Genomic DNA, 71,778 nt, shown 5'->3' with positions numbered 1-71,778 from the left:
GTACAGAGACTGATGTGATGTGGGGGGAGGGGACATTAGAGTGTAAGCTCCTCTGTACAGAGACTGATGTGATGTGGGGGGGGAGGGGACATTAGAGTGTAAGCTCCTCTGTACAGAGACTGATGTGACTGTGGGGGAGGGGGGGACATTAGAGTGTAAGCTCTTCTGTACAGAGACTGATGTGATGTGGGGGAGGGGACATTCGAGTGTAAGCTCCTCTGGTACAGAGACTGATGTGACTGGCTCAGTGATCTCTGTACAGCGATGCGGTATATGTCAGCGCTATGGAATGAAACGTTGCAGTACAATGAAGTCATTTTACCTCTTTGGCGAGCTTACGCTGAAGTTTCCCTCGCTGTTCAAGCTGCAAAGAAAAAACAAAAAAACAAATGTCAATGATCGCCGCCGCACCTCCTTTTAGTTTTTTTGAAGAAAACATTTGCATGTTGATCACTCTTCAGGGTCTTTTTCTTCATCTCATGTAATACAGACACTGTACAGCAGGGGTCTCCCAACTACGGCCCTCCAGTTGTTTAGGAACCACAATTCCCATCCTGCCCAGTCATGTCTTTGATTGTCAGAGTCTTGCAATGCCTCATGGGACGTGTAGTTTCCACAACAGCTGGAGGGCCGTAGTTTGGAGATCCCCGCTCTACAGCTTAGCCGCTCTTACTGGAAATAATCCCTCCCCAATATCTTCATTTCCTCCATGATTAGACAGAACTTGTGTATCAGTTTTCACAATGACCTGGCTTACAGATTCACTACAATAAGGCAGTTAAAAGGGAATCCATCATTGTGCCCAACCAGGGAGAGGCGACGGGTTCTCCAAGTCACACCCCCCCCCCCCCCCCCCCCCAATCCTTGCTTTTGGTGTGCGCCCCCCCCCCCCCCACACACAATGTATTGGAAGTACTGGATCTCCAGAGGTTCCAGGTATTGCTGACTTTCCGCCCCCCCCCCCCATGTCAAGCCAGAGCAGCCAAAGCTGAATACAGTCATGTGGGGGAGGGGAAGCTCATTAACGCTGTGTAAGCTCAGACACATATCTATAGAGCTTACAAAAGGAATTAAGACTCCAGTTGCCACCCACAGCCCTATCAAGAGAACCTGTCACTCTGCCCTAAATTACCAAGAACAGACCACCAAATGACTCCTCCCCCCCCCCCTCCAGCGCACTCACCACATCATCCTGTAAGCGGCTGGCTACGGCGTCCAGGCCCTCGTCCTCAAGTCCCTCCTCCTCTGAAGGACAGAAAAACATTCAGATGTCATTATTCCCACTTAAGGGATCGGCCTTTTCTAGCACTTTTTGTTTACAAGTAAAAGATAAAAATACAATTTTTTTTTGCTAGAAAATTACTTAGAACCCCCAAACAATATATATTTGATCAGAGACCCTAGAGCAGGGGTCTCAAACTGGTGGCCCTCCAGCTGTTGCGAAACTACAAGTCCCATCATGCCTCTGCCTGTGGGAGTCAGCCTTGCAATGTCTCATGGGACTTGTAGTTTTGCAACAGCTGGAGGGCCGCCAGTTTGAGACCCCCTGCCCTAGAGAATAAAATGGCGATTGTTGCAATTTATGTCACGTATTTGAACAGCGTTTAAAATTAATAAATAAATGTAACTTTGGGGGGGGAAAAATTATTTTTAATGCAAAAAAAATGACCGTGCCCCCGGACTTGATGTCCACCGGTGTCCTGCGATCGTGTCACGGAACAGAACGGGGGGATGCCAGTGTAAACAAGGCATCTCCCTGTTCTGCCTAGTGACAGGACGCTGATCGTCTGTTCCCTGTCATCGGGAGCAGCGATCAGTGTCGTGTCACAGAAAGCCCACCCCCCCACAGTGTTAGAATCACTCCCTAGGGCACACTTAACCCCTTCATAGCCCCCTACTGGTTAACCCAGGCAAGGGCAAACTCGGCCCTCCAGCTGTTTTGAAACTACAAGTCCCATGAGACGTTGCAAGACCCCGACAATCACAGGCATGACTCCTACAGGCAGAGGCATGATGGGATTTGCAGTTTCACCACAGCTGGATGGCCGAGATTGCCCACCCCCTGGGTTAGCCCTTCCCTGCCAGTGTCATTTACACAGTAATCAGTGCATTTTTATAGCACCGATTGCTGATGGTCCCAAAATAGCGTCAAAAGTGTCCGACAATGTTGCAGTTACTAAAAAATTATTAAAAATCGCCGCCATTACTAGTAAAAAAAAAAAAAAAAAAAAAAAATTAAAAATGCCATAAAACTATCCCCTATTTTGTAGACACAATGGCCCAGATTCACAAAGCACTTACGCCGACGTATAACAAGTTACGCCGACGTAAGTGCAAATGTGCGCCGTCGTATGTGCGCCAGACCCACAACCAGATATGCGCCTAAAACCAGGCTACACCCCGCCGACGTAGCTTGCTTACGCCGGCGTAGGGTGGGCGCACATTTAGGCTGGACGCATGGTGGCGCTCCCATTGATTAGCCATCTAAACATGCAAATGAGGGAAATACGGCGATTCACGAACCTGCGTGCGCCCGACGCAGGCTACGCGAAGTGCATGTAAGTTGTACGTCCGGCGTAAAGTTATTCCCCATAAAGGAGGCGCAACCCGGCAACAGACATGCACAGGTCTGCACCAGGGAACCAGGCCGGCGTATTTTACGTTGGACGTGTGTCTGGCTGGGCGTAGGTTACGTTCACGCCGTACGCAGTGATCCGGCGTAGTTTAGGCAGTTGTTCAGACGTGATTGTGAGCATGCGCAGGGGGATGCGTCCACGTCACAAGCGCAGTTCGTGATACGTATCTGTCTGGCGCTCGGCCCATCATTTGCCTGGGTCACGCCCACTTCCTACGCCGGCCTACGCCTTCGAATCCTACTCCACGCTGACGCAGCGTTGGGATGCAATGCACTGCTGAATGCAATGCTTGCCTCTCTGCGCTGCGTTGGCGTAGCGTACTATATATTTATTATAGCAAAAAGTTAAAAATTATTGAATTTTCTCAAAACTGTCGCTCTATTTCTGTTTACAGCTGGAAAAAAAAAAAAAAAAAAAGAAGAAGTTTACTTCCATTCTAGACTGGAAGTGATGTCATGACGTTGCTCGGGGTCCTCCTAGATCATAGAGGTGATCAGAGATGATGTGGTCTCTGTTCATCTCTGTGACCAGCCATGCAAATAGTTTCCAGAAAAAATGGTAAGTCCAAGCGGAGAACCCCTCCCACTTTTTATAAAATCAATCCAGCAGCAAATTAGCCGCTCGAATTGCTTTCACGAGAAACAAAAAAAACAAAAAAAAAACAAAAAAAAAGGAAAATTCCCGGGGTTCTAGCCGATATCTTCATTCATAACCCCGGTAAACCACACACACACACACACACACAATTCTACATATACACGTATTGTGGTCAGGTGGTGGATAGACACACAGACAGGACAATGGCGCGGTGCGCAGCCCCCCTCCTCACCCTGCGCCTGCAGCTGTTGCAGATACTCCTTGGCCAATCGCAGCTTTTTCTCCTGCGCCGTCTCCTCCACCTCTTCTTGCTCCTCCTCCCGCTTCCTGCGGGGCGGGGCTCTGTGTGGGGGGAGGGGGGAGAACAGACAATGATCAGGATGGACAGATTTTTTTTTAGAAAATGATAAAAAAAAACAGAAACGTGATCTTACACTTCGGTGTCGGAGTCGCTCTCGATCTCCTCCCGCAGATGCACCATTTTCTTCTTCTTTTTCTTCTGCGCGTCTCCATCGTTCCCCTGAGAGGAAAAAAAATAAAAATCACCACTGGGTTATGGCGGCCATCTTTAACACTTTCACACCCGCTGACGTATACATTACACCCAGTGCAATGTCAGAATGTCAGCAGACTCCCCCTACTGGTTACACAGTAGAAGTGAGGTGTGATATGTGAATGGAGAGGCAGCCATGTGTCCCAGGCTCACCTGCCCCTCCTGGAGGCCCAGGGATCTCCATGGGGGGGGGGGGGGGGGGCAAGATGGATATGTTCTCCGATTTCTTCTATGACATATGAACTTGGAAGCGCTCAGCTCTGATCACTTCGGAGTTCAGAGCTGTCAGAATCGCCGTGAAGAAGCTGATTGATCAGCCTCCGCAGGAGGGGACATTGGGGGTCCAATAGTCCTCTGAGGTCTCCTCAAAGAGAAAGAGTAAAAAGATAAACCAACTTCAAATATCCAGCCCACCCCCGCTGTACATAGCAGCTATGCCGCCCCCTGCTGCAAGTGTAACAGACTGCGGCGCACACCGCAATACAAAGACCCAGAGCGAGAATTCATCATGAAGTATGCAACGGCAAGTGTACATTTCACCAACCCCACGCCGACCCATGGGGAACACTGACCCCCACGGGGAACACCGACCCCCACACCGACCCGCGGGGAACACCGACCCGCAGGGAACACCGACCACCACAGGGAACATCACACCGGCCCCCACGGGGGAACATCACAGGGAACACCGGCCCCCACGGGGGAACATCACAGGGAACACCGGCCCCCACGGGGGAACATCACAGGGAACACCGACCCCCCACATGTCAACCCACAGGGAACACCGACCCCCCACATGTCGACCCACAGGGAACACCGACCCCCCACATGTCGACCCACAGGGAACACCGACCCCCCACATGTCAACCCACAGGGAACACCGACCCCCCACAGGGAACACCGACCCCCCACAGGGAACACCGACCCCCCACATGTCGACCCACAGGGAACACCGACCCCCCACATGTCAACCCACAGGGAACACCGACCCCCCACAGGGAACACCGACCCCCCACATGTCGACCCACAGGGAACACCGACCAATGGGAAGAGCTCCTTTCTTCTGGAAGCAGCAGCCTCAGATGGGCTTCTCTTTTGCCAGCACGGTCATGTGTCTGTGCTGACCAATGAGTGCTTGCCATTGCAGGATAGCAATAGTTACATAGAAAAAATAATAATAAATATATCAGGCTGCAAAAAGAGGACCTGTCCTTGCTCAGCCCTCACATATACAGCTCTGACACGCTGGTACTTGTAGTTCCCCGGTGCGGGGGGGGGGGGGTCAGGCTGTGCACACTAGGATAATCACTGTCCGCTCAGGAACCAATGGGTGCCGGCAATACACAGGATGTGCAAAGGAAGGAAAATATGGACAGCCGCACTCCAAAGTCTTAAAAAGACGTGCCCTTTATTGGGTGATGGAAAAATGCACTACAGGTACCAGCATGCAGTGTGAAAAACACTGACGCGTTTCGCATTGGATATTAATGCTTAGTCATAGCTATGACTAAGCATTAATATCCAATGCGAAACGCATCAGCCGTTTTTCCCACTGCATGCTGGTACCTGTAGTGCATTTTTCCATCACCCAATAAAGGGCACGTCTTTTTAAGACTTTGGAGTGCGGCTGTCCATATTTTCCACATTCTGACATGCTGGTACTTGTAGTTCATTATATAATGTATAGGGAAGAAGGGGGATCAGGGTGACCCCATACACACACAGCACTGTATATAGTATATGGGGACACAGGGGGGAGGGGATCAGGGTGACCCCATACACACACAGCACTGTATATAGTATATGGGGACACAGGGGGGAGGGGATCAGGGTGACCCCATACACACACAGCACTGTATATAGTATATGGGGACACAGGGGGGAGGGGATCAGGGTGACCCCATACACACACAGCACTGTATATAGTATATGGGGACATGGGGGGGGGGTCAGAGTGACCCCATACACACACACAGCACTGTATATAGTATATGGGGACACAGGGGGGAGGGGATCAGGGTGACCCCATACACACACACAGCACTGTATATAGTATATGGGGACACAGGGGGGAGGGGATCAGGGTGACCCTATACACACACACAGCACTGTATATAGTATATGGGGACATGGGGGGGGGGTCAGAGTGACCCCATACACACACACAGCACTGTATATAGTATATGGGGACACAGGGGGGAGGGGATCAGGGTGACCCCATACACACACAGCACTGTATATAGTATATGGGGGACACAGGGGGGAGGGGATCAGGGTGACCCCATACACACACAGCACTGTATATAGTATATGGGGACACAGGGGGGAGGGGATCAGGGTGACCCCATACACACACAGCACTGTATATAGTATATGGGGACACAGGGGGGAGGGGATCAGGGTGACCCCATACACACACAGCACTGTATATAGTATATGGGGACACAGGGGGGAGGGGATCAGGGTGACCCCATACACACACAGCACTGTATATAGTATATGGGGACACAGGGGGAGGGGATCAGGGTGACCCTATACACACACACAGCACTGTATATAGTATATGGGGACACAGGGGGGAGGGGATCAGGGTGACCCCATACACACACAGCACTGTATATAGTATATGGGGACACAGGGGGGAGGGGATCAGGGTGACCCCATACACACACAGCACTGTATATAGTATATGGGGACACAGGGGGAGGGGGTCAGAGTGACCCCCCCCCGGACACACACCGCATGTAGAATACGCCCCGCCCTCCGGTCCCGGTACTCACCTCCCCCCGTTTCTTCTCCGCTCGCTTCTTGATGAACAGGCCGGACATGATCTGAAAAGCACCGGGACCCACGTGTGCGCTCTCCCCCGTTCTCTTCCGGTCACGCCCACCGATCTCTCATTGGAGCACCGTACCCACGTGTGAGTCCACCTTCTCTCTTCCGGTTACGTCCACCGCACTCTCATTGGCTGCAGGCAAAGAGCCGCGCTCACCGGCATTCTCTATTGGTCGCCGCGTCCATGACCCGTACGCAGGTTCCTATTGGACGGATACGACGTAGAACCGCCCAGTCATCGCCGCCCGCTGGAACGCAGCGTCTCCGGTAACCTGGCAACCGGTCAGCGCAGAGTCACGTGACAGGACGAGGGGGCGGGCCTTGTGAATGTGGGGTGTGTCCAAGGTCACTGCGGACCGCCCTCTATTCCTCATCTACACAAATCCTGAAGATCGGGGGCGCGTGGACGTTTCTTCATCGTCAGTTTTCCAGAAAAAGTTTTTATCCGCCCCCCCCCTCACCACCAGCTGAAATGTACAATCAGGCTGATAATAGGAGAGGGTGAAATATGAGGAAAGGCCAGAGGGGGCGCCACAAACCCACATGGTCTGTCTGTGGACGATTCCTGTACTGCCGGGCCGCCTCCGACATGTTTCAGGCACTGGGAGCCGTCCAGGAGGAAGTGGTGTCTGTATTTTGTCACATCCAACTTCCATCAAATCACAACAATAACACTGCAAAAATATATGAAGAGATATAATCATTACATTTCCACCCCTCTATAGGTCTCATCTTCCTCCTTCCCCCTATTTATTTCTGCCTCCCTTCCTTCTTTACTTCCTACTTCCCCTACATGCTCCTCCCTCTCCTCCTTCCTACTTCCCCTACATGCTCCTCCCTCTCTTCCTTCCTACTTCCCCTACATGCTCCTCCCTCTCCTCCTTCCTACTTCCCCTACATGCTCCTCCCTCTCCTCCTTCCTACTTCCCCTACGTGCTCCCCCCTCTATTCCTTCCTACTTCCCCTACATGCTCCTCCCTCTCTTCCTTCCTACTTCCCCTACATGCTCCTGCCTCCCTTCCTTCCTACTTCCCCTACATGCTCCTCCCTCTCTTCCTTCCTACTTCCCCTACATGCTCCTCCCTCTCTTCCTTCCTACTTCCCCTACATGCTCCTCCCTCTCTTCCTTCCTACTTCCCCTACATGCTCCTCCCTCTCTTCCTTCCTACTTCCCCTACGTGCTCCTCCCTCTCTTCCTTCCTACTTCCCCTACGTGCTCCTCCCTCTCTTCCTTCCTACTTCCCCTACATGCTCCTCCCTCTCTTCCTTCCTACTTCCCCTACATGCTCCTCCCTCTCTTCCTTCCTACTTCCCCTACGTGCTCCTCCCTCTCTTCCTTCCTACTTCCCCTATGTGCTCCTCCCTCTCTTCCTTCCTACTTCCCCTACGTGCTCCTCCCTCTCCTCCTTCCTACTTCCCCTACATGCTCCTCCCTCTCCTCCTTCCTACTTCCCCTACATGCTCCTCCCTCTCTTCCTTCCTACTTCCCCTACATGCTCCTTCCTCTCTTCCTTCCTACTTCCCCTACATGCTCCTCCCTCTCTTCCTTCCTACTTCCCCTACATGCTCCTCCCTCTCTTCCTTCCTACTTCCCCTACGTGCTCCTCCCTCTCTTCCTTCCTACTTCCCCTACATGCTCCTCCCTCTCTTCCTTCCTACTTCCCCTACATGCTCCTTCCTCTCTTCCTTCCTACTTCCCCTACGTGCTCCTCCCTCTCTTCCTTCCTACTTCCCCTACGTGCTCCTCCCTCTCTTCCTTCCTACTTCCCCTACGTGCTCCTCCCTCTCTTCCTTCCTACTTCCCCTACGTGCTCCTCCCTCTCTTCCTTCCTACTTCCCCTACGTGCTCCTCCCTCTCTTCCTTCCTACTTCCCCTACGTGCTCCTCCCTCTCTTCCTTCCTACTTCCCCTACGTGCTCCTCCCTCTCTTCCTTCCTACTTCCCCTACATGCTCCTCCCTCTCTTCCTTCCTACTTCCCCTACATGCTCCTTCCTCTCTTCCTTCCTACTTCCCCTACATGCTCCTCCCTCTCTTCCTTCCTACTTCCCCTACGTGCTCTTCCCTCTCTTCCTTCCTACTTCCCCTACATGCTCCTCCCTCTCTTCCTTCCTACTTCCCCTACATGCTCCTCCCTCTCTTCCTTCCTACTTCCCCTACATGCTCCTCCCTCTCTTCCTTCCTACTTCCCCCACGTGCTCCTTCCTCCCTTCCTTCCTCCTTTTCTTCCTACTTCCCCTACATGCTCCTCCCTCTCTTCCTTCCTACTTCCCCTACGTGCTCCTTCCTCTCTTCCTTCCTACTTCCCCTACATGCTCCTCCCTCTCTTCCTTCCTACTTCCCCTACATGCTCCTTCCTCTCTTCCTTCCTACTTCCCCTACATGCTCCTCCCTCTCTTCCTTCCTACTTCCCCCACGTGCTCCTTCCTTCCTACTTCCCCTACATGCTCCTCCCTCTCTTCCTTCCTACTTACCCTACATGCTCCTCCCTCTCTTCCTTCCTACTTACCCTACATGCTCCTCCCTCTCTTCCTTCCTACTTACCCTACATGCTCCTCCCTCTCTTCCTTCCTACTTACCCTACATGCTCCTCCCTCTCTTCCTTCCTACTTCCCCTACATGCTCCTTCCTCTCTCCCTCCCTCTTTTTTTCCTCCTCCCTTTCTTTCCTCTGTGTTTCCCTTCCTCCCTCCCATCTTCCCTTCCATATTCCCTTCCTCCCTCTCTTCCTTCCATCCTCCCTCCCTACTTCCCCCTACTAGCTCCTTCCTTCTTCCCTCCCCTCCCTCTCTTGTTTCTCCCTCCCTTTTTCTCATCCATCCCTCTTTCCTCCCTTCCATCCCTCCTTTCGTTCCTCCCTCTCTTCCTTCCATCCTCCCTCCCTTCCATTTCTGGCCTTTCCCTTTTATGCCTCCATATCCCTCGTCCTTTTCATTCCTTCCTCCCTTTCCTGCCTTCTCTATCCCTTTTTCTTCCTCCCTCCCTTTCTAACTTCCTTCCTTATCCCTCATCCTTTTTCTTTTCTTCCTCCCCTCTGTCCTTTCTTTTTTTCCTCTTTCCCTTTTTCCTGTCCTTCCCCTTTTATTCCTCCATATATCTTGTCTCTCTCCTTCCTTCCTTCCACTTCGTCTTTTCCCTTCCTCCTATATCCCTTTTCCTTCCTTCCTTATCCCTTTCCTTTTAATATTGTATCTCTATTTTTATTCTATTTTGTATTGTATCTTTTTTAATATTGTATATTTTTTTTGTATTGTATCTATTTTAGTATTGCATCTAATTTAGCATTGTATCTATTTTATTCTATTTTTAGGATTGCATCTATTTTAGCATTGTATCAATTTACACTCAAGGTAATCATAGCTGTATTATTGCACTTGAAACACACAGCACTGCTTGGATCTAGAGGCCTCGTTAACACCTGAGCAACGCTACAGCATTGCTTTTTTTTTTTTGCACGTTTTTAGAGCAGCACCATTTGTTTTGAAAGGGGCCTCCCGCCACTCTGAAAACACACCAAAGAAGCTCATGTACCAAATTTTGGCACTGAGCCCCGGCGCACAGTGGAGGTAAGTATGTTTGTTATTTGAAAAAAAAAAATATATAAAATCACGAACCTTTAGTGTCACTTGAAGCTCCTCCTTCAGTGTAATAGAATTGTATCTGTAAAATTGTATCTATTTTTTTGGTTGTATTTATTTGTAGAATTGTATTTTTATCATTGTATCTATTTTCAGATTTGCATCTATTTGTAGAATTCTGTCTTTTAAAGCCAGTTCACATGGCGGCGACTCAGCCGCCTGACAAGTTGCGTCCCGTTCAATGGAATCATTCTAATAGAAGCGACTCAAGTTGCTCCGACTTAGAAAATAAGTCATTTTGCAAGTCGCCATTTTGAAGTCGTCTTGCGATCGCCTTGTCGAGTTGCCCCAAAGTCGTGCCGCCCCGGTGTGAACCAAGTCTAATTGATCTATTTTGTAGAATTGTATCTATTTTTATTATTATATTTATAGAATTGTATATATTTTTTTCAGATTTGTAGCTCTAATAGATACAACTCTACGAGTAGATCAATTAGAGATACAATTCTACAAATAGATACAAATCTGAAAAAAAAAAAAAGGATACAGTTCTTCAAATGGATACAAATCTACAACTATCTTTTTGTAATATTGTATTTCTTTTCAAATTTCTATCTATTTATAGAATTGTATCTCTAATTGAGTTACTTGTAGATTTGTATCTATTTGTAGATTTGTATCTATTTGTAGATTTGTATCTATTTGTAAATTTGTATCTATTTGTAAATTTGTATCTATTTATAGAATTGTATCGCTGATTGATCTATTGGTAGAATTACATATTTTTTTTGTAACACTGGGCTGGATTCAGATACATAGGTGTATCTGTCCGCCCGGCGTAACGTATCTGAGATACGTTACGCTGCTCTAATTTTGGGCGCAAGTTCTTTATTCAGAAAGAACTTGCGCCCTTAGTTAGAGCGGCGTAGCGTATGTGTAGCGGCGTAAGGCCGCAAAATTCAAATGGGGATGTAGGGGGCGTGTTTTATTTAAATTTCCCTTGACCCCACGTTTTTTACGTTTTACTTGAACGGCGCATGCGCCGTCCGTAAAATCTCCCAGTGTGCATTGCTCTAAATGACATCACAAGGGCGTCATTGCTTTCGACGTGAACGTAAATTACGTCCAGCCGTATTCGCGAACGACTTACGCAAACGATGTAAAATTTCTAAACTTGGCGCGGGAACGACGGCCATACTTAACATTAGCTACCCCTCATATAGCAGGGGTAACTATACGCCGGAAAAAGCCGAACGCAAACGACGTAAAAAAAAAGCGCCGGGCGGTCGTTCGTTTCTAAATCGGCGTAACTCCTCATTTGCATATTCCTCGCGTAAACAAACGGAAGCGCCACCTAGCGGCCAGCGTGAGATTGCAGCCTAAGATCCGACGGTGTAAGTCACTTACGCCTGTCGGATCTTAGGCATATCTATGCGTAACCTGATTCTCTGAATACGACGGCCGGACTCAGAGATACGACGGCGTATCAGGAGATACGCCGTCGTATCTCTTTCTGAATCCGGCCAACTGTATCTATTTGTAGAATTGTATCGCTGATTGATCTATTGGTAGAATTACATATTTTTTTGTAACATTGTATCTATTTTCCGATTTGTATCTTATTTGTAGATCTGTATAATAATATATTGAACACTGAAATCTCTCTTCTCTCTAAATCGATCTCCGATCTTTCCGCATTGATCGATGGGCTGACACGGTACAAGACTCCACGACTCCTCTTATCACGTTCTGTGACTTTAATCCAGCATGGAGCTGACGTAGCAGTAGGGTGGTACATAGATGACAGTGCAGGGAGGAGCCGGGGGAGGGGCGAGCAGATCTCAGACTTGTACTGACTTGTTTTGCTCCATTCAGGACGGTGCCCGGGGCGGTCGGTGTGTCGCTGTCACTGCAGGGAAATCTTCGCCGCTAACCGCCCTCCACACTCCAGGGAGAGCCGGACCGGTACGTACCGTACAATGTTATACTTATACGGTCTGGGAGGGGGAGGGGGGGGTCATTGTTGTAGAACTACAAGTCTCAGCAATCCCCTCAGGACTTGTATCTGCACAGAGGGCAGGTTCTTGGTCGCAGTCATTGGGTGACACGGATGGTGAGATTTGTTCAGACACACACAGAGCCGGCCTGCTGGGACTTGTAGTTCTGCAGAATAATGGGAATTTCATGTAGGTGTAAAACCGATCGCTTCAATCTCATTTCCAATCTGGAAAAAAAAATACAAATCCTGCAGCTGCTGACTTTTAATATAAAGGACACTTACCTGTCCAGGGATCCCGCGATGTCGGCGCCCCCAAGCCGATTCGTCAATCAGCCATGGGCGCCGGCATTGTAAATAAGGGAAACTGTCAGTGAGGCCCTTCGGGATTCATAGCCGGTTTCCTGCTGCGCATGAGCGGGTCGCGCCGTGCTTTCTTGATTGGTCGCGCTGTCTTCTGGGACCCGTGTGTGTCGTAGAATGCAGGGGGGGTAGGGGGGTAGGAGGAGGGGCTGGAAATGCTCAATAAATTCCCACCCGGAGTTGAGAGCGGGTACCTGTCACAACCAGCTACTCGCTCCCCCTAAAAAAAAAAGTACCAAATGTGGCAGTGGATGGGGGGACAGGGGGGATGGGTGAAGAGGAGGGGGTGCGAACAAGTGGAGCTTCCCCTTTTGGGTGGAACTCTGCTTTAAAAATAATCCCTGGTGATCCTGCCATTAAGTGTTCAGGTACTTCCTGTTATAGGGTGACAACGCTCTGCCACCATCTCCAAATTGTGCTTCTGTGTTGTCACCCAGCCACAAGCACCTCTGGTGGAGAATGAAGCTCATTATGCATGAAAGGTGTCATCAGTAGAAGTCCACCCTGAGCACCGCAGTGCATGGAGGCATGAAGTGGCTGCAAAGAGGCGACAGGAGATCAGCGACATTGAGATGTTTTAGGGTAACAGGCATTTCCTTGTCCTTGTCTTCCTGTTGTGTTTCTGCGTTTTCACCCTGTCACAAGGGCTTCCAGTGGTGACTACAAGTCACAAAGACACGGCCCCCTGTTGTCACCATGAGGAAAACCACCCTTAGGAATGCCGTGCAGCCATCACTGGGGTGCATGGGGACAGGAAGTGGCTGCAGAGGTTTCGGGAGATCGGCAGCACTGAGCAGTCATAAGGTAACAGGCACCACCTGTTATAGGGTGACAACACTCTATGCCTGTTGCCCAATTGTGCTCCTGTGTTGTCACCCTGTTACATTGAGTTTCTATGGAGACTACGAGTGGCCATTTCAGCACACATTACTACACGTGGCATGGTCCACGGTTGTCACCATCAGGAAACCCGCCCTGAGGAATGCCGTGCAGCCATCATGTAGAGCAGGGATCCTCAAACTACGGCCCTCCAGCTGTTGCGGAACTACACATCCCATGAGGCATTGCAAAACTCTGACATTCACAGACATGACTAGGCATGATGGGATTTGTAGTTCCTGAACAACTGGAGGGCCGTAGTTTGAAGACCCCTGATGTAGAGAGAAAGTGGCTGCAAAGAGGCTGCGGGAGAGCTGCAGAACAAAGACGTTCTTCAGCCAAGCAGATCCCAGCCTGATGTGTGGCCCTACAACAACAGCAGCTGCAGTTTGTAGTGTTCAGACTTGCTGGGACTTGTAGTTCTGCCGCCAACCAGCCTCAGAAATGAACGATCGGTTCCTCATTTCTAAGATAATGACTCTGTGGCCCCCGGGGCTCCTACACCACATTCTGGGCATTAGGCCCGAAATGAGGCCGCGCTTCCGAAGAGGGTCTTGGCAGGCAGCTGGCGGCGTCACAAGTGGGGATTCTCCAACTATAGATTCCGGCAAACTGACTCACCGCTTCCCCCACGAGCTCTGACTCATACCGGCCCAGGCCACAGCGTCCAATCGTATGGTGTGCAGAACTACAAGTCCCAGCATCACCTGGACAGCCGCAGGTGGCATATGACTGCATGAGAGGCTGATGGGGGTGTGGCTTCATTCATTGGAGGGGTTAATGACCCCCCCCCCCCCCAAATGCAGGCTGCAAGCGCATTGCGTTTGCCATCCCGCATCGGAACGCATGATATAAAAAGTAGTGCAGCGCGTGCGTTGCGATTTCAGCCCATTCAAAATGAATAGAACTGAAATCGCACTGCGCAGAACTGAGTGTGAAGCGCACAGGAACGCACACGCAGCGCCGAGTGCGAATGAGGCCCTAAACCTCGGAATACGGCGCGGGAAACCCACGATCCGTGCGCATTTCCTGCACCGCATTCCAATCGCAGTGCCCTTGCGATCTACAGCGACACCTGTCAGTGCAAACTTAACGACACCTAAGCGCAGGTCGCAAAACGCAGTGTAGGACACGCCGGGTGAGCGAGGCCTGAAATCCACATAGAGACACACAGCTCTGTTTGCAGGACATACGCCCTATGTACTGCTGACCCCCTGTACAGCGCCCTATGTACTGCTGACCCCCTGTACAGCGCCCTACGTACTGCTGACCCCCTGTACAGCGCCCTACGTACTGCTGAGCCCCTTACAGCGCCCTACGTACTGCTGACCCCCTGTACAGCGCCCTACGTACTGCTGACCCCCTGTACAGCTCTCTACGTACTGCTGACCCCCTGTACAGCGCCCTACGCACTGCTGACCCCCTGTACAGCGCCCTACGCACTGCTGACCCCCTGTACAGCGCCCTACGCACTGCTGACCCCCTGTACAGCGCCCTACGCACTGCTGACCCCCTGTACAGCGCCCTACGCACTGCTGACCCCCTGTACAGCGCCCTACGCACTGCTGACCCCCTGTACAGCGCCCTACGTACTGCTGAGCCCCTTACAGCGCCCTACGTACTGCTGACCCCCTGTACAGCGCCCTACGCACTGCTGACCCCCTGTACAGCGCCCTACATACTGCTGAGCCCCTTACAGCGCCCTACGTACTGCTGATCCCCTGTACAGCGCCCTACATACTGCTGAGACCCTGTACAGCGCCCTACGCACTGCTGACCCCCTGTACAGCGCCCTACGCACTGCTGACCCCCTGTACAGCGCCCTACGTACTGCTGACCCCCTGTACAGCGCCCTACGTACTGCTGACCCCCTGTACAGCGCCCTACGCACTGCTGACCCCCTGTACAGCGCCCTACGTACTGCTGAGCCCCTGTACGGCGCCCTACGTTCTGCTGACCCCCTGTACGGCGCCCTACATACTGCAGACCCCCTGTACGGCACCCTATGTACAGCTGACCCCCTGTACTGCGCCCTACGTACTGCTGATCCCCTGTACAGCGCCCTACGTACTGCTGATCCCCTGTACAGCGCCCTACATACTGCTGATACCCTGTACAGCGCCCTACGTACTGCTGAGACCCTGTACAGCGCCCTATGTACTGCTGAGACCCTGTACAGCGCCCTACGTACTGCTGACCCCCTGTACAGCACCCTACGTACTGCTGACCCCCTGTACAGCGCCCTACGTACTGCTGAGACCCTGTACAGCGCCCTACGTACTGCTGAGACCCTGTACAGCGCCCTACGTACTGCTGAGACCCTGTACAGCGCCCTACGTACTGCTGAGACCCTGTACAGCGCCCTACGTACTGCTGAGACCCTGTACAGCGCCCTACGTACTGCTGAGACCCTGTACAGCGCCCTACGTACTACTGAGACCCTGTACAGCGCCCTACTTACGGCTGATCCCCAGTACAGAGCCCTACATACTGCTGAGACCCTGTACAGCGCCCTACGTACTGCTGAGACCCTGTACAGCACCCTACATACTGCTGAGACCCTGTACAGCGCCCTACGTACTGCTGACCCCCTGTACAGCGCCCTACGTACTGCTGACCCCCTGTACAGCGCCCTACGTACTGCTGACCCCCTGTACAGCGCCCTACGTACTGCTGACCCCCTTTACAGCGCCCTACGTACTGCTGAGACCCTGTACAGCGCCCTACGTACTGCTGAGACCCTGTACACCGCCCTGCGTACTGCTGAGACCCTGTACAGCGCCCTACGTACTGCTGAGACCCTGTACAGCGCCCTACGTACTGCTGACCCCCTGTACAGCGCCCTACGTACTGCTGACCCCCTGTACAGCGCCCTACGTACTGCTGAGACCCTGTACAGCGCCCTACGTACTGCTGAGACCCTGTACAGCGCCCTACGTACTGCTGAGACCCTGTACAGCGCCCTACGTACTGCTGAGACCCTGTACAGCGCCCTACGTACTGCTGACCCCCTGTACAGCGCCCTACGTACTGCTGACCCCCTGTACGGCGCCCTACATACTGCAGACCCCCTGTACGGCACCCTATGTACAGCTGACCCCCTGTACAGCGCCCTACATACTGCTGATCCCCTGTACAGCGCCCTACGTACTGCTGAGACCCTGTACAGCGCCCTACGTACTGCTGAGACCCTGTACAGCGCCCTACGTACTGCTGACCCCCTGTAAAGCGCCCTACGTACTGCTGACCCCCTGTACAGCGCCCTACGTACTGCTGAGACCCTGTACAGCGCCCTACGTACTGCTGAGACCCTGTACAGCGCCCTACGTACTGCTGAGACCCTGTACAGCGCCCTACGTACTGCTGAGACCCTGTACAGCGCCCTACGTACTGCTGAGACCCTGTACAGCGCCCTACGTACTGCTGAGACCCTGTACAGCGCCCTACGTACTGCTGAGACCCTGTACAGCGCCCTACGTACTGCTGAGACCCTGTACAGCGCCCTACGTACTGCTGAGACCCTGTACAGCGCCCTACGTACTGCTGAGACCCTGTACAGCGCCCTAAGTACTGCTGAGACCCTGTACAGCGCCCTACGTACTGCTGAGACCCTGTACAGCGCCCTACGTACTGCTGAGACCCTGTACAGCGCCCTACATACTGCTGAGACCCTGTACAGCGCCCTACTTACGGCTGATCCCCTGTACAGCGCCCTACGTACTGCTGAGACCCTGTACAGCGCCCTACGTACTACTGAGACCCTGTACAGCGCCCTACTTACGGCTGATCCCCAGTACAGAGCCCTACATACTGCTGAGACCCTGTACAGCGCCCTACGTACTGCAGAGACCCTGTACAGCGCCCTACATACTGCTGAGACCCTGTACAGCGCCCTACGTACTGCAGAGACCCTGTACACCGCCCTACATACACTGTCCTGATGAGCTTCCATCCTTTGCCCCCCCTGCCATTTTTACTGCACCCCTGCATCAGACAGACTAGATCCGTTCCTGAGTGGCTGACTGATCAGTGTGATGAGCCCATTGGCTGCGGTCTCTGGCGGCGTCAAACCACCTGGGAAGCGCTCAGCTCTGAACGCCGTTTGGGGCCAATGGGCTCTGAGCTCCTTCCGGTGTTCATATCCGTACAAATCTGACCGTAAATGACGTCACAGACTCTCATATCCGTCACCGGGAATTCGGAGTGTAAATTTTCTACACCGCGGGGAAAGTCCTGACATCGAGTCACTTCCCTAAAATCACTCACAATAGTTCTTTTGTATGAATCATCCAATCACAACCTGTACTGTATATCCCGATCTTCCTCAATCGTTCCTTCCTCAATCGTATCCCTCATACACGGGAGACACAATCGTTCCTTCCTATATCGTATCCCTCATACACGGGAGACACAATCGTTCCTTCCTATATCGTATCCCTCATACACGGGAGACACAATCGTTCCTTCCTATATCGTATCCCTCATACACGGGAGACACAATCGTTCCTTCCTATATCGTATCTCTCATACACGGGAGACACAATCGTTCCTTATTATATCGTATCCCTCATACACGGGAGACACAATCGTTCCTTCCTATATCATATCCCTCATACACGGGAGACACAATCGTTCCTTCCTATATCGTATCCCTCATACACGGGAGACACAATCGTTCCTTCCTATATCGTATCCCTCATACACGGGAGACACAATCGTTCCTTCCTATATCGTATCCCTCATACACGGGAGACACAATCGTTCCTTCCTATATCGTATCCCTCATACACGGGAGACACAATCGTTCCTTCCTATATCGTATCCCTCATACACGGGAGACACAATCCTTCCTTCCTATATCGTATCCCTCATACACGGGAGACACAATCCTTCCTTCCTATATCGTATCCCTCATACACGGGAGACACAATCGTTCCTTCCTATATCGTATCCCTCATACACGGGAGACACAATCGTTCCTTCCTATATCGTATCCCTCATACACGAGAGACACAATCGTTCCTTCCTATATCGTATCCCTCATACACGGGAGACACAATCGTTCCTTCCTATATCGTATCCCTCATACACGAGAGACACAATCGTTCCTTCCTATATCGTATCCCTCATACACGGGAGACACAATCGTTCCTTCCTATATCGTATCCCTCATACACGGGAGACACAATCCTTCCTTCCTATATCGTATCCCTCATACACGGGAGACACAATCCTTCCTTCCTATATCGTATCCCTCATACACGAGAGACACAATCGTTCCTTCCTATATCGTATCCCTCATACACGGGAGACACAATCGTTCCTTCCTATATCGTATCCCTCATACACGGGAGACACAATCCTTCCTTCCTATATCGTATCCCACATACACGGGAGACACAATCCTTCCTTCCTATATCGTATCCCACATACACGGGAGACACAATCCTTCCTTCCTATATCGTATCCCTCATACACGGGAGACACAATCCTTCCTTCCTATATCGTATCCCACATACACGGGAGACACAATCCTTCCTTCCTATATCGTATCCCTCATACACGGGAGACACAATCGTTCCTTCCTATATCGTATCCCTCATACACGGGAGACACAATCGTTCCTTCCTATATCGTATCCCTCATACACGGGAGACACAATCCTTCCTTCCTATATCGTATCCCTCATACACGAGAGACACAATCGTTCCTTCCTCAATCGTATCCCTCATACACGGGAGACACAATCCTTCCTTCCTATATCGTATCCCTCATACACGGGAGACACAATCCTTCCTTCCTATATCGTATCCCTCATACACGGGAGACACAATCGTTCCTTCCTATATCGTATCCCTCATACACGGGAGACACAATCGTTCCTTCCTATATCGTATCCCTCATACACGGGAGACACAATCCTTCCTTCCTATATCGTATCCCTCATACACGGGAGACACAATCCTTCCTTCCTATATCGTATCCCTCATACACGGGAGACACAATCGTTCCTTCCTATATCGTATCCCTCATACACGGGAGACACAATCGTTCCTTCCTATATCGTATCCCTCATACACGGGAGACACAATCGTTCCTTCCTATATCGTATCCCTCATACACGGGAGACACAATCCTTCCTTCCTATATTGTATCCCTCATACACGGGAGACACAATCGTTCCTTCCTATATCGTATCCCTCATACACGGGAGACACAATCCTTCCTTCCTATATCGTATCCCTCATACACGGGAGACACAATCGTTCCTTCCTATATCGTATCCCTCATACACGGGAGACACAATCGTTCCTTCCTATATCGTATCCCTCATACACGGGAGACACAATCGTTCCTTCCTATATCGTATCCCTCATACACGGGAGACACAATCCTTCCTTCCTATATCGTATCCCTCATACACGGGAGACACAATCCTTCCTTCCTATATCGTATCCCTCATACACGGGAGACACAATCGTTCCTTCCTCAATCGTATCTCTCATACACGGGAGACACAATCCTTCCTTCCTATATCGTATCCCTCATACACGGGAGACACAATCGTTCCTTCCTATATCGTATCCCTCATACACGGGAGACACAATCCTTCCTTCCTATATCGTATCCCTCATACACGGGAGACACAATCGTTCCTTCCTATATCGTATCCCTCATACACGGGAGACACAATCCTTCCTTCCTATATCGTATCCCTCATACACGGGAGACACAATCCTTCCTTCCTATATCGTATCCCTCATACACGGGAGACACAATCCTTCCTTCCTATATCGTATCCCACATACACGGGAGACACAATCGTTCCTTCCTATATCGTATCCCTCATACACGGGAGACACAATCGTTCCTTCCTATATCGTATCCCTCATACACGGGAGACACAATCGTTCCTTCCTATATCGTATCCCTCATACACGGGAGACACAATCGTTCCTTCCTATATCGTATCCCTCATACACGGGAGACACAATCGTTCCTTCCTATATCGTATCCCTCATACACGGGAGACACAATCGTTCCTTCCTATATCGTATCCCTCATACACGGGAGACACAATCGTTCCTTCCTATATCGTATCCCTCATACACGGGAGACACAATCGTTCCTTCCTATATCGTATCCCTCATACACGGGAGACACAATCGTTCCTTCCTATATCGTATCCCTCATACACGGGAGACACAATCGTTCCTTCCTATATCGTATCCCTCATACACGGGAGACACAATCCTTCCTTCCTATATCGTATCCCTCATACACGGGAGACACAATCCTTCCTTCCTATATCGTATCCCTCATACACGGGAGACACAATCCTTCCTTCCTATATCGTATCCCTCATACACGGGAGACACAATCGTTCCTTCCTATATCGTATCTCTCATACACGGGAGACACAATCGTTCCTTCCTATATCGTATCCCTCATACACGGGAGACACAATCCTTCCTTCCTATATCGTATCCCACATACACGGGAGACACAATCCTTCCTTCCTATATCGTATCCCTCATACACGGGAGACACAATCGTTCCTTCCTATATCGTATCCCTCATACACGGGAGACACAATCGTTCCTTCCTATATCGTATCCCTCATACACGGGAGACACAATCCTTCCTTCCTATATCGTATCCCTCATACACGGGAGACACAATCGTTCCTTCCTCAATCGTATCCCTCATACACGGGAGACACAATCCTTCCTTCCTATATCGTATCCCTCATACACGGGAGACACAATCGTTCCTTCCTCAATCGTATCCCTCATACACGGGAGACACAATCCTTCCTTCCTATATCGTATCCCTCATACACGGGAGACACAATCGTTCCTTCCTATATCGTATCCCTCATACACGGGAGACACAATCGTTCCTTCCTATATCGTATCCCTCATACACGGGAGACACAATCGTTCCTTCCTATATCGTATCCCTCATACACGGGAGACACAATCCTTCCTTCCTATATCGTATCCCTCATACACGGGAGACACAATCGTTCCTTCCTATATCGTATCCCTCATACACGGGAGACACAATCCTTCCTTCCTATATCGTATCCCTCATACACGGGAGACACAATCGTTCCTTCCTATATCGTATCCCTCATACACGGGAGACACAATCGTTCCTTCCTATATCGTATCCCTCATACACGGGAGACACAATCCTTCCTTCCTATATCGTATCCCACATACACGGGAGACACAATCCTTCCTTCCTATATCGTATCCCTCATACACGGGAGACACAATCCTTCCTTCCTATATCGTATCCCTCATACACGGGAGACACAATCGTTCCTTCCTATATCGTATCCCTCATACACGGGAGACACAATCCTTCCTTCCTATATCGTATCCCTCATACACGGGAGACACAATCGTTCCTTCCTATATCGTATCCCTCATACACGGGAGACACAATCGTTCCTTCCTATATCGTATCCCTCATACACGGGAGACACAATCGTTCCTTCCTATATCGTATCCCTCATACACGGGAGATCGATCTTCATCACAGAGACTTCCCATCACTCAGCAATGAACGGTCAGGAGGTGCAGAACGAGAGATTGCGACAGGAAACAGATGGGCTACATTGTCTCACGTCACGTGGTAACAAATGATCGGTTATGTCGCAGTGACCGGAGATTATAGGGAGCAAAAATGGGGAAGTCATGTAGGTGTGTCCCGGGGGACTATGAGGTGCAAAACTAAAATACAGTGCTGAATGGGACATGATAGGACAATGGGAAAGACAGGATGTGGGGACATGATAGGACAATGGGAAAGACTGCAGGACATGGGGACATGATAGACTGCAGGACATGGGGACACAATAGGCCAATGGGAAGGACATGAGGACATGATAGAACAATGGAAAAGACCACAACATATGGGGACACGGTAGAACAATGGGAAAGACCGCAGGACATGGGGACATGATAGGCCAATGGGAAAGACTGCAGGACATGGGGACATGATAGGCCAATGGGAAAGACCGCAGGACATGGGGACATGATAGGCCAATGGGAAAGACTGCAGGACATGGGGACATGATAGGCCAATGGGAAAGACCGCGGGACATGGGGACATGATAGGCCAATGGGAAATACCGCAGGACATGGGGACATGATAGGCCAATGGGAAAGACTGCAGGACACGATAGGCCAATGGGAAAGACTGCAGGACATGGGGACATGATAGGCCAATGAGAAAGACTGCAGGACATGATAGGCCAATGGGAAAGAACGCAGGACAGGGGGCATGATAGAACAATGGGGGGGAAAAAACACAGGACATGATAGACCAATGAGAAAGACTGCAGGACATGAGGACACGATAGGCCATTGGGAAAGACCACAAGACATGGGGACCTGATAGAACAATGGGAAAGACTGCAGGACATGATAGGCCAATGGGAAAGACTGCAGGACATGATAGGCCAATGGGAAAGACTGCAGGACATGATAGGCCAATGGGAAAGAACGCAGGACAGGGGGCATGATAGAACAATGGGGGGGGGGGAACAACACAGGACATGGGGACATGATAGACCAATGAGAAAGACTGCAGGACACGATAGGCCAATGGGAAAGACCACGGAACATAGGGACATGATAGGACAATGATAAAGAGAGCAGGATGTGGGGACATGATAGGACAATGGCTGGGTAATTCCAGCCAGGAAATGGGGGTGGGGCTCTATCTGACTTGCTGGAGCTTCTGATGCACATGGTGAGACGCTCACAGGGTGCAGTGAAATCAGAGGAAGCCGGTTTCAGTCCAGGAGAGGAGCCGGCAGAACTGTGCAAGACTGAAGGGGGGGGAGGGGGGCCGGAGGGAGGATTTAAATGTATGCAAAGATAATACAAGGACTTTGAATGCCGAGCCGTGTTGTATAATGCCGCCCCGGGATTGGACGGTGTGTGATGTAGACGGTTGCTTTGCATGCGGTGACAGGTGGCTGCGGAGCGACACGCCCCCCTCTGGTATAGAGAAAGGAAACATCAGCCGACACGTATCCATAGACTCCTCATAGACATTCCATCATATGACTGCCAGTCACATTCAGACATTCAGCTGGTGTTCAATACGACCTCATAGTCATAACTAGAACCTTCAGGAGCCTGGGCCCAGGGAAATAAACCATGAAGGGCTCTCCAACAGGAGCAGGGCAGTATGACAGGAGGTGGGGGGGACATATGACAGGAGGAGGGGGGCATATGACAGGAGGTGGGGGGGACATATGACAGGAGGAGGGGGGCATATGACAGGAGGGGGGACATATGACAGGAGGGGGGGAGACATATGACAGGGGGAGGGGGGGGACATATGACAGGAGGAGGGGGGCATATGACAGGAGGGGGGACATATGACAGGGGGAGGAGGGGGGGAACATATGACAGGGGGAGGAGGGGGGGGACATATGACAGGAGGAGGGGGGGACATATGACAGGAGGGGGGGGACATATGACAGGGGAGGAGGGGGGGACATATGACAGGAGGAGGGGGGGACATATGACAGGGGAGGAGGGGGGGACATATGACAGGAAGGGGGGGACATATGACAGGGGGAGGAGGGGGGACATATGACATGAGGGGGGGGACATATGACAGGGGGAGGAGGGGGGGACATATGACAGGAGAGGGGACATATGACAGGAGGGGGGGACATATGACATGAGGGGGGGGGGACATATGACAGGGGGAGGAGGTGGGGACATATGACAGGAGGGGGGGGAGACAGATGACATGAGGGGTGCAATATGATAAGAGTGGGGCGGGGCCATGTTCTGAAGCCTGTCAGCTGATTAAAGTTTTGCCATTAAAGACGTTATCAGTGTGCAGCACCATCTTTGTTCAGGGGCTTTTTAATAATAAAAGGCGGGCGGCGCTTGATAGGATACATTGTGACATGCCAGGGAATTATTCATGGAGACTCCTCCTCTTTATTACATTTTTTTTTTAAATTCCCCTATTAGTTGAAGGTTGATCGTTATTATTGGACAACCAGCTGAGCGTTATTATTAATAATAGTAAAAATAAATGTGTATAAAATATATAGTAAATCAATAAATATACATTCTTCTAGTATTATACATAAAAATACATTATTAATAATATAAAAATAGATATAATATATATATATATAGTTTATCTAGTAGAAGGCGAAAAAACAAAAAAATACTGTTTTTGGTAAAAAAATTAAAAAAAACTATGAAGAGAGAGAAACACATAATGTACCTGAGAGGAAACAAACTGATACAAAGTATAGGAATTCCTTTATGACACAATGAATGAATGAATGGAACAATAGAGGATATATAGTGAGTGAGGTCAGAGTTCAGTGAGGTGTGGAGGGGGTGGGAGGAGATAAGAGGTCATGTGATCTCTATAGCGGTAGTATAAAGGGGGGGGGGGGTATATTTGTATTGTCAGTAGTAAAGATGTAGGAGAGGGGTGAAGGTTCTTCCTCTGATACGCCCTTCCTGTGAGGGATTAGCAATTTATAACGGGTTGGGTCTCCGGATAGTGAAAAACTGCAAAATGAAGATTAACCACTTGCCGATCAGGCACTTTTACCCCCTTCCTGCCCAGGCCATTTTTCAGCGCTGTCACACTTTGAATGACAATTGCGCGGTCATGCAGCACTGTACACATAGGACATTTTTTAATCATTTTCTTCACACAAATAGAGGAATTTAAAGGAGTTTCACCTTAATGCAATCTATGCATTAAGGTGAAAAAACATCTGATGATGCTGGCCCCCCCCCGAGCCCCCGTTTTTACTTACCTGACCCCTCGAAAGTCCCGCGCACGGTCCCGAGATCCTCTTCGCCGCTCAGCCTGGCCGCTGATTGGGTAGAGCGGATGGATTGAGAGCAGCGCAGCCATTGGCTGGCGCTTCTGTCAATCACATCCAGCGGCGCGCCGAGGGGCGGGGCCGAGTGATACAATGAGTGGCTATTATATATCATATAACATTATGACCACCCACCTAATACTGAGTAGGTCTCCCTTTTGCTGACCCATTGGGGCATGAACTCCTCTAGACCCCTGAAGGTGCGGTGTGGTATCCGGCACTAGCCGTCAGCCTAGCAGATCCTTTGGGAACTCCTGTGAGAAGATGTTGGGTGGGCGCCCCGTATGGGTGGGGGCCCTGTTTGGATTAGGTGGGGACCCCGTATGGGTGGGGGCCCCGTATGGATTAGGTGGGGACCCCGTATGGGTGGGTTCCCCCGTATGGATTGGGGCCCCGTATGGATTGGGTGGGGACCCCGTATGGATCGGGTGGGGGCCCCGTATGGATCGGGTGGGGGCCCCGTATGGATCGGATGGGGTCCGTGTATGGATTGGGTGGGGGCCCCGTATGGATTGGGTGGGGCCCCGTATGGATTGGATGGGGGCCCCGTATGGATTGGGTGGGGCCCCGTATGGATTGGACTTGTTTGGCACGGACCACACAGGTGCTCAATTGGATTGAGATTTGGAGGGCGACACCTGAAACTCGTTGTGATCTTGAGACCATTTTTGCAATGTGGCTTCCTCCTGGAAGAGGCCGCTGCCATCAGGGAATGCAATTCCTATGAAGGGGAAGTACCAACAGTGTTCAGGTAGGTGGTACGTGTCAAAGTAACATTCCCGTGAATGGGAGGAGCCAAGGTTTCCCAGCAGAACATTGTCCAAAGTGTCACCCTGCCTCCGCCGGCTTGTCTTCTTCCTATACTGCATCCTGGTGCCATCTCTTCTCCAGGTAAGTGTCACCATGTAATGTACAATCCCCCCCCCCCATGCTATCATTGGTCAGGAGGACAAGGGATGGACAAGCTGCACAGGGTTGTGGGGGTGCACAAGGTGAGGGAGGAAAGGGGGGGTGCAAAAGGTGGGGGGTACAAAGGTGAGGGAGGAAAGGGGGGTGCACAAGGTGAGGGAGGAAAGGGGGGTGCACAAGGTGAGGGAGGAAAGGGGGTGCACAAGATGAGGGCGGAAAGGGGGGTGCACAAGGTGAGGGAGGAAGGGGGGTGCACAAGGTGAGGGAGGAAGGGGGGTGCACAAGGTGAGGGAGGAAAGGGGGGTGCACAAGGTGAGGGAGGAAGGGGGGTGCACAAGGTGAGGGAGGAAGGGGGGTGCACAAGGTGAGGGAGGAAAGGGGGGTGCACAAGATGAGGGAGGAAAGGGGGGTGCACACGGTGAGGGAGGAAAGGGGGGTGCACAAGGTGAGGGAGGAAAGGGGGTGCACAAGGTGAGGGAGGAAAGGGGGGTGCACAAGGTGAGGGAGGAAAGGGGGGGTGCACAAGGTGAGGGAGGAAAGGGGGGTGCACAAGGTTAGGGAGGAAAGGGGGGTGCACAAGGTGAGGGAGGAAAGGGGGGCGCACAAGGTGAGGGGGGAGGATGTGGAATTTGCAAAAGGGGAAATGGAGCTGCACAAGGTAAGGGGGGGTGAAGGAAGACAAGAGGGGGGGGTGCACAAGAGGGGGCATGGGGACACTGCACAAGATTGGGGTAGCGGATGACAAGGTGGGGGTGTGCAAGAAAGGGGGGCATGGGGAAGCTGCACAAGGTAAGGGGGTGCACAAGATATGGGGGGAGGGCTAGAGGAACTGTACATGGGGGGAGAAGGACAAGGTGAGGGGTTGTCAGGTGGTGCACAAGATGATGGGGAAGAGGGGGGGTGCACAAAAGGGGGCATGGGGAGACTGCACAAAGTGAGGGGACAGGGGTAGAGGCATGGGGAAGCTGCACAATATGAAGGGGGGGACAAGTTTGGGGGTATTGGGGTGCACCAGAAAAGGGGGCGGGTGGGGAAGCTGCAGAAGGTGAGGGGGGAGTAGGACAAGATGTGGGGGGCAGGGCCGTCTTACTGAGCGGGCACCCCTGGGCACAGCCCGGGGGCCCCATGAGAGCCGGGCAAATAGCACTGTGGGGGGCAGCTTCACATCACCGACCCACCTGCCAGGTAAATTCAAAGAGAACCTGTCACATCTCTAGAAACTGTTTCCAATCAGACCATGGGGGCAATGTCACCCCCCCCCCCATATATATCCGGCCCTGGTGTACAGAAAAGAATCCTACAGATGAACTGCGCTTATTGCACCCGCCAAGAAACAGGTTTTTCTGGTGTGACGGAAGGTGTATTGTTATATAATTAATACCCAGAAGAACCTCACACTGGGGCACCGCGGGCGCCGTTACAGATATTTAAAGAATTTCAACTGGTAACAAACAGAGGTTTCTGTTGTCAGTTGATGACATCTTGGCGTCAGTTATTATGACGGGTCACATGGGAAGGACGTCTCTTGGGCATTCTCTGTGTTGCCATAGAACTGAGAACAAAACTTTCCGGACGCACCCAGAGAGCAAACTGCAGGTCTGAGTTCAGAGAGAGAGAGAGCGACGCTCATAACAAAAAAAGACACATTATTTAACCGCTTGCCGACCGCCGCACAAACTTTTACGTCGACAGAATGGCAGGGCTGTGCAAATGGGCATATATATATATATGTCCCCTTTAAATATGCCGCCGCGTGGTCACGCACTGACTCGATGTGTCCCGCGATCGGGTTACAGAGCTGAAGAACGGGGAGGTGTCAGTGTAAACACAACATCTCCCCCGTTCATCCTAGTGACAGGTCACTGATCGTCTGTTCCCTGTCATCAGGAACAGCGATCAGCGATGTGTCACAGCAAGCCACGCCCCCCCACAGTTAGAATAACTCCCTAGGACACACTTAAAGGAGTTCTCTGACCTAAAACTTTTAACCCCCCGCTGTGCCCGGGCTGTAAAACTATACAAAATAAACTGTCACTTACCTGCCTACGATCCCCCGTTGTTCCGATATCGCCGTCCCGGTCTCTTCCGCTTCCTGTGTGTCGGTGACTCATAGTGCGCTCAGCCTATCAGCGGCCGCGACGGGACATTGCTGCGGCCGCTGATAGGCTGAGCGCACTATGAGTCACCGACACACAGGAAGCGGAAGGGGCCCGGGACCGGAGAACGGGACGGCGATATCGGAACAACGGGGGATCGTAGGCAGGTAAGTGACAGTTTATTTTGTATAGTTTTACAGCCCGGGCACAGCGGGGGTTAAAAGTTTTAGGTCAGAGAACTCCTTTAACCCCTTCAGCGCCCCCTCCTGGTTAACCCCTTCACTGCCAGTGTCATTTACACAGTAATCAGTGCATTTTTATAGCACTGATCGCTGTGTAAATGACAATGGTCCCAAAATGGCGTCAAAAGTGTTCGATGTGTCCACCGTAATGTCGCAGTTCCGATAAAAATCGCAGATCGCTGCCATTACTAGTAAATAAAATTATTAATAAAAATGCTATAAAACTATCTCCTATTTTGTAGACGCTATAACTTTTGTGCAAACCAATCAATAAATGCTTATTGCGAAGAATACGTATCGGTCTAAACTGAGGAAAAAAGTTTTATATATATATATATATATATATATATATATATATATATATATATATATATATATAAATTTGGGGGGGGGGTATTTATTATAGCAAAAAGTAAAAAAAATGTTTGTTTTTTTTCCAAATTGTCACTCTTTTTTTGTTTATAGCGCAAAAAAATAAAAACCGCAGAGGGGATCAAATACCACCAAAAGAAATCTCTATTTGTGGGGGAAAAAGGACGTCAATTTTGTTTGGGAGCCACGTCGCACGACCGCGCAATCGTCAGTTGAAGCGACGCTGTGGCGAATCGCAAAAACTGTCCGGGTACTTTAGCTGTCTAAAGGTCCGGGTCTTAAGTGGTTAAACCTCATGTATTTTATTGTAACTGTACTGTCTCCCTATTATATTGTAAAGCATTGCGTAAACTGTTGGCACTATATAAATTCTATACAGATGATAATAATAATCAGACAGGAGATGGAGAGATACAAAGTAACAACATTGTTTATAAACATTGATCACACGGCAGACAGAGATACAAAGTAACATTGTTTATACATATTTTTGTCTATGGATTGCATAAAAAATAAAACGTTTGCCCGACAATATCACCATAAGAAAGCCTTGCTTGTCCTAAAGAACACAATATGCCGTCTGTCCGGCACCCTGAAGAATCCCTCCTACGCGCGTCATTACATTCTTTTTACCCGTTTCATCCCAGTCCCATCTGCTACCTAGTCTTTTATTCTTCACCACAAGCCCTGATGAAGGGGGGACTGGGGAGCCCCTGAAACGTGTTGACTACTCCTGTGCCAACTATTAAACGTAGTTGTCACTCTCGTTTCTTCACCTCTCTTCTTTTTTTTTTGCATGGGTACAAAATGAGAAAATAAGTAAACGCCGGACAATCTATAATCAATGATTTGTTTGTCATTCCTCCTTTTTGTTGTTCTGGTTGCAGAGACAACATCCAAAGATGGCTCCCAAGAAGAGGGCGGCGGCCCAGGCCAAGGGCACCAGGAAGGGCAAGAAGGCAAAAGTCAAAGAGGAAATTAAGGAGGAGGAGATTCAGGCCCCGCCCCCCGACCGCTTCCAGAGCGCCGTACAGGCGCTGAAAGCTGCTTCTGGGAAGAAAGGGAAGGCCAAGGTGGACTCTGCGTGTACGCTGACCCATTGTGCCGGGTACGAGGTGAGTGCCCGCGGTTTGTTTATATAAACAAAGAACAATCATTTTTAGTGATGCAGAGCAGCTCCCCCTCCCAAGTACAGACCCCTCAGTACAGTCACCCCCCTAGTACAGAACTCCCTCCCCAGTACAGACCCCTCAGTACAGTCACCCCCCAGTACAGACCCCTCAGTACAATAGTACCCTCAGTACAGTCACCCCCCAGTACAGACCCCTCAGTACAATAGAGCCCCCAGTACAGACCCCTCAGGATAGTCAGATTCCACCCCCCCCCCCAATACAGACCCTTCAGGACAGTTCTCCCTCTCCAGTATAGACCCCTCAGTACAGAACCCTTAGGACAGTCCCACCCAGTACATAACTCCCTTCCCAGTATAGACTCCTCAGTACAGTCCCCTCAGGACAGCCCCCCCCCCCCAGTACAGAACTCCCTCCCCAGTATAGACACCTGAGTACAGTCACCCCCCAGTACAATAGAGCCGCTAGTACAGACCCCTTAGGATAGTCTCCTCCTCAGTACAGTCACCCCCCCCCCCCCCGTACAATAGAGCCCCCAGTACAGACCCCTTAGAACAGCCCCCCCCCAGTACAGAACTCCCTCCCCAGTATGGTCACCCCCCAGTACATTAGACCCCCCAGTACAGACCCCTTAAGACAGCCCCCTCCCCAGTATAGACCCCTCAGTACAGTCACCCCTTAGTACAATAGAGCCCCCAGTGCCCCTTAGGACTGCCCCCCCAGTACAACAGAACTTCCTTCCCAGTATAGACCCCTCAGTACAGACACCCCTCCCCCAATCAAATGTGAGTATTTACATAGGCACCCCTACTGAGACAAAAAAGTGCCACTAAAGTTTGTTTTGCCTCCAATTTGCCTTCCCTGGTTTCTCTCTTCACCCCCACCAACATGCCAATGACAGTGAGCCTCTGTTCTTCCCTATGCAATGCAGACAGATCATGCTATTATCGCATCATCCTGCAACCTAACTTTGCACGTTTCCGGTCCTTATTTCAGGTGTTTGGGGACTATGACTGCATGCTGAACCAAACCAACATCGGGCACAACAACAATAAATTCTACATCATCCAGCTTCTCCATTGGCCTGCCGGTAAACCCCCCCAATACGTCACCTGGAATCGCTGGGGCCGCGTGGTGAGTACTGCAAAAGCAAGCAAACTACACGAAGACATGGCCTGGCCAGCTTGGCGGGAAAACTTGGGCATCCTGCACAGAGTAAAGCAACAAGGTTAGGGATGGCAGCCTTGGAGTCTCCTCTTCCAAAAATCTGGTCAGCAGTGGCATCATACTATGACTCGATGCGTTTCGATATTTTGCTTCGTCAGGACACACTTGGGGATGATCGAAAGGAAGAGGTCTCACTATCTTATCATCAAAAAAAAAAAATATATATATATATATATTTTTTTTTTTCAAAGGGGGTTGCTTTGGGCCCCCAACAGTGACAGGGCCCTGGGCAGCTGCCCCATTTGCCCTGTGGTAAAGACGGCCCTGGTTGTACTAATGGATGCCAATCAGTGCCAAACAATACCTGCCAATCAGTGATGCCCATTGTGGGCACGGGTTGGCATCCATTATTTGTGATTGTCATCCCTGGTTGTCTAGGGTGGCATACCTGTGTTTTGCATCCCTGGTGATCTAGTGGCATCCCTGGTGGTCAAGTGTGGGCATCCTAGGGGGGGGGCTGTGCTGATAATCAATCAGCACAAACCCCCCCCTGTCAGAGGAGCAGCCGATCGGCTCTCCTCTACTCGCGTCTGAAAGAGGCGAGTGAGGAAAAGCTGATTACCGGTTCTTACTGTTTACATCGTGATCAGCCGTGATTGGACACGGCTGATCACGTGGTAAAGAGTCTCCGTCGGAGACTCTTTACCTAGATCGGTGTTGCGGGGTGTCTGACTGACACCCTGCAACAACGATCGCTGCGATGCACGCCCCCGGGGACGCGCAACAGCTCAATATCCTGAGGACGTCATATGACGTCCACTCAGGATATTGAAACCACTTTGCCAACGTCTTTTTGCATAAGGCAAATGTCAGAAATAGGTTTAGGTGTGAAAGACTCTTGTCCATCTTTCCTACAAAGTCCTAAAGTTTTTGACTCATTCCCTAGACTTAATCGTTGCCTTATCGTAAGCCTCCCTGTAAAGGTGGGGAGCTGAACTCCGCCGGTCAGGTGACTATCCTCCAAAAACTGCTCCTGGCCTGTCCATTGACCAGAATATACTCCTCTCATGACAGGGGGAGTCCGGCCAGAACAAGACGAGTTATTTCACAGATGAAGCTGCTGCCAAGAAGGATTTTGAGAAGAAGTTCAAGGATAAGACGAAGAACAACTGGTCAGATCGTGATAATTTCACAGCGCACGCCGGAAAATACACCATGATCGAGGTGGAGCATGACGACGACGAGGAGGACAACGGAGAGGCCATGGTCAAGGTAGGTGGACTTAGAATTGTCATAAAGTGTTGGGTTTATTGGTCACTACGGATGAGCTTCGAGTTCGACTCCAACATTGCCTGTTCGCCGTACAGCGAACAATTTGGGGTGTTCCCGGCAAATCCGAAAAGCCGCGGAACACCCTGTAAAAGTCGATGGGAGAAATCTAAAGTGCTAATTTTAAAGGCTAATATGCAAGTTATAAAAAGTGTTTGGGGGACCCGGGTCCTGTCCCAGGGGAGTGTTTGGGGGACCCGGGTCCTGCCCCAGGGGAGTGTTTGGGGGACCCGGGTCCTGCCCCAGGGGAGTGTTTGGGGGACCCGGGTCCTGCCCCAGGGGAGTGTTTGGGGGACCCGGGTCCTGCCCCAGGGGAGTGTTTGGGGGACCCGGGTCCTGCCCCAGGGGAGTGTTTGGGGACCCGGGTCCTGCCCCAGGGGAGTGTTTGGGGACCCGGGTCCTGCCCCAGGGGACATGTATCAATGCAAAAAAAAGTTTTAAAAACAGAATTTTTTTTGGGGAGCAGTGATTTTAATAATGCTTAAAGTGAAATATTCCTTTAAATGTTGTACCTAGGGGGGGGGGTGTAAAGTATGCCTGTGAAGTAGCGCTTGTTTCCCGTGATTAGAACTGTCTCTGCACAAAGTGTAATTTCTGGAGGGAAAAAAAGTCATTTAAAATCACTTGCGGCTATAATGAATTGTCGGCTCTCGGCAATACAGAGAAAAGTCATTCATAAAAAAAACAGCATGGGGGTCCCCCCTAATTCAATTACCAGGCCTTTCAGGTCTGGTATGGATATTAATGGGAACCCCACGTCAAATTAAAAAAAAAGACGTGGGGTTCCCCCCAAATATCCATTCCAGACCTTTCAGGTCTGGTATGGATTTTAAGGGGAACTCCACCCCAAATTTAAAAAACAAATGGCCTGGAGTTCCCCCCCCAAAAATCCACACCAGACCCTTTATCCGAGCACGCAACCTGGCCGGTCGCAGGAAAAGAGGTGGGGGGTATGAGAGAGCGCCCCCCCCTCCTGAACCGTACCAGGCCACATGCCCTCAAAGCACCATGTCCCCATGTTGATGAGGACAAGGGCCTCATCCCCACAACCCTTGCCCGGTGGTTGTGGGGGTTTGCGGCTGGGGGGCTTATCGGAATCTGGAAGACACCTTTAACAAAGGGGACTCCCAGATCCTTCCCCCCCCCCCCTATGTGAATTGGTAATGGGGTACATTGTACCTCTACCATTTCACAAAGAAAGTGTAAATAATTGTAAAAAAAACAGACACTGTTGGGAAAGTCCATTATTTAAAAAAAAAAGATTCCAGTGGTGGTAATCCACTCCCGGTCTCCGCTCCGAACGCTGTCGGTATCCTGCGACGGCTGATCTCCTCTCCGGGGTCCAGCGATGAGATGATCTCCTCTTCATCCAGGATCCAGCGGTGAGATGTCTATCCAGCGCTTGCATCATCTGTCTCCACCGGAGACAGCCCGGCGAATGACGTGGCTTCAGCAGTGACAGCTCTTATGTAGGTGAGGGCGGGGCTACCCGTCACGTGACCCCGTCTCCCTCTGACGCAAAGGAAAGCCCAGGCTTTCCCAGTGACGTGCAGGTGACCCTGCCCCCCTCTGATGTAACGGCAAACCTGCGTGTCCGATGGGGTTAAGTGTGTCCTAGGGATGTGTTCTAACTGTAGAGAGCCAATCACAGAGGTCACATGATAAAGGAGCTGCGTTGCCTTCCGGGCATTAAAAAATTGCAGGAGCGAGGGGGAAGATGTCTCTTGGTAGAAGAGACATAAAAGCTCTACCACCTAGCTAGAGTTCAGAATCCCTACAATCATAGTCGGGGGGGGGGGGGGGGACTATATTTGGGTGCAGGGTGGGGGTTTGTTCATTGATTTGTTGAATGTATACAACCTCCATATTTTATCCAGATGGCTCAGATGTATATATATCTATCCCCCCCCCCCCCAGGTGGACACAGTGGACGGCGTGCCAAAGAAGGTGAAGACTTGTTCCCTGGACAAACCCACCCAGGACCTCATGACCCTGATCTTCAGCAGCGACATGTTCAAGGAGGCCATGCAGACCATGAATCTGGGTAAAGAGAGGAGCCTACCCCCCCCCCCCACCCCCCCCCAGAGAATGGGATATTTATCTCACTTGTCAATTGATACCGGGAATGACCAATCCATATAAAACAAACCGCTAGGGGCGTATTTATAATAGAATTGCATCACTTTTTCTCTAGAAGTACTACTGGTACATTTTTGTGTTGCAGACATAAAGAAGATGCCGCTGGGGAAGTTGAGCAAGGGGCAGATAGCGAAGGGGTTCGACGCTCTGGAGAACCTGCAGGCCGCGCTAGACAGAAAAGCCAAAAAGCCGGAGCTGAGTGACCTGTCCTCCCGCTTCTACACCATCATTCCACACAACTTCGGGCGACAGACACCCCCCATTATCGACACCCTGGAGGTCCTGCAAGCCAAGAAGGACATGCTGCTGGTACCGCAATTTTATGTTTTTATACAGACATCCAGGGGCGTTGCTAGGTCTGCAAAAGATCTGGGGGGCTCGAGCCCATAGCAGCGGTCACCAACCTTCTTGTCATCTCTCTTCTCCCCGCCGCACCTCCGGCATTGAAGAGGACCGTGTTCTGAAAAAATGAGCAGCCGCGCTGTGAGGGCGGAAGAGCGCTAGTGGCGGGTAGTGAGAGATGGTGTCATCTCTCTGCTCCCCACCGCACATCGCTCCCACATTGAAGAGGCCCAGCTGTGAGGGCAGAAGAGCGATGAGGTGGAGCGGGGTGGAGAGAGATAATGACAACTATGCACGCCCGCCCGCTCACCTCTCTCCTCTTATCTGCATTCTAATGCAGCCCGCCCCTGCCGCAGCCACGGCCCAAGAGACTCCGGGCTATGGGCCCCAGATTCGGGGCTACAGCCCCAATAGCCACCCCCTAGTGACGCCACTGCAGGCATCCAAAACCGAAAATTGTTGGCCATGTTGTCCCCCTCTAAATGCTTCCATTACTCCATCAGGTCTTGGCGGACATCGAGCTGGCTCAGACTTTGCAGGCGGACAAGGTGAAGCAGGAAGAGGAATCCCAACTGGAAGAGGTCCCCCACCCGCTGGATGTGGATTATCAGCTATTGAAGTGTGAGCTGGACTTACTAACTCCTAAATCGGAGGAGTACAAGGTGAGTGAGAGAACCTGTCTACTGAGCAAGTACTCTGGATATTGTGACTTCAGACTTTGTTGAAACAGGTTTTATGTAAAAGTGTTCTATCAATAATGGCATCAGGTTTGAGGAACTGAAGGTCCTTAATGCCTAAATGTTCTCATCATTTATTTTTGTAAGTCATAGATTATAATAGCGGGTTCAACGGGTGTACAGACCTGGGAACTCGGCACAGGGATGGTGGGAACCCCTCATAATGGGCACAGCGGGTGTACAGACCTGGGAACTCGGCACAGGGATGGTGGGAACCCCTCATAATGGGCACAGCGGGTGTACAGACCCGGGAACTCGGCACAGAGATGGTGGGAACCCCTCATAATGGGCACAGCAGGTGTACAGACCCGGGAACTCAGCACAGGGATAGCGAGAACCCCTCATAATGGGCACAGTGGGTGTACAGACCCGGGAACGTAGCACAGGGATGGTGTGAACCCCTCATAATGGGCACAGCGGGTGTACAGACCCGGGAACTCAGCACAGGGATAGTGAGAACCCCTCATAATGGGCACAGTGGGTGTACAGACCAGGGAACTCAGCACAGGGATGGTGGGAACTCCTCATAATGGGCACATTAGGTGTACAGACCTGGGAACTCAGCACAGGGATGGTGGGAACCCCTCATAATGGGCACAGCGGGTGTACAGACCCGGGAACTCAGCACAGGGATGGTGGGAACCCCTCATAATGGGCACAGCGGGTGTACAGACCCGGGAACTCAGCACATGGATGGTGGGAACTCCTCATAATGGGACACAGCGGGTGTACAGACCCGAGAACTCAGCACAGGGATGGTGGGAACCCCTCATAATGGGCACAGCGGGTGTACAGACCCGGGAACTCAGCACAGGGATGGTGGGAACCCCTCATAATGGGCACAGCGGGTGTACAGACCCGGGAACTCAGCACAGGGATGGTGGGAACCCCTCATAATGGGCACAGCGGGTGTACAGACCCGGGAACTCAGCACAGGGATGGTGGGAACCCCTCATAATGGGCACAGTGGGTGTACAGACCCGGGAACGTAGCACAGGGATGGTGGGAACTCCTCATAATGGGCACATTAGGTGTACAGACCTGGGAACTCAGCACAGGGATGGTGGGAACCCCTCATAATGGGCACAGCGGGTGTACAGACCCGGGAACTCAGCACAGGGATGGTGGGAACCCCTCATAATGGGCACAGCGGGTGTACAGACCCGGGAACTCAGCACAGGGATGGTGGGAACCCCTCATAATGGGGCACAGCGGGTGTACAGACCCGGGAACTCGGCACAGGGATGGTGAGAACCCCTCATAATGGGCACATGAGGTGTACAGATCTGGGAACTCTCCATATAGCAGGATGTGGTGAATTGGACTGGAGATTAGACAAGTGGTGATGGGGAAAGCCTTGGGCTTCTATAAATGTAACGTGTCTTGTATCTCCCTCTAAGGTGATTGATAAGTATGTGAAGAATACGGGACCCACCTACAGGTCGCTGAAAATCCTGAATGTCTGGCGCGTGGCCCGAGACTTGGAGGTCAGTCACACTTTACACTTTGGGGTTTGTGTGTCATTTAGGCTTTTGTTGGCCTCAGAACTGCTTTTTACCACCGGAGGACACGTGTGACAGGGTGACAACACAGGAGCACAATTAGGAGACGTTGTCACCCTATAACGGGAAGTATCTGAACAAGGTTCTTCGTAGCGGGATTATTTTATTGATTGCTGCATATTTAACAAGATACGTTATCGCTTCGATGAGATTCCAGTGATTACGTTGGGATACCTTGGGCACTGGGCAGTCAATATCTCTGTAAATGATGTATTGTGACGAGTCCCCAGCACGGTCTTCTCCTTTATTCCTAATCTGCCGCTCTTTGTATCTCTCCATGCCGCAGGAGGAAAGACTGAAAGAGCACGAGGACATCGAGAACCGGCGCTTGCTGTGGCACGGCACCAACGTAGCAGTGGTGGCGGCCATCCTGAAGAGCGGCCTGCGCATAATGCCCCATTCAGGAGGGCGAGTGGGCAGAGGGATCTACTTCGCCTCAGAGAACAGTAAATCTGCAGGATACGGTAAGATGGAGGCAGATTTAAAGTCAAGCTCCTTTGGCTAATCACGAGTGACGGGATCTCTTGACATCCTTTCCCATCCACTGATTTATTATTATACCCCCCCCCCCCCCCCCCCCCCCCATCGCCATGTTCACCTGCCGGAGTCCTGAGTCTAATCTCTATTTAAACTCCATGAGGATCTTTGTTTAGAGGTTACAAAGCATTAAAACTTCCGCCCACTTAATTCTGGATTGGCTCATCCATCGGCATTACTCTTTTTGAAGATTTGATGCGCATGCGCAGGGACCTGGCAAAGTCCTGCACCACATTGGCAAATGGGACAGGTTTCCCTGCGTATGCGCATAAAAACAAAGATCTGGAACCTCAATGCTTGCTGTCTTTGCTCATATGCGAGGGGAAAACACACGTGTGTAGTTGGTCTCTGTTGGGTCCTGAAGGCCACACAGAGCCCCACAGCCAGGGCCGTCTTTAAGGTAGGGCAAAAGGGGAAGCTGCCCTGGGCCCTGTCATTGTTGTGGGGCCCAAAGCAGCTGCCTCATACTTGCCAAATATCCCAGTTTAAATTCTCTTGTCCCTTGAAGTTTTAGTCCTGTGCTGTGTCCTGATATCTCAGTGTGAAGTTCTGGTACTAATGCTGCCCAGCTCTGCCCTATTGTTGTGTACAGACGACTCACCTGCAGACCCTGTGTTTACATGTAAATAACCATCAATCATATGTAATTAGCTGAGGCCGGCGGCATTCATATGTATATCATGCGCCTCTGCAGTGAATAGATGATGTGCTGTAACCTCTGGCAACCAATCAATGAGCAGTATTACTGTACAGTAATCTCTAGCAACCAATCAACAAGAAGAAATCATGTGCTGTAACCTCTAGCAACTAATCGGTGAGCCGTAATGTGTGCTGTAACATCTAGCAACCAGTCAGTAAGTGGTAATGATATGCTGTAACCTCTGGAAACCAATTGCCTGATTTGATACAGTAAACTGATTTTAAGTCTAGCTGATATTTATTGTATGTCACAGAGCATGTGGAGAGCAAAATTGCATGGGGGGGGGGGGGGGTCCCCAAGAAATGTTTTGCCCAGGGTCCAATCAACATTAAAGACGGCCCTGCTCACAGCACATCCCTATAAGAGTCTAATTGAGAACTTGCCATTCTAGACTAGATGAGAAAGGAGCAAGTACTGCTCTGCTGTAGAAAAAAGTTGAGAACTTGCTGGATGAGGACAGTTGGCTGGTACACCTAACATAGTCAAGAATGCAACTGTAGGCTAGCAGAACTTGTTGGACAAGAGGAGCTTCCCCCCCCCCCCCCCTATGGCTGTAGACTGATATACCCACCATAGCCAAGAGTGCAACTGTGGGTTGGTGGGACTTATTGACCGAGAGAGGTTTTTACCCTACGGCCGTCAACCATTCTACACAACATAGCCAAGAGTGCAACTGTGGGTTGGTGGGACTTTTTTGATGCAGAGTTTTTTTTCTCCCCTTTAGGCCTTTGGCTGTCATACCCAACATAGCCACGAGTGTAACTGTAGGCGAGCGAGACTTATTAGACAAGGGGAGTTTTCCCACTACAGCCATCGACTCTTATACCCAACATAGTCAAGAGTGCAACTGTGGGTTGGTGGGACTTATTGGCCGTAGGGTGAAAACTTTCCTCGGTCATCGACTCTAATGCCGCATACACACCATCACTTTATGTGATGAAAAAAAACGACACTTTCTGTGAAGTAAAAAATGAGGTTTTTGAAACTTCAATTTTCAAAGACGAAGTTGCCTACACACCATCGTTTTTCTCACAATGTTCTTGCAAAGTGAGGTTACGTTCACCACGTTTTACCATTGAAGCTTGCTTCATAAGTAGCTTCTGGGCATGCGTGGATGAAAAAACATCTTAGAAAACAACGTTTTTTGCTACACACGGTCAATTTCTGTGAAGTAAAAAGTGCACTTTTGAAAAACGACACATAAAATTGAAGCATGCTTCAATTTTTTTTGGTCGTTTTTTACAAGACATAAAACAACGTTTTCCCCCACACACGGTCAATTAAAGTGACGTTTTTAAAAACGTCATTTTTTTTCATCACATAAAGTGATGGTGTGTAGGCGGCATAATACCCAACATAGCCAAGAGTGCAACTGGGGACTGGTGGGACTTATTGGATGAAGACAGCTTTCATCCTATGGCTGTAGGCTGTTATACCCAGCATAGCCAAAAGTGCAACTGTGGGCTAGTGGGACTTTTTGCATAAGGAGAGTTTTCCCTATACAGACGTCAACTGTTCTACCCAATATAGACAAGAGTGCAGTTGTGGGACTTATTGGATGAGGACAACTTTCCCTCTTCAACCATTGGCTGGTATACCCACCAACATAGTCAAGAATACAACTGTAGGCTAGTGGAACTTGTTGGATAAGGGGAGCTTCCCCCCTACGACTGGTATACCCAACATAACCAAGAATGTAACTGTGGGCTGGTGGAACTTTTTTGGACGAGTAGAGTTTTCACCCTACAGCCATCGGCTGGTGGGATTTATTGGGCAAGTAGGGTTTTCACCCTACAGCTGTCAACTGTTCTACCCAACATAGCCAAGTGTGCAACTGTGGGCTGGTGGGACTTATTGGATGAGGAGAGTTTTCACCCTACGGCCATCGGCTATTATATCCAACATAGCAAAGCGTGAAACTGTGGACTGGTCGGATTTAATGGGCAAGTATGGTTTTCACCCTACAGCCGTCGACTATTATACCCAACATAGCAAAGAGTGCTGCTGTGGGCTGGTGAGACTTTTTAGATGAGGGGAGTTTCCCCCCTATGGCCATTGGTTGTTATACCCAACATAACCAAGAATGCAACTGTGGACTGAACCCAGAACCAAATGCTGCAAGACCACAGAGCTAACCATTGTATGGTAGATATATGAACTGTGACCTGATAATGCCACGGCATTGATCTGTTTTTTTGCTCTCGCAGTTGGCTGCACCTCGAAGGCCCTTGGAATCATGTTTCTGAATGAAGTGGCCTTGGGGGAGGAGTATCACATCACCACAGATGACTGCTCCTTGAAGAAGGCCCCTGCGGGCTACGACAGTGTGGTGGCACGTGGAATGACAGAGCCAGGTATGGATTATCAAAATCTCTTTTTATCTGTTGTATATTTAACCACTTCCCTACCGCACGCCGTCATAATATGACGTCCTTGACTTTGTGCAGTTCCGATGCTTGATCGTTCTTATTGGCGATGGGAGGGAACGTTCCCCCCCCCCCCTCCTGCTGCCATCCGGTGCTTCTCCAGGCTCTCCTGTGCCATCGGGGGGCCCGGAGAATGGAGGGACAGCTGCCCTGGGTGCAGTCAAAAAAGGAGGCAAAGGACAGACACATGGTGGTACTAAGTTCTAAAAGGCCAAAAATAAGGGGTCCGGGGCAAGTATGTCATGGGTGTCGGGTTCTGAGCACAAAGCAGCTGCTGCTCCTCGTCACTGTATCGGGCATTAAGATCCTTCCTTGGCTATGTAGATCAGACAATATTGCTGATTATGGTATTTAATAATATCCTTTATATGGTTTTTATGTTGTTCTATCATTTTATTTGTAGACCCCAAGAAGGATGCCGAGCTGACCTTGGACGGGCGGAAAATCATTGTCCCTCAAGGACCGCCCATACAAATGCCTAAATTCAAAGACTCGCACTTCGGTCAGAGCGAATACCTCGTCTACAAGGAGAGCCAGGCCCGTATGCGCTACCTGCTGCTCCTGCAGTTCTAGAAGGCCGCCTCCCACTGCGCACATTAATGTGTCTTCTTCAATCGACTGGACCCCGCTTTACTGGCAATTCTACCAATATTTACCATTATACAATAACTCAGCACACGGGAACATAAGACATGAGGAAAGCCAATCGGATGGTGAGGAATCGGTGACATCACCGACGCACAGTCCTAAATTCTGGCCCATGATGGCGGCCTCCAGTGGCTACATAACCAGAATCAAATCTTGTTCAAGAAATCCAATCAGGAGTGGACACAGTCAGTGGGTGGCTTTTGGAACAGAACTGAATGAGTAAGATCTGGCTGAGGGCGCCGGAATTCTCCAACCGAAGCATTGTTCCCTAGTTTTAGATAGAAATGGGGTAGGGCTTAACCCTTGCGTGTCATTTTTATGCCCTTCTGGCCCCCAATTGGGGGGTCTATGGGTGGCTCCAACTGGACTTGGAATTACATTGACGTGAGGGAGAAGCGGTTGAGGTTGCCCGCATTCTACACCCAAAACATTTTGGGCCAGATTCAGATAGGTTATCTTTAGATCCGCGTAACCTATCTGATTTACGTTACGCCTCCGCAAGTTTTTGAGGCAAGTGCTTTATTCAGAAAGCACTTGCCTCTAAAGTTGCGGCAGGCGTATCGTAAATCCCCCGGCGGAATTCAAATTCCGCGGCTAGGGGGCGTGTAAAATTTAAATCAGGCGCGTCCCCGCGCCGAACGAACTGCGCATGCGCCGTCCGCAAAATTTCCCAGCGTGCATTGCTCCAAATGACGTCGCAAGGACGTCATTGGTTTCAAAGTTAACGGAAATTAGGTCCGGCCGTATTCGCGAACGACTTACGCAAACGACGAAAAAAAAATCAAAACTATCCTACTTAACATAGGATACGCCGCACTTACCCCTCATATAGCAGGGGTAACTTTCCGCCGGAAAAAGCCGAACGCAAACGACGTAAAAAAAAAATGCGCCGGACGGTCGTTCGTTTCTGAATCGGCGTAAATGCTCATTTGCATATTCGACGCGTAAAAGATACGGAAGCGCCACCTAGCGGCCGGCCTGGAATTGCAGCCTAAGATCCGACTGTGTAAGACACTTACACCTGGCGGATCTTAGGGAGATCTATGCGTAACCTGATTCTATGAATCAGGCGCATAGATACGACGGCCGGACTCAGAGATACGACGGCGTATCAGGAGATACCCCGTCGTATCTTCTTTCTGAATCCGGCCCTTTATCTTGTTTTGGATAGACTGGGGAAGGGTTGGACCCTTATGTGTCAAGCAGGGCTTTTTTTCAGGGGGAACTTGGTTCCACCACCTCTGGCTCAGACCCTTTGGTGCCTGCTCACCACAATCACGTCTAAACACAGAAGTCTGGTTTCTGTGTTTACAAGTGACAGCTCTGCACTCTGTATGTAACCCCTTGAATTCTGCACTGTATGGAATGCAATCCTGGTATTTAATGCCCCTTTAAGACCCTTATACTGTTTGTGAAATATGAACGGGGTCGTGGTTGAGTTCCTGCACCTATTTTCTGAGAAAAAAAGCTCTGGTGTCAAGTCTTTTTGCCCTTTTGGCCCTCAAAGAGTCCATTGGGATGAGAGGGGAGGGCGGGGAAGAGGCAGGGGAGCACTACTTGCCCTTTATAACCACTGACATTGTCCCCGTGACCACCACAACTCCCCCCCCCCCCATTTCCATTTAGGGGCTATTTGGAGTTGTCATTAGACATTGTGCACTGTCGAATAATGTGTTTGTTTAATATTTTTCCGATTTTTGGGTCATTCGTTAATTTTTCCTTTTTTTTTTTTTTATGAATTTTCTGGAAATTCTAAAATCCAAAAATTCTAAAATCTGAAAACGAGAACAAAAATCTGAAAATTCGAAAAACAGAAAATTTGAAATAATAACTATTACATTTATAGGTATTAGAATTTCCTTTCAAATTTGGCTGTTAGTCAAAATTACGAATTATCCGAAATAACGAATGCTACATCTAAACATATGGAATAGAAATTATTATTAATAACTAACAATAATAATGAAAAAATAATAATAATAATTTCCATTCCATTTGTTTAGATGCTGCATTCGTTATTTCGGATAATTTGTAACTTCAGATAAATTCGTATTCGTTACGTTCACTAAACAGACAAATTTTGAAAGGAAATTCCAATACCTATAATTAGTAAAAGTTAAGAATGAAAATCCGAAATAATAAACTAATAATAACTTAACTATTACCAACTATTACATTTATTATTGGAATTTTCTTTCAAATTTGGCTGCTAGAGAACGTAACGGATACAAATGTATTTGACGTTATGAATTATCCGAAATAACGAATGCCGCATCTAAACAAATGGAATGGAAATAATTAATAATAAAAAAAATTAGTAATAATTTCCATTCCATTTGTTTAGATGCAGCCTTCGTTATTTCGGATAATTCATAACTTAGAGAATGTAACAAATATAAATTTAATCAGTTACGAATTTTCCGAAATAACGAATGCTGCATCTTAACAAATGGAATAGAAATGATTATTAATAATAAAAAAAATATTATTAATGATAATTTCCATTTGTTTAAATGCGGCATTCATTATTTTGGATAATTCTTAACTTCGGATAAATTTGTATTTTTTACATTCTCTAAGTTACGAATTATCCGAAATAACGAATGCTGCATCTAAACAAATGGAATGGAAATGATTAAGAAGGATAATAATAAAAAAAATATTATTAATAATAATTTCCATTCCATTTGTTTAGATGCAGCATTCGTTATTTCGGATAATTCATAACTTAGAGAATGTAACAAATATACATTTATTCGAAGTTACGAATTATCCGAAATAACGAATGCTGCATCTTAACAAATCAGTTTTTTTTTATTATTATTAGTAATGATTTCCATTTGTTTGTTTCTGTCCAAAACTTAGATGCATATGATTAATAATGATATTAATAATATTTTTTTTATTATTATTTATTAATAATTTCCATTCCATTTGTTTAAATGCGGCATTCGTTATTTTGGATAATTCTTAACTTCGGATAAATTTGTATTTTTTACATTCTCTAAGTTACGAATTATCCGAAATAACGAATGCTGCATCTAAACGAATGGAATGGAAATGATTAAGAAGGATAATAATAAAAAAATTATTATTAATAATAATTTCCATTCCATTTGTTTAGATGCAGCATTCGTTATTTTGGATAATTCGTAACTTCAGATACATTTGTATTTGTTACATTCACTAACAGCCAAATTTTGAAAGGAAATTCCAATACCAATAATTTAATAGTTAGTAAAAGTTTAGAATGAAAATCCGAAATAATAAGTTATTATTAGTTTAACTATTACTAACTATTAAAATTATTGGTATTGGAATTTTCTTTCAAATTTGGCTGCTAGAGAACGTAACAGATCCAAATTTATTTGACGTTACGAATTATCCGAAATAACGAATACTGCATCTAAACAAATGGAATGGAAATTATTACTATTTTTTTTTATTATTATTATTATTAATCATTTATTTTCCATTTGTTTAGATGCAGCATTCGTTATTTCGGATAATTCATAACTTCAATTAAATTTATATTTGTTACATTCTCCAAGTTATGAATTATCCGAAATAACAAATATAAATTTAATTGAAGTTACGAATTATCCGAAATAACGAATGCTGCATCTAAACAAATGGAATGGAAATGATTAATAATAATAATAATAATTATTATTAATAATAAAAAAAATCTGATTTGTTCAGATGCAGCATTCGTTATTTTGGATAATTCATAACTTAGAGAATGTAACAAATAAAAATGTATTCAAAGTTACGAATTATCCGAAATATTTGTTACATTCTCTAAGTTATGAATTATCCGAAATAACGAATGCTGCATCTAAACAAATGGAATGGAAATGATTAATAATAAAAAAAAAGATAATTTCCATTCCATTTGCTTAGATTTTTTTATTATTATAAATTTTTATTATTATTAATCATTTCCATTCCATTTGTTTAGATGCAGCATTCGTTATTTCGGATAATTCATAACTTAGAGAATGTAACAAATATACATTTATTCGAAGTTACGAATTATCCGAAATAACGAATGCTGCATCTTAACAAATCAGATTTTTTTTATTATTATTAATAATCATTTCCATTTGTTTGTTTCTGTCCAAAACTTGCATATGATTAATAATGATATTAATAATATTTTTTTTATCATTAATAATTTCCATTCCATTTGTTTAAATGCGGCATTCGTTATTTCGGATAATTCGTAACTTCGGATAAATTTGTATTTTTTTACGTTCTCTAACAGCCAAATTTTAAAGGAAATTCTAATACCAATAATTTTAATAGTTGGTAATAGTTAAGTTATTATTAGTTTATTTCGGATTTTCATTCTTATTTTTGAATTTCTGAAATTTCGTATTTTCTAATTTACGAATATTCGGAAAAACTATTTTTTTTTTTTTTGTCAATTCGGATAATTTCGAATTTGTCTCAAATTCGTTCAACGAATTCGGAACGAAGCGAATTGCACATGCCCAGTTGTCGTCGGCAGACCTCCTTCGTTTTGGGAGCTCCCAAGACTCTTGTGAAGATAACAGAATTACCTGAAGACATTTTGTTGCGGCTGACTTATTATATCAAACCTTCTCATTTCATTCCCATGATATAAATCCTGTATTATAATAATAATAATAATGACAAGTTCACTTTATAACAGCCAGGCTCCGTTCACAAAAACTAACACACCAGGAGAAGGATACTTTGTTCCAAAAAAAAAAGTGACGGTTATTTTCAGCAGTCCAATAAGATTTTAAAATAACCGTCACTTTGCTAAAATTTAAAGATCCTTCTCCTTGTGTGAAAGCTTTGTGAATTCAGCTTTATGGCTTTAGATTGTAAGCTCTTCGGGGCAGGCAGCCTTATTGACGGTTAAACTTTCTCTGTAAAGCACTATTATCTTTTGTTTGCACTTTAGATGTGAGGATTGGAGCTGAATTGTGTCTTTAAAAAATATTTCAATGAGTCGTGTGTGCAATCAGCCGGTGCAATAAACTTTTTATAATGTATGATGTTTATTTTTAATCAAAAGAAAGACATTTATTTTTAAGATCTGCCGCAATATAGATTGGAGGAGGGGGGGCGTTTTATTATTGCAATATTTGGTCCGGCCATCTATGGCGTTCAATCTGGCGGTCTATGGCGTTCACTCTGGCGGTCTATGGCACTTGGTCCGGCGGTCTATGGCGTTCAATCTGGCGGTCTATGGCGTTCAATCTGGCTCTACAATCACAATGTAATTACAGCGGGGGGGGGGGTCGGCCCGTATTCTGGGAACTTCATTTCAGGCTTGCGAGGAATTCCAAGAGGCCGCGATGCCAGGTGTCTGGGTCATCCAGGTAACAGGCGTGCCCCGCCCCCTTCATGCAAAACACCTGGTGATTGGTCAGATTCTTCAGGTTCCGCAGCGAGATCTCCCCCAGCTGCTCATCTCCATCCCCATAAACGATCAGAGTGCGAACCTAAAAACGGACAACAGAGAGTTATAAATGTAGCATTATAGAGCTGACACTAAAAGGTGTTTTTATTTTATATTTAAAATAAAATTATTTATATATATATATATATATATATATATATATATATATATATAAATATTAATGATGAACATATAGTAAAAAAAAAAAAAAAAATTTATTGATTTTATTTTTTTACTTTTAATTATTTTAAAATTAAATGAAAAATAAAAGCATAAATTTTAATAAAAAAAATAAAGAATTTATTCATTTATTTTATTTTTCGTTTATTAATGAATTTTTTTAATTTTCATTCATTTAAATTTACAGTAAAATCTTGGTTTGAGAGCGTTTTGTAAGACAAGCCAAAATGTTTTAATACATTTTGCCTTGATATACAAGCGATGTCTTGATATAAGAGTAGCGCCATGTCACCACTGAGTATAAAGAGAGGAGCCTCTAAGTGTAGCAATATGGTTACATGTAATGAAGATACAACATTTAACAACTTGTAGCTACACTTAGAGGCGCCTCTCTTCTCTTTTATACCCTGTAAAAAAAAAAATGCTTTGGTATACAAGTGCTTTGGATTACAAGCATGTTTCTGGAACGAATTATGCTCTCAAACCAAGGTTTTACTGTATTTATTTTTTTATTAAAAAATTACTAAAAAAAATTTACAAATGGAAATTAAAATAAAATAAGTCATTAATAAAAATAATTTATTTATTTTTCATTTTTCTTTATTTTTATTAATAAATGTTTCTATTTGTTTTTATTCAAAAAATGGTAAAACATAAACACAATTCACATTACATTTACAATAAACATACACCAAAATTCATGTTTAAGTACATTCAACATTACATAGATATACATAACATAACAACAATAATAATAATAATAACAACAACATTGTAGATATGGGTCTATCCTACACCTTTTATTTATTTATTTTCCCCTTTCTCATCTCTCCCTCCCTAATAAATAAATGAATACATTTTTATTTATTTATTAATGAATAAAAAAAAAAACTTTATTTTAAATTCCATTTGTTGAATACATTTTTATTCATTTTTTTTAATAAAAAATAAATTTAAAAATAAAAGTTACATTTAATTCATTAATAAAAAAAAAACCCATGAATTTACTTTATTTTTAATTAAAAAAAGAATGAATACTCTTTATTTTTAAATTTTACTCGGGCAATGATTTTCATTGCCAGAGATAAATAAAGATAAAAATAGCAATAAAAAAATTAAATGAATACATTTGTAATTTATTAATTAATTTACTTTATTTTTAATAAAAAAAAAAAGAATACTTTTTACTCCAGCAATGATTTTCAATAAGAATGAATATTTTTTTTTTTACTTTTTTTTTTTATTTTATATATTTTACTCCGGCAATGATAAATACAGATATAAATAGCAATAAAACAATTAAATTAATACATTTGTAATTTTTTTTTCTTATTAATTAATTAACTTACTTTATTTTTAATAATAAAAAAAAAAGAATGAATACTTTTTTTTTATATTTTACTCCGGCAATGATTTTCAATAGATTGCAGCCAAGTAGCTGCTCTGCTACGCACAAAACTCTGACCCTAAATCTGGTCGTCTACAAAGGATTTAGCACCGGGTTAAGAGGTGTATTTAAAAAAAAAAAAAAAATAATGATTTTAAGCTGTTCGTCCTGTTAACTGAATGAATGTACATGCAGTTTATCGGGTCCAGTGTTATTGTTATTTTTTTTCTCCAGGTCGAATGTTCTTCATAGAGTGAATCAGGAAAATACCACATTATGGCCACTGGGAGGAGGTGATGATTATAAGAAATAAATACTTATTTTCAATGGCAATCAGCTCCATCTAGTGGCCATAATGTGGTATTTTTTCCCCCCACTCTAGGAAGAAGATTTGACCTGGAGAGAAAATAGGTGACTGGTGCTCTTTACCTGAACGCGGCCGTAGTCCTGAGCGGAGAACTTGTCGGTGCAGATGGGGGCGACGGGCACGTAGGCGGCGACGCTCTGCGGGTTGTGGAGGAGGAGGGGGAGAGAGTACATGCCGCTGAGGGAGGGGCTTATTATCACCGCAGGGGCCAAATTCAAGGCGTCGAGCACTTCCTGGATGAAGGAGGCCGGGGCCGGTTCTGCCAGGGGACACGGGGCCACGGCGTCCTTGGAGCGGCCCAGACCTGCCCAGAGAGGAAATCAAATAAGACAATTATTATAATATGACTCTGACATATACCGCAGTGCTGTACACACATGAGAAATTCTCTACGCACCGGGGAGGTCGATGGCGACGGCGCGGTGACCGGCGGCGGCCAGCTTGTTCAGCGTCCCGAGCTCCAGCCATGTCTGGGATGAGAAGCGAATTCCGTGCAGGAGAAGGACGGGGGGTTTGGGGGCGCTCGGCGGCTGCGGCGGCGGGACCGCCTCGCGGTAAAACAAGGTCTGTCCCGATGTGCTGACCGATCCTTCCCGTATCTGGACCTCCGCCATGTCTGACGACACCTGCAAGAACGAACATTGCATCACTCTAGTGACCAGAATGCAGAATGTTCCCTGAAACACCTTCTGGTGGCCAGCAGGTGGCGCCTCCAATCACAGGAAACAGTCATAGGATACAAGATGTGTGAATGTTTATTATTTCTACAAGTGGACCCCAAATGTGTTACTTTGTATCATCAGCGCTGAGAGGAGCCCCGCCCCCGAAGAGCAAATCTCCCTCCACCCGAAGGGCAAATCTCCCTCCACCACCTGACTTATGTACTATACGACTCTCCCATTGGCTGCTGCGGTTTAGCGCACCTCGGGGGCGAGACCCAAAAATGTCAGCGGGCTATGGTGGTCATCGGGAAATCACATGACTCCTTCCAGGGGCAGCCCCCCTTACATCCGGGTCCCTATCGGAGTCCCCTCTTCATCAGAGTCCCCCTTACATCAAGTCCCCATCAGATTCCCCCCCTTACATCCAGGTCCCCATCAGAGTCCCCCCCTTACTTCAGGGTCCCTATCAGAGTACCCCTCCCCCAACATCAGGGTCCCCATCAGAGCCCCCCTTACATCAGGGTCCCCATCAGAGCCCCCGTTACATCTGGGTCCCCATCAGAGTCCTTCCCTTACATTAGGGTCCCCATCAGATTCCCCACTAACATCAGAGTCCCCCCTAACATCAGGGCCCCCCCTTACATTAGGGTCCCTATCAAATTCCCCACCAAAATCAGGGTAGAGTCCCCATCAGAGCCCCCCTTACATCAGGGTCCCCATCAGAGTCCCCACTAACATCAAGGTCCCCATCAGAGCCCCCCTTACATCAGGGTCCCCATCAAAGTCCCCACTAACATCAAGGTCCCCATCAGAGCCCCCCTAACATCAGGGTCCCCATTGGAGTCCCCCCCCTAACATCAGGGTCCCTGCTTACTTCAGAGTCCCTCCTAACATCAGGGTCCCCATCAGAGTCCCCCCTAACATCAGGGTCCCTGCTTACTTCAGAGTTCCCCCCTTACATCAGGGTCCCCATCGAGACCCTCCCCCTTAAGTCACAATCCCCATCAGAGTGCCTCATTACAACCCCCCCTCCCCCCCCTTGTATCAAAGTCCAAATCAGATGATTCCCCATCGGAGACCCCCCTTAAATCACAGTTCCTATCAGATTCCCCCTCACATGTCTCCCCCCCCCCCCCAGGATCCACATCAGAGTCCCCATTACACAGCAGAGTCCCCATTACACAGCGGAGTCCCCATTACACAGCGGAGTCCCCATTACATAGCAGAGTCCCCATTACATAGCAGAGTCCCCATTGATCTGCACACATTATGGACACGCCTCTGACCCCAGCTGGGGGCCGCATGTAATCTTGTAGGGGGCCGGATGTGGCCCCCGTAGTTTGTAGATCCCGGTGGATCCCCTTAGAAGTGTATTTATCATGTGGAGGGGGCGGCGGCTCTGTGATGTCATCAGTCTGGTGATCTGATACTTTTATTGTTCCAACGCAGAGGGGGAGGGGCCAATGGGGGGCGATGACCCCGGCGCTCCAAATTCCCACTATCTGGACGGACAGGAGGAGGCGGGGAACTTATCACGCCGGCCAATCAGCAGCTCACACAGATAACGACCTGAAAACAGACTTCATGTGTGTGAAAGGGGAGAAAATAAGCGGCACGTCCAACGCCGGGAACGGACCAATGGAGGGCGGGGGAGGGGCCAAAATCCAACAATTTATGGAAATAATAAAATCCGGCCGTGCGTCAGTTGTGTGCCTCCCATTGACTTCAATGCAGACTCGCCTCCCCTTGACTCCGTCCGGATTCCTTTGTATCGCGTTTCGGAGGTGAAGGGAGGGCTCTGCGCTCCACTCACTGCGCCGGATATAATCAGAGTGGGCGGTCCCAGATATAATCACAGTGGGCGGTGATATAATCAGAGTGGGCGGTCCCAGATATAATCACAGTGGGCGGTCCCAGATATAATCAGAGTGGGCGGTTCTGTATATAATCAGAGTGGGCGGTCCCAGATATAATCAGAGGGGGCGGTCCCAGATATAATCAGAGTGGGCGGTCCCAGATATAATCAGAGGGGGCGGTCCCAGATATAATCAGAGTGGGCGGTCCCAGATATAATCAGAGGGGGCGGTCCCAGATATAATCAGAGTGGGCGGTCCCAGATATAATCAGAGTGGGTGGTTCCGTATATAATCACAGTGGGCGGTGATATAATCACAGTGGGCGGTGATATAATCACAGTGGGCGGTCCCAGATATAATCACAGTGGGCGGTGATATAATCACAGTGGGCGGTCCCAGATATAATCACAGTGGGCGGTGATATAATCACAGTGGGCGGTCCCAGATATAATCACAGTGGGCGGTCCCAGATATAATCACAGTGGGCGGTCCCAGATAAAATCACAGTGGGCGGTCCCAGATAAAATCACAGTGGGCGGTCCCAGATATAATCACAGTGGGCGGTCCCAGATATAATCACAGTGGGCGGTCCCAGATATAATCACAGTGGGCGGTGATATAATCACAGTGGGCGGTGATATAATCACAGTGGGCGGTCCCAGATATAATCACAGTGGGCGGTCCCAGATATAATCACAGTGGGCGGTCCCAGATATAATCACAGTGGGCGGTCCAAGATATAATCACAGTGGGCGGTCCCAGATATAATCACAGTGGGCGGTCCCAGATATAATCACAGTGGGCGGTCCCAGATATAATCACAGTGGGCGGCCCCAGATATAATCACAGTGGGCGGTGATACAATCACAGTGGGCGGTGATACAATCACAGTGGGCGGTGATACAATCACAGTGGGCGGTCCCAGATATAATCACAGTGGGCGGTCCCAGATATAATCAAAGTGGGCGGTCCCAGATATAATCAAAGTGGGCGGTCCCAGATATAATCAGAGTGGGCGGTCCCAGATATAATCAAAGTGGGCGGTGATATAATCACAGTGGGCGGTCCCAGATATAATCACAGTGGGCGGTCCCAGATATAATCACAGTGGGCGGTCCCAGATATAATCAGAGTGGGCGGTGATATAATCAGAGTGGGCGGTGATATAATCAGAGTGGGCGGTGATATAATCAGAGTGGGCGGTCCCAGATATAATCAGATATCAAGTTCATCCAGAAGACAAGTGACATGAGGTTGCGGAGTGTTTGCCAATATAAACAATGCATTACACAACCCAGACTCTGCGGAGTCACCGCACCGTGTGACCTGCCAGATCCATGCTGGGAGTTGTAGTTCCTCAAAGGAGGAAAAGCTCTGCCATTCACTGCTCAGACCCCTCCCTGTACATGGTGCAATGCTCTGCAGACACTGCCCAGATCTTTCCCTGTACATGGAGCAATGCTCTGCAGACACTGCCCAGACCCCTCCCTGTACATGGTGCAATGCTCTGCAGATCCTGCCCAGATCCTTCCCTGTACATGGTGCAATGCTCTGCAGACACTGCCCAGATCCTACCCTGTACATGGTGCAATGCTCTGCAGATCCTGCCCAGATCCTTCCCTGTACATGGTGAAATGCTCTGCAGACACTGCCCAGACCCCTCCCTGTACATGGTGCAATGCTCTGCAGACACTGCCCAGACCCCTCCCTGTACATGGTGCAATGCTCTGCAGATCCTGCCCAGATCCTTCCCTGTACATGGTGCAATGCTCTGCAGACACTGCCCAGATCCTACCCTGTACATGGTGCAATGCTCTGCAGATCCTGCCCAGATCCTTCCCTGTACATGGTGAAATGCTCTGCAGACACTGCCCAGATCTTTCCCTGTACATGGAGCAATGCTCTGCAGACTCTGCCCAGATCCTTCCCTGTACATGGTGCAATACTCTGCAGACACTGCCCATATCTTTTTCTGTACATGGAGCAATGCTCTGCAGACACTGCCCAGATCTTTCCCTGTACATGGAGCAATGCTCTGCAGACACTGCCCAGACCCCTCCCTGTACATGGTGCAATGCTCTGCAGATCCTGCCCAGATCCTTCCCTGTACATGGTGCAATGCTCTGCAGACACTGCCCAGATCCTACCCTGTACATGGTGCAATGCTCTGCAGATCCTGCCCAGATCCTTCCCTGTACATGGTGCAATGCTCTGCAGACACTGCCCAGACCCCTCCCTGTACATGGAGCAATGCTCTGCGGACCCTGCCCAGATCTTTCCCTGTACATGGAGCAATGCTCTGCAGACACTGCCCAGATCCTTCCCTGTACATGGTGCAATGCTCTGCAGACACTGCCCAGATCCTACCCTGTACATGGTGCAATGCTCTGCAGATCCGTCCCAGATCCTTCCCTGTACATGGTGAAATGCTCTGCAGACACTGCCCAGACCCCTCCCTGTACATGGAGCAATGCTCTGCAGACTCTGCCAAGACCCTACCCTGTACATGGAGCAATGCTCTGCAGACACTGCCCAGATCCTACCCTGTACATGGTGCAATGCTCTGCAGATCCGTCCCAGATCCTTCCCTGTACATGGTGAAATGCTCTGCAGACACTGCCCAGACCCTACCCTGTACATGGAGCAATGCTCTGCAGACTCTGCCAAGACCCTACCCTGTACATGGAGCAATGCTCTGCAGACTCTGCCCAGATCCTTCCCTGTACATGGTGCAATACTCTGCAGACACTGCCCATATCTTTTTCTGTACATGGTGCAATACTCTGCAGACACTGCCCATATCTTTTTCTTTACATGGTGCAATGCTCTGCAGACACTGCCCATATCTTTCCCTGTACATGGTGAAATGCTCTGCACCAGCAGCCCCTCCCCCTGTATGTACAGGTTTAGCTCTCCCCTTTTATCGGGATTGATAATCAATGACAGGCGAGGAGGACCGAGGAGGGAACTTACCTGTCTCTGCAGCCGTCCAATCAGCGCAAGTCCGAAGTTCAGACAGGAAGCGCCAAACTTTATATTATATCTGCTCCGCTGCGCCCCCTGGCGGTCCTGTGCCGTCACTGCGCCTCCTACTGCGTCTGTCCCAATCGCTGCGCCCCCTGGCGGGCCTGTGCCGTCACTGCGCCTCCTACTGCGTCTGTCCTCATCGCTGCGCCCCCTGGCGGGCCTGTGTCATCACTGCGCCTCCTACTGCGTCTGTCCTCATCACTGCGCCCCCTGGCGGGCCTGTGCCGTCACTGCGCCTCCTACTGCGTCTCTCCTCATCGCTGCGCCCCCTGGCGGGCCTGTGCCGTCACTGCGCCTCCTACTGCGTCTCTCCTCATCGCTGCGCCCCCTGGCGGGCCTGTGTCGTCACTGCGCCTCCTACTGCGTCTGTCCTCATCGCTGCGCCCCCTGCGTCACTTTAACAGACAATTGCGCGGTCGTGCGACGTGGCTCCCAAACAAAATTGGCGTCCTTTTTCCCCCACAAATAGAGATTTCTTTTGGTGGTATTTGATCTCCTCTGCGTTTTTTTTTTTTTTGCGCTATAAACAAAAATAGAGCGACAGTTTTGAAAAAAAATGCAATATTTTTGACTTTTTGCTGTAATAATAAATATCCCCGAAAATATATAAAAAAACTTTTTGTTTTCCTCAGTTTAGGCCGATACGTATTCTTCTACATATTTTTGGTAAAAAAAAATCGCAAAAAGCGTTTATCGATTGGTTTGCGCAAAATTTATAGTGTTTACAAAATAGGGGATAGATTTATTGCATTTTTTTTTTTTTTTTTTACTACTAATGGCGGCGATCAGCGATTTTTTTCGTGACTGCGACATTATGGCGGGCACTTCGGACAATTTTGACACATTTTTGGGACCATTGTCATTTTCACAGCGCTCGTGCTATAAAAATGCACTGATTACTGTGAAAATGATAATTGCAGTTTGGGAGTTAACCACAGGGGGCGCTGTAGGGGTTATGTGTGACCTCATCTGTGTTTCTTACTGTAGGGGGCGGGGCTGGACGTGTGACGTCATTGATCACCTTTCCCTATATCAGGGAACACACGATCGATGACAGCGCCACTGTGAAGAACGGGGAAGCTGTGTTTACACTCACCTCTCCCCGTTCTTCAGCTCCGGGGACCGATCGCGGGACACCGGCGGCGATCGGGTTTGCGGGTCCCACGGCCGCGGTCATGGAGCTTCGGACCGGGTCGCGGGCGCGCGCCCGCAACCCACAGCTGGGCAATTAAAGAGGACGTACAGGTACGTGATTGTGCCCAGCCGTGCCATTCTGCCGACGTATATGTGCAGGAGGCGGTCCATAAGGGGTTAAAGTTCATGTAAATCCGATTTTTATGGGTTTTTTTTATGTCACAATGTAGAGAATAAGATTTTATGTTGTCCCCAGAAAAGTAAAAGAGGGAAAATATTCCAATGGGATCTCCTCACTTTGGAGAGATTTCCAATGTAAGGGGGTGTTTAAGACAGGAAGTGAAGGGAAATTTCCCCAATGGGAACACTAGTTCTGGGATTCCCAGATTTCCTCTCACTTCCTCTTTAGGCTTTGAGACAGGAAGTGAAGAGAAATTTCCCCAATGGGGACACTATTTCTATAGTTCTGGGATTCCCAGATTTCCTCTCACTTCCTCTTTTCGCTTTGAGACAGGAAGTGAAGGGAAATCTCGCAAATGAGGACACTAGTTCTTGGTGGTCAGGAAGTGAAGAGAAATGTCTCCAACGGGGACACCAATCCTGGATTTCCTCTCACTTCCTCTTTAGGCTTTGAGACAGGAAGTGAAGGGAAATGTCCCCAATGGGGACACTATTTCTGGGATTCCCAGATTTCCTCTCACTTCCTCTTTTCGCTTTGAGACAGGAAGTGAAGGGAAATCTCCCAAATGAGGACACAGATTCTTGGTGGTCAGGAAGTGAAGGGAAATGTCTCTAACGGGGACACTAGTTCTGGATTTCCTCTCACTTCCTCTTTTCGCTTTGAGACAGGAAGTGAAGGGAAATCTCCCAAATGAGGACACTATTTCTAGAGTTCTGGGATTCCCAGATTTCCTCTCACTTCCTCTTTTAGCTTTAAGACAGGAAGTGAAGAAAAAAATCGAACTTTTTTTTTTTTTGAAGCATGAAACAGTTTTTTTTTTTTAAACGTGTTTGAAAAATTGCTGCGCAAATACCGTGCGAGATAAAAAGTTGCGAGGGGTTAATTGGTTGGACTGCGAAGGAAGCGGCCATTCAGGATGAGTAGAATGGGGGAGGGGAGGAAGGAGAGACGCTGGCAGATGACGGAGGAGGTGGGGGAGGGGCTGAGTCAGACTGCAGCTGGGGGTGGGGATCAGCCGTCACATAAGACAGCAGCCGTCTCGCCGTCGTGCGTTTTGGGGGGATTGTGGTGAGAAGGAATCGCAGTCTGCGCCCCTCCCCCCCCCCCCCCGGGAAAGGATGGGATTGGGTCGGAACAAGGTGGCCGTCCTTCTTCTGGTTCTGTCCATCTCCGTCCTCCTCTACCTCCTTCTCCCCGTCGCCAAGCCGGACCTGGAGGAGCCCAAAGTGGAGAATCCGCGTTCCGAGACGCAGGACGGCGTGATGAACATCACCGTCCGGACCGCCACCCTCTCCGGGGACTGGCCCACCTTCTACCGGGAGGTCGTGCCGCGGAGCGCCGGGGAGGGCGGCCCACCCGAGAGGTGAGGACATCCATGTGCTGGGCCGGGACAAGGGGGGGGCAGGAGGGGAGGCTGCCCTGGGCACAAGGGTTTATTGCAGGCATGGGGGCGCCCTGACCCTAAATGAAGGGGGGGGGGCAGGAGGGGAGGCTGCCCCGGGCACAATGGTTTATTGCAGGGATGGGGGTGCCCTGACCCTAAATGAAGGGGGCGCCGTTTGGCATTGGCTGATGGGTACACTAGTTCTTGGATTCCCAGATTTCCTCTCACTTCCTCTATTTGCTTTGAGACAGGAAATGGAGGGAAATCTCCCCAATGGGGACACTAGTTCTTGGCTTTAAGACAGGAAGTGAAGGGAAATCTCCCCAATGGGGATACTAGTACTTGGATTCCCAGATTTCCTCTTCCTCTTTTTTTGCTTTGAGACAGGAAGTGGAGGGAAATCTCCCCAATGAGGACACTAGTTCTTGGATTCCCAGATTTCCTCTCACTTCCTCTATTTGCTATGAGACAGGAAGTGAAGGGAAATCTCCCTGATGGGTACACTAGTTCTTGGCTTTAAGACAGGAAGTGAAGGGAAATCTCCCCAATGAGGACACTAGTTCTTGGCTTTAAGACAGGAAGTGAAGGGAAATCTCCCCAATGAGGACACTAGTTCTGGGATTCCCAGATTTCCTCTCACTTCCTCTATTTGCTTTGAGACAGGAAGTGAAGGGAAATCTCCCCAATGGGGACACTAGTTCTTGGCTTTAAGACAGGAAGTGAAGGGAAATCTCCCCAATGGGGATACTAGTACTTGGATTCCCAGATTTCCTCTTCCTCTTTTTTTGCTTTGAGACAGGAAGTGGAGGGAAATCTCCCCAATGAGGACACTAGTTCTTGGATTCCCAGATTTCCTCTCACTTCCTCTATTTGCTATGAGACAGGAAGTGAAGGGAAATCTCCCTGATGGGTACACTAGTTCTTGGATTCCCAGGTTTCCTCTCACTTCCTCTTGGCTTTGAGACAGGAAGTGGAGGGAAATCTCCCCAATAAGTACACTAGTTCTGGGATTCCCAGATTTCCTCTTCCTCTTTTTTGCTTTGAGACAGGAAGTGGAGGGAAATCTTCCCCAATTAGGACACTAGTTCTTGGCTTTAAGACAGGAAGTGAAGGGAAATTTCCCCAATGGGGATACTAGTACTTGGATTCCCAGGTTTCCTCTCACTTCCTCTTTTGGCTTTAAGACAGGAAGTGAAGAGAAATCTCCCCTTTGGGTACACTAGTTCTTGGATTCCCAGGTTTCCTCTCACTTACTCTTTTGGCTTTAAGACAGGAAGTGGAGGGAAATCTCCCCAATGGGGACACTAGTTCCTGGATTTCCTCTCACTTCCTCTATTTGCTTTAAGACAGGAAGTGGAGAGAAATCTCCCTGATGGGTACACTAGTTCTTGGATTCCCAGGTTTCCTCTTCCTCTCTTTTGCTTTGAGACAGGAAGTGGAGGGAAATCTCCCCAATGAGGACACTAGTTCTGGGATTCCCAGATTTCCTCTCACTTCCCCTATTTGCTTTGAGACAGGAAGTGAAGGGAAATCTCCCCAATGGGGACACTAGTTCTGGGATTCCCAGATTTCCTCTCACTTCCCCTATTTGCTATGAGACAGGAAGTGAAGGGAAATCTCCCACTAGTTCTTGGATTCCCAGGTTTCCTCTCACTTCCTCTTTTGGCTTTGAGACAGGAAGTGGATGAAAATATCCCCAATGGGGACACTAGTTCTTGGCTTTAAGACAGGAAGTGAAGGGAAATTTCCCCAATGGGGACACTAGTTATTGGATTCCCAGGTTTCCTCTTCCTCTTTTTTGCTTTGAGACAGGAAGTGAAGGGAAATCTCCCCAATGAGGACACTAGTTCTTGGCTTTAAGACAGGAAGTGAAGGGAAATTTCCCCAATGGGGATACTAGTACTTGGATTCCCAGATTTCCTCTACCTCTTTTTTGCTTTGAGACAGGAAGTGGAGGGAAATCTCCCCAATGAGGACACTAGTTCTTGGCTTTAAGACAGGAAGTGGAGGGAAATCTCCCCAATGGGGATACTAGTTCTTGGCTTTAAGACAGGAAGTGGAGGGAAATTTCCCCAATGAGGACACTAGTTCTGGGATTCCCAGATTTCCTCTCACTTCCTCTATTTGCTTTGAGACGGGAAGTGGAGGGAAATTTCCCCAATGGGGACACTAGTTCTTGGATTCCCAGGTTTCCTCTCACTTCCTCTTTTGGCTTTGAGACAGGAAGTGGATGAAAATCTCCCCAATGGGGACACTAGTTCTTGGATTCCCAGATTTCCTCTTCCTCTCTTTTGCTTTGAGACAGGAAGTGAAGGGAAATCTCCCCAATGGGGATACTAGTTCTTGGATTCCCAGATTTCCTCTCACTTCCTCTATTTGCTTTGAGACAGGAAGTGGATGAAAATCTCCCCAATGGGGACACTAGTTCTTGGCTTTAAGACAGGAAGTAAAGGGAAATCTCCCCAATGGGGACACTAGTTCTTGGCTTTAAGACAGGAAGTAAAGGGAAATCTCCCCAATGGGGACACTAGTTCTTGGCTTTAAGACAGGAAGTAAAGGGAAATCTCCCCAATGGGGACACTAGTTCTTGGCTTTAAGACAGGAAGTAAAGGGAAATCTCCCCAATGGGGACACTAGTTCTTGGCTTTAAGACAGGAAGTAAAGGGAAATCTCCCCAATAGGGACACAGATTCTTGGATTCCCAGATTTCCTCTTCCTCTTTTTTGCTTTAAGACAGGAAGTGGAGGAAAATCTCCCCAATGAGGACACTAGTTCTGGGATTTCCAGATTTCCTCTCACTTCCTCTTTTTTGCTTTAAGACAGGAAGTGGAGGAAAATCTCCCCAATGGGGACACTAGTTCTTGGATTCCCAGATTTCCTCTTCCTCTTTTTTGCTTTAAGACAGGAAGTGGAGGGAAATCTCCCCAATGGGGACACTAGTTCTGGGATTCCCAGACTTCCTCTTTTAGTGATGGGGCAGGAAGTGAAGGGAAATCTCCTCAGTGGGCCAAAAAAAAAAAAAACATCTAATAGGGGTTCTAACCCTCTACTTTATCCATTACAAAATAAAATTGTCCTCATTTTATCATTCACTTTCCTCCGGGGTCCACAATTTGCAGAGCCCCGGGAACTGGATTTTCCACTGCAGGTCACTCGGCAGATCCGGATCCAAAGTCTCCAATGCAGCGAAATTCCCGGGAAATATTACCCAGAACCCCCCGCTCCTTAACCCTTCCACTGCCCGCCAGAGGATGTGACCAGTAAGGTGAAATCCCATTGGCTGCCTTTGGTGCTCCGCCCCCTCCCCCGAACATCCTGTTTAACCCTTTAAGTGTAAATTTGAAACAATGACGCCGATCTGTAGATTGTTTTTTTTCTATAACAGACGGCAGATGAGGAACGGAGTCCATTGTTTTGTTCCGATTCGCCGATGCCGGATTTACTGTTATTATAAAGGCTGCAAAAAAAAAATATTAGCAAGCCCCTCCCCCTCCTCATCCCTCCCCTCCTCCGGCGCTAATGACACGTCTGCAGAGACTCTAAATATAGAAAACGCGCTGCGGGAGGGCGGGGCATTCTTCGGGATCCTCCTCCTTCTCCACGTCGAATGAAATGTTCAAATAAAAATCTCATTTTATTACATTCTTTATTTTACACTGTGACGTCATCACCGGGTCTCTGTGACGTCATCACTGTGACGTCATCACTGGCTCTCTGTGACGTCATCACTGTGACGTCATCACCGGGTCTCTGTGACGTCATCCCTGGCTCTCTGTGACGTCATCACTGGCTCTCTGTGACGTCATCACCGTGTCTCTGTGACGTCATCACTGTGACGTCATCACTGGCTCTCTGTGACGTCATCACTGGCTCTCTGTGACGTCATCACCGGGTCTCTGTGATGTCATCACCGGGTCTCTGTGACGTCATCACCGGGTCTCTGTGACGTCATCACCGGGTCTCTGTGACGTCATCACCGGCTCTCTGTGACGTCATCACCGGCTCTCTGTGACGTCATCACCGGCTCTCTGTGACGTCATCTCTGTGTCTCTGTGACGTCATCACCGGCTCTCTGTGACGTCATCACTGTGTCTCTGTGACTTCATCGCTGGGTCTCTGTGCTTCTCTATGTCCTGCAGGTAGATCATGTAGTCTCCCCACCAGGGGGCACTCAGCACAGGGTGACCACACAGGAGACAATTGGGAGTCAGGGATGAAGCGTTGTCACCCGGTATCAGTCTGTATAATGAACATTTCCTGCTTCCAGGTTCACGGTGCTCCTCCTACACGGCCAATCCTTCACCTCGCAGACGTGGGAGAATCTGGGGACTCTGCAGATCCTATCAGAACACGGATATCGGGCGGTGGCCATCGACTTGCCAGGTAATTCCTATAGGCTGAAATGATCTCCTCCTCCTATTGGTGGGAACCTGAGTAACAAGGTGTGCAATGTTTATAAACAATGTTACTTTGTGCCCCCAACCCCCCACTCGGATTATACACCCCCACCCAGATACCCCCCCACTCTGATCATACACCCCCCCCCAGATACCCCCCACTCTGATCATACACCCCCCCCACCCAGATACCCCCCCACTCTGATCATACACCCCCCCCCAGATACCCCCCACTCTGATCATACACCCCCCCTCACCCAGATACCCCCCCACTCTGATCATACCCCCCCCCAGATACCCCCCACTCTGATCATACACCCCCCCCACCCAGATACCCCCCCCACTCTGATCATACACCCCCCCAGATACCCCCCACTCTGATCATACACCCCCCCACCCAGATACCCCCCCCCCACTCTGATCATACATCCCCCCCCACCCAGATACCCCCCCACTCTGATCATACACCCCCCCAGATACCCCCCACTCTGATCATACACCCCCCCCCCCAGATACCCCCCACTCTGATCATACACCCCCCCAGATACCCCCCACTCTGATCATACACCCCCCCAGATACCCCCCACTCTGATCATACACCCCCCCAGATACCCCCCAGTCTGATCACACCCCCCCAGATACCCCCCACTCTGATCATACCCCCACCCAGATACCCCCCACTCTGATCATACACCCCCCCACCCACATACCCCCCCCACTCTGATCATGCACCCCCCCAGATACCCCCCACTCTGATCATGCACCCCCCCAGATACCCCCCACTCTGATCATACACCCCCCCACATACCCCCCATTCTGATCATACACCCCCCCTCCCACCCAGATACCCCCCCACTCTGATCATACACCCCCCCCCCCACATACCCCCCACTCTGATCATACACCCCCCCACATACCCCCCCACTCTGATCATACACACCCCCAGATACCCCCCACTCTGATCATGCACCCCCCCAGATACCCCCCACTATGATCACACACACCCCCCCCCCCCACTCTGATTATACACACCCCCAGATACCCCCCCCTGATCATACACACCCCCAGATACCCCTTACTCTGATCATACACCCCCCCCCCCCGATACCCCCCCTGATCATACACACCCCCAGATACCCCCCACTGTGATCATACACCACCCCCCGATACCCCCCCACTTTGATCATATACCCCCCCACTCTGATCATACACCACCCCCAGATACCCCCCACTCTGATCATACACCCCCCCAGATAACCCCATTCTGATCCCACACAGCCCCAGATACCCCCCCACTCTGATCATACACCACCCCCAGATACCCCCCACTCTGATCATACACCCCCCCAGATAACCCCATTCTGATCCCACACAGCCCCAGATACCCCCCCACTCTGATTATACACCCCCCTGCACAGCATGGTGCTCACTGCCTGCACACTCGGGATCAGGATTCGCCCTCCTCTGCATGTTTGGATCCGTTCTCCATGCTTTCTCAGTAACTGCAGCTAAACAGCATGTCACCTAAACCCTCCACACTACCCCCTCCCCCTCTACACCCTCCACACCACACCCTCCCCCCTACACCCTCCCCACCACACCCCACCCCCCCCTACACCCTCCACACCACCCCCTCCCCCCTACCGGGCACAGCGTGGGGGTTTTAGTTTACCTGCTGGCCCTGTCTGCACCCCTCTAAATGTTGTGCCGGACTGCACTGGATGCCCCCTTCTCCTTCCACGCTACGACACTGAATCTGATCAATGTTTATAAACAATATTACTCTGTATTGGTCTGTCTGTTACTTTGTATCCCTCTATCTCCCCTGAATAATGTTTATAAACAATGGGGTAGATTCAGGTAGTGCCGCGCACTTTTTACGGAGGCGCTGCGTAACGTTTTTATGCTACGCCTCCGTAAATTACTTGCGCTACGCTTGATTCAGAAAGCAGTAGCTCCGTAATTTGCGGAGGCGCTCCATAAAAATGGCCGGCGCAAGCGCGCGTAACTTAAATGATCCCGTAGGGGGTGTGGATCATTTAAATTAGGCGCGTTCCCGCGCCGAACGTAGTGCGCATGCTCCGTCGGGAAACTTTCCCGACGTGCATTGCGGCAAATGACGTCGCAAGGACGTCATTTGCTTCAAAGTGAACGTAAATGGCATCCAGCGACATTCACGATTCACGAACGCAAACGATGTAAAATTTTAAATTTGCGACGTGGGAATGACGGGTATACTTAGCAGGGGCAGCCTTACGCAGAACCCGACGAACGCAAACGACGTAATTTGCGTACGCAGGGCTTGCGCAACGTTGTGAATCGGTGTTAGTATGCAATTTGCATACTATACGCTGAGCACACCGGGAACGCCACCTAGCGGCCATCGCAAGAATGCAGCCTAAGATATGCGGGCATAAGAGCCTTATGCCGCGCAGATCTTAGGCTGCAGTCGGCGTAACGAGTTCTCTGAATCAGGAGAAGTCGTTACGCCGGGGCAAGTAAGCAATTGCGCTGTGTAACCTATGGTTACACAGGCGCAATTGCTTCTTGAATCCAGGCCAATGTTACTCTGTATTGGTCTGTCTGTTACTTTGTATCCCTCTATCTCCCCTGAATAATGTTTATAAACAATGTTACTTTGTATCCCCTCCTTCCACGCTACGCCACTGCACCTGATCAATGTTTATAAACAATGTTACGTTACTCTTTTTTGCTTGTGAATCTGTTGCAGCTCTTTGTATGTTTTATAAAATCTTCCCCCGGGGGGGGGGGGGGGGGGTCTGATATCTGATGATCACAATGTGCGTCTCGTTCCAGGATACGGCCAATCACTGCAGTCCCAGCCGGTGTCATCGGAGAAAGGACGTTCAGATTACCTGCTGCACATCATTGAGTCCCTGGGGGCCCGCCAGCCAGTCCTGATCAGTCCCTCCATGAGTGGCCTGTTCTCCTTACCCCTCCTCCTGCTGCACCCGGACCGCCTCCGAGGATTCGTCCCCATCGCCCCTGCCGGGACCAAAGTTTTCAAGCCGCAGCAATACCAGCAGATCCAGGTAGGTGCATGCTGGGAGATTTAAGGGGTCCGCCCATCAATGATATCATAGGTATAGGTGGAGCCTGGTGGGCGGAGTCAGCCCGTCATAATTCCCAAAACTCCCATCATATCGAGAGTTCTGATTCCTTCTGTTACATTGTGTATAACCATGCTCTCCAAACTGCGGCCCGGGGGCCAGATTGAGCCCTTTGCTTGCCTTTGTCTGGCCCCTGGGGCATTTATACCCACACTGTCAGCAGTGGGGCAGAGTTCCTCCCACTGACACCAATGATGGGGCACTATTCCTCCCACTGACACCAATGATGGGACACTATTCCTCCCACTGACACCAATGATGGGGCACTATTCCTCCCACTGACACCAATGATGGGACACTATTCCTCCCACTGACACCAATGATGGGACACTATTCCTCCCACTGACACCAATGATGGGACACTATTCCTCCCACTGACACCAATGATGGGACACTATTCCTCCCACTGACACCAATGATGGGACACTATTCCTCCCACTGACACCAATGATGGGACACTATTCCTCCCACTGACACCAATGATGGGACACTATTCCTCCCACTGACACCAATGATGGGACACTATTCCTCCCACTGACACCAATGATGGGGCACTATTCCTCCCACTGATACCAATGATGGGACACTATTCGGAAATCAGAAATTCGAAAAATTCTGAATTAGAAAATGTCAGAATTCCGAAAAAGCCAAAAAAACTAAAATGAAGGAATTTTTCGGCAGTGCACACGTCTGTTCTCCTGTAGAGAATATGTTATTTACAGCCTATGTTACATATATTATAAATAATAAATATTTCCCTCTGTGTTCCACGCAGGTTCCCACCCTCATCGTCTACGGCACTCTGGACACCAACCTGGGCAGCCAATCCCTGGAGAGCCTGCAGAACCTACCCAACCACACCCTCAGCCCGCTGAAGGGGGCGGGGCACGCCTGTTACATGGACCGACCGGAAGAATTTCACTCCTCCCTGCTAATTTATCTCAGCAAACTTTAACCTCGCGCTCCGCGTGGGCGTCGCCGTGAGAGAAAAGGAGCGCGACCTGCGGAAAGGCCTGTGACTGGAGGGAGTGCGGAGAATCGCTGCGCTGGGTGTTTTTTTTCGGCGGCGGGGAGACGATTGTGATTTTTCTTACTCTTGGATATAAGGAAAGAGTTGATTGGCTCTTCCGATTGGGGAGAAGACGGCCAAGGCGCGTGTGTGAGGGACCCCCGACTGGAGGCCACAGAGTGGGGGAGGGGGTCACGGTGTTTAATGGCGCGTCACCACAATGTGCCAGACCGCTCCTCGCAATCATCCGCTTTTGAGTTTTTAGTAAATAATGTTCTTCTCTTCTTCTCTTCTAGTAACTGACACATAAGTGTGGAGGGTGACGGGCAATGCTTGGGCAAGTTAGCTTTACACTGTAAGGAGCTGTGAGATATGCGGGGGGGGGCACTCCATTATAGGTGAGAAATGTGGGGGCCCCTGAGGTGTATGGGGACCCCTCCATTATATTTCACATACATGGGGACCCCACCACTATATGTGAGACATAAGGAGACCCCACCACTATATGTGAGATATATGGGGACCCCACCACTATATGTGAGATATATGCGGACCCCACCACTGTATGTGAGATATCTGGGGACCCCACCACTATATGTGAGATATATGGGGACCCCACCACTATATGTGAGATATATGCGGAACCCCTCTACTGCATGTGAGATATATGGGGACCCCACCACTATATGTGAGATATATGCGGAACCCCTCTACTGCATGTGAGATATATGGGGACCCCACCACTGTATGTGAGATACATGGGGACCCCACCACTGTATGTGAGATACATGGGGACCCCTCTACTGTATGTGAGATATATGGGGACCCCTCCATTATATTTTACATACATGGGGACCCCACCACTATATGTGAGATATATGCGGACCCCTCTACTGTATGTGAGATATATGGGGACCCCTCCATTATATTTTACATACATGGGGACCCCACCACTATATGTGAGACATAAGGAGACCCCACCACTATATGTGAGATATATGTGGACCCCTCTACTGTATGTGAGATATATGCGGACCCCTCTACTGTATGTGAGTTATATGGGGACCCCTCTACTGTATGTGAGATACATGGGGACCCCACCACTATATGTGAGTTATATGGGGACCCCACCACTATATGTGAGTTATATGGGGACCCCACCACTATATGTGAGATACATGGGGACCCCACCACTATATGTGAGATATATGGGGACCCCACCATTATAACTGAGATACATGCGGACCCCACCACTATATTATAGATGTATGGGGGCCTCTACGTTATATTTGACATATATGAGGACCCCTCCAATATTTGTGAGATGTATTGGGACCCCTCCACTATGTGAGATGTATGGAGACCCCTCCACTTTATTTTAGATGTATGGGGACCCCTACACCATATTTGACATCCATGGGGACCCCTCCAATATATGTGAGATGTATGGGGACCCCTCCACTATATGTGAGATGTATGGAGACCCCTCCACTATGTGTTAGATATATGGGGGCTTCTACACAATATGGGGACCCCTTTACTATAGTTGACATGCATAGGGAACTCTCCACTATATGTTAGATGTATAGAGACCTCGACACTATCTTTGACATCCATGGGGACCCCACCAATATATGTGAGATGTATGGGGACCCCTCCCCTATATGTTAGATATATGGGGGCTTCTACATGATATTTGACATATATGGGGACCCCTTTACTTTAGGCAGGATGGATGGGGACCCCTCTACTATATGTGAGATGTATGGAGACCCCTCCCTTATATGTTATAGTGTAGAAGCCCCCATATATCTAACACATAGTAGAGGGGTCCTCCATACATCTCACATATATTGGAGGGGTCCCCATGGATGTCAAAGATAGTGTAGAGGTCTCCATACATCTAACATATAGTGGAGAGTTCCCTATGCTTGTCAACTATAGTAAAGGGGTCCCCATATTGTGTAGAAGCCCCCATATATCTATTTAACTTATATGGGGGCCCCTTTACTATAGTTGACAGGCATAGGGAACTCTCCACTATATGTTAGATGTATAGAGACCTCTACACTACATTTTACATCTATGGGGACCCCACCACTATATGTTAGATATATGGGGGCTTCTACACGATATTTGACATCTATGGGGGCCCCTCTACTTTAGGCAGGATGGATGGGGACCCCTCTACTATATGTTAGACGTATGGAGACCTCTACACTATATTTTACATCTATAGGGACCCCTCCAATATATGTGGGATGTATGGAGACCCCCTCTTCTAAATGTTAGATATATGGGGACCCCCTCCACTATATGTTAGATATATGGGGGCCCCTCTACTATATTTTACATCTATGGGGACCCCACACACTATATGGGTGGCAGGCAAATGTTTCCTTGTGATCGGATGTATATAGGAGGATCACATTGTACATTTCCGGGAGTTGCCGGCACAGCAGATAACAGATGGCACTTTATCCTTGCAGCGCTGAGGTTGGGGGTTCTCTACCCCTTGGGGGTGATATTATACTTGGACCTGTCTGTTCTTTTTGTGTTTTATATGATTTTATCTTCGGTGTTTCGTCCCCCAACCCCCGAACGATCCTCTGCCTATGGAGACCCAAGACTGAGGTCCAGGTTAGAAGAAGCCCAGGTCGGGCCAAGAAACATATGAGCCGCATTAGTGAGAAGTGCTTGACAGGAGGCGGAGCTGACATTGGACTAAGTGAGGTCTGACAGACGGGTGAGAAGGATCACCCCCCCCCGGGTCACATGATGACGTCACATGACCTTCATGAACAGAGACGGCTTCTTTCAGCCGAAAACCTGAGACGAAAGTATAATGTGGGTGGAGCTTGTTCTGGTCCTGCCCTCTGGGATCACATTGGAGGATCCGCCTATCAGAAGACCAAACCAAATCTCGCCATATGTGGTTTAGGCGCGTTTGGTGAGGAATTGGTCATCTCACTTGGAACAAGAACTCGTTTCGTGGAAATGGTCCCACTTCTTCAGGACTTAAAAATGGATCACAGTTTAAAAAGCCTCGATTTCATTTGAACCTTTTACTTTAAAAACATTTTTCCCTACAGCGATATCACTTACATGTCATGTAGTATGTCTCATAGGTAGGCCGAGCCGGTGTTCTGTCAAGTTCTCCAACCTGTCAGAAACGCCAACCGCTTAACTTCCGGTTTATTAAAAAAAGACGATGGGGCAGATCCACAAAAGGATTACGCCGGCGTATATCTATTGATACGCCGGCGTAATTTTAAATTTCCGGCGTCGTATCTTTGTTTTGTATCCACAAAACAAGATACGACGGCATCTCGGATGGATCCGACAGGCGTACGTCTTAGTACGCCGTCGGATCTAAGCTGCAATTTTTCGGCAGCCGCTAGGTGGCGTTTCCGTCGAAATCCGCGTTGAGTATGAAAATTAGCTAGTTACGGCGATCCACGAATGTACGTCCGGCGCATTTTTTTACGTCGTATGCGTTCGGCTTTTTCTAGGCGTATAGTTAAAGCTGCTGTTATGAGGCGTACTCAATGTTAAGTATGGACATCCTTCCCGCCTAGAAATTTTTACGTTGTTGCGTAAGTCGTTGGCGAATAGGGATTTGCGTAGAATGATGTCACCGTCGGAAGCATTGGCTTGTTCTGGGTTAATTTCGAGCATGCGCACTGGGATACCCCCACGGACGGCGCATGCGCAGTTAAAAAAAAAACGTTGTTTACGTCGGGTCACGACGTATTTACATAAAACAAGCCCCCATCACATTGTTTTAAATTCCGCGCCCTTACGCCGCCAAAGATACACTACGCCGCCGTAACTTACGGCGCAAATTCGTTGAGGATTCGAAAAAAAAATAAGTTTATCTTAGATACGCTACGCCCGGCGCAATAATGCGCCGTTGTACGTGGATCTACCCCGATATCTCCAGGATCCAACTGCCTGCACAGCATACATAAGAGACGCACTCCATTACAGGAAGTGATATGACCATGATATGGGCATTTTTTTTTTGTTTTGTTTTTTTAGCTAAACTTCAACTTTAAGGCTAAAATATGGTTAAAAATGTCATCATCACCGACCACAGGAAGTGCTCGGAGTCAGTCGGCTGCCCTCGCTGTGGTCAGGTTAGGCTGACATTTTCTGCCCTATTTCTATCATTAATCCGACCTTTATAATAAATATCATTGTGATTATTTCTAAAACCCGAAATAAGCAGGAAGAAAATTCAACCGCTAATTTTACGCTACTTATCATTTCTAGTAAAAAATCTGCTTTATCGGGACATCCAGCGTGTGCATTTCAAGCGAAGAGCGGCAAAATGTGATCTTTTTATTTTGTGATGCCAGAATTTGATCTAATAAAGACATATTGGTTACAATGTATCATTACTACTTCGGATACACATACAGCAAGCACACATGTATCATTACTACAGAGGCTGCATTCACACCTGAGCGTAGCGTTTTTGCCGCAATGTTGCAGCGTTTTTTACCACGTTTTGTCGCGATATTTGCAGCGTTTTTACCGCGATTTGTCGCTGCGATTTTGGAGAGGTCTAGGGTCACCAATGTTAATCTTAATCTGCATTCTCACCTGAGCGTGGCGTTTTTTACCGCATTTTGCCGCGATTTTTGTGGCGTTTTTTACTGCGTTTTGCCGTGATTTTTGCCGCGTTTTTTTACTGCGATTTTGGACAGGTCTAGGGTCACCTACTGCATTCACACCTGAGCGTAGAGTTTTGCCACGATTTTGCAGCGTTTTTTACCGCGTTTTGCCACGATATTTGCAGCGTTTTTTACCGCAATTTGTCTCTGCGATTTTTACCGCGATTTTGGACAGGTCTAGGGTCACCTACTGCATTCACACCTGTGCGTAGCGTTTTGCCGCGATTTTGCAGCGTTTTTTACCGCGATTTTGGACAGGTCTAGGGTCACCAATGTTAATCTTAATCTGCATTCTCACCTGAGCGTGGCGTTTTTTACCGCGATTTTTGTGGCGTTTTTTACTGCGTTTTGCCGTGATTTTTGCCGTGTTTTTTTACTGCGATTTTGGACAGGTCTAGGGTCACCTACTGCATTCACACCTGTGCGTAGCGTTTTGCCACGATTTTGCGGCATTTTTGTACCGCGATTTTGGACAGGTCTAGGGTCACCAATGTTAAGGCTGCATTCACACCTGAGCGTAGCGTTTTGCCACGATATTTGCAGCGTTTTTTACTGCGATTTGTCGCTGCGATTTTTACCGCGATTTTGGACAGGTCTAGGGTCACCTACTGCATTCACACCTGTGCGTAGCGTTTTGCCGCGATTTTGCGGCGTTTTTTACCGCGATTTGTCGCAGCGTTTTTTTACTGTGATTTTGGACAAGGCTAAGGTCACTAATGTTAATCTTAATCATTCTCACCCGACCTCACCAAATTAGGTGGTCGCCTAAGGCCTCGCACTCACAGGGGCCTCGCGGCCGTCTAACTTACCCAATGCATTACCCCAGTTTTCAGGGACAAGGGGACCTTAATGTTGCTGTGCTCAGGCAGCGTTAAGAACCCTGACTCAGGAGCGGGGGCCGCCAGCGTCCCTAACAACCAGTGAATATCGGTAATACCGCCCCTTGTGATGTCAATGACCCAGCATGCCCTCAAGTCAATAACGTCACAAGGGGGCGGGTTCACTAGGTGACATCACGGGATGCTCCCCGCCCCTTAGTTATTAAAGAGCAGGGTCTGGGGGCCACCTTGTTAAAGGGGGCTTCCAGATTCCGATAAACCCCCCCTGCCTGTAGACCCCAAAAACCAACGGCCAGGGTTGTGGGGAAGAGGCCCTTGAATTATTTTTCCCATCATTGATGTGAGTGGGGCCCCGTGTCAAGTTTTGCCTAAGGCATCACAGAGCTTAGAGCCGCCTCTGTACATATAACAGGCAGGGTCGCTGAAAAGGCGGCAAAAACAG

At 48.7% G+C, this 71,778-nt stretch overlaps 4 protein-coding genes across 5 annotated transcripts in view; 2 read left to right on the top strand and 2 right to left on the bottom strand.

Moving 5' to 3' along the window:
• The window catches only part of RRP9 (ribosomal RNA processing 9, U3 small nucleolar RNA binding protein), a 16,797-nt gene extending 10,066 nt beyond the window's left edge, over positions 1 to 6,731 (bottom strand). Inside the window, exons 1-5 of the mRNA XM_040358707.1 lie at positions 6,567 to 6,731; positions 3,668 to 3,753; positions 3,466 to 3,575; positions 1,184 to 1,245; positions 323 to 364 (exon numbers count right to left, since the gene is read on the bottom strand). Coding sequence (XP_040214641.1) covers positions 323 to 364; positions 1,184 to 1,245; positions 3,466 to 3,575; positions 3,668 to 3,753; positions 6,567 to 6,614 — 348 coding nt within the window. The 5' untranslated portion in view covers positions 6,615 to 6,731. The remainder of the gene's footprint in view (positions 1 to 322; positions 365 to 1,183; positions 1,246 to 3,465; positions 3,576 to 3,667; positions 3,754 to 6,566) is intronic.
• Positions 6,732 to 12,042: 5,311 nt separating this feature from the next.
• On the top strand, positions 12,043 to 42,105 carry PARP3 (poly(ADP-ribose) polymerase family member 3). 2 transcript variants are annotated; one of them, XM_040358705.1, is made up of 11 exons: positions 12,043 to 12,161; positions 29,837 to 30,064; positions 31,076 to 31,213; positions 32,321 to 32,518; positions 34,493 to 34,619; positions 34,800 to 35,023; positions 35,560 to 35,718; positions 37,194 to 37,280; positions 37,642 to 37,819; positions 40,800 to 40,946; positions 41,422 to 42,105. In XM_040358705.1, the coding sequence occupies exons 2-11, from the start codon at positions 29,852 to 29,854 to the stop codon at positions 41,589 to 41,591; spliced, it is 1,641 nt and encodes a 546-aa protein (XP_040214639.1). In that variant the 5' UTR covers positions 12,043 to 12,161; positions 29,837 to 29,851; the 3' UTR covers positions 41,592 to 42,105. The 2 variants fall into 2 exon arrangements, with proteins under 2 accessions (XP_040214639.1, XP_040214640.1); XM_040358706.1 differs by lacking the exon at positions 12,043 to 12,161 and adding an exon at positions 26,048 to 26,221.
• Positions 42,106 to 46,670: 4,565 nt separating this feature from the next.
• On the bottom strand, positions 46,671 to 54,634 carry LOC120944935 (protein ABHD14B-like). Its single transcript, XM_040358704.1, has 4 exons — positions 54,529 to 54,634; positions 49,435 to 49,663; positions 49,100 to 49,341; positions 46,671 to 47,146 (listed from the first exon to the last, which is right to left on the bottom strand). Exons 2-4 carry the CDS (start codon positions 49,649 to 49,651, stop codon positions 46,964 to 46,966), a joined length of 642 nt encoding a protein of 213 aa, XP_040214638.1. The 5' UTR covers positions 49,652 to 49,663; positions 54,529 to 54,634; the 3' UTR covers positions 46,671 to 46,963.
• Positions 54,635 to 56,875: 2,241 nt separating this feature from the next.
• ABHD14A (abhydrolase domain containing 14A) lies at positions 56,876 to 66,738 on the top strand. Its single transcript, XM_040358703.1, has 5 exons — positions 56,876 to 57,260; positions 61,549 to 61,664; positions 64,496 to 64,731; positions 65,585 to 66,240; positions 66,633 to 66,738. The coding sequence occupies exons 1-4, from the start codon at positions 57,016 to 57,018 to the stop codon at positions 65,762 to 65,764; spliced, it is 777 nt and encodes a 258-aa protein (XP_040214637.1). The 5' UTR covers positions 56,876 to 57,015; the 3' UTR covers positions 65,765 to 66,240; positions 66,633 to 66,738.
• The last annotated feature ends 5,040 nt before the right edge of the window (positions 66,739 to 71,778 follow it).

The sequence above is a fragment of the Rana temporaria genome, chromosome 7 (genome assembly GCF_905171775.1).
Source record: "Rana temporaria chromosome 7, aRanTem1.1, whole genome shotgun sequence".
Taxonomy (NCBI): Eukaryota; Metazoa; Chordata; class Amphibia; order Anura; family Ranidae; genus Rana; species Rana temporaria.
The sequence above is the reverse complement of the archived record's forward strand: the minus strand, read 5'-3'. Positions and strand labels throughout refer to the sequence as shown.

Excerpts from the sequence above, each read along its gene's own strand:
- PARP3 (XM_040358705.1), top strand. The coding sequence starts at position 29,852 with ATGGCTCCCAAGAAGAGGGCGGCGGCCCAGGCCAAGGGCACCAGGAAG. Across the intron at positions 30,065-31,075 it reads CCCATTGTGCCGGGTACGAG|GTGTTTGGGGACTATGACTG; the intron begins GTGAGTGCCCGC and ends TCCTTATTTCAG. Across the intron at positions 35,024-35,559 it reads CCAAGAAGGACATGCTGCTG|GTCTTGGCGGACATCGAGCT; the intron begins GTACCGCAATTT and ends TTACTCCATCAG.
- LOC120944935 (XM_040358704.1), bottom strand. The coding sequence starts at position 49,651 with ATGGCGGAGGTCCAGATACGGGAAGGATCGGTCAGCACATCGGGACAG. Across the intron at positions 49,342-49,434 it reads CGTCGCCATCGACCTCCCCG|GTCTGGGCCGCTCCAAGGAC; the intron begins GTGCGTAGAGAA and ends CTCTCTGGGCAG. Across the intron at positions 47,147-49,099 it reads AGGACTACGGCCGCGTTCAG|GTTCGCACTCTGATCGTTTA; the intron begins GTAAAGAGCACC and ends GTCCGTTTTTAG.
- ABHD14A (XM_040358703.1), top strand. The coding sequence starts at position 57,016 with ATGGGATTGGGTCGGAACAAGGTGGCCGTCCTTCTTCTGGTTCTGTCC. Across the intron at positions 61,665-64,495 it reads GGTGGCCATCGACTTGCCAG|GATACGGCCAATCACTGCAG; the intron begins GTAATTCCTATA and ends GTCTCGTTCCAG. Across the intron at positions 64,732-65,584 it reads AGCAATACCAGCAGATCCAG|GTTCCCACCCTCATCGTCTA; the intron begins GTAGGTGCATGC and ends TGTTCCACGCAG.